This window comes from Styela clava, chromosome 3, assembly GCF_964204865.1.
Source record: "Styela clava chromosome 3, kaStyClav1.hap1.2, whole genome shotgun sequence".
In the NCBI taxonomy this organism is placed as follows: domain Eukaryota; kingdom Metazoa; phylum Chordata; class Ascidiacea; order Stolidobranchia; family Styelidae; genus Styela; species Styela clava.
This window is the reverse complement of record NC_135252.1, coordinates 15,275,514-15,334,062: the sequence shown is the minus strand read 5'-3', so window position 1 is coordinate 15,334,062 and position 58,549 is coordinate 15,275,514. Positions and strand designations below refer to the sequence as shown.

Below are 58,549 nucleotides of genomic sequence, written 5' to 3'. Positions count from 1 at the left end.
TGGCACTAATTTCGCTGATTTAAAATAACCCTTGAGTATTATTTATAGCAAACACAAGAATCTAGATCCAGGAACTATATATAATAGTGACTGATGAGACATCAGCGATTGCTTAAACCCCGCGAGCTAACAATTTATAGATGTTTTGTTGCAATGGAAATTTTCTGCTTTTTGATTCGCAGTAATTTACAGACCAAAATTGCAACTCCGCCGACATCGTCTGAATAGGCAGTAGCTCCCGGCGCGGTGCTGGGACAAATCAATACATTGTTTAGTTTGGTTTTATCTAGAGAATTCTATTACATAACTATCTTACTTGTAACTTGAAATTGATTGAGATCAAGTCGCAAATTGCAGAAGACTCGACAAAATTTAGAAAAGAGTTTCGTATTTATTTTGGACTCGAAACAAAGTTGGAGATCTGCTTTAAACTTAAATGCAAAAAATACAATCGTACTTGAGAGTTGATGATTTTGTTTCAATTTTTGAATATGTGGGACGTCAAAAAAAGTTAAATTACAACGGATTTTTTTGAAGTATCTCTAGCGATACCCACCGGATGATGCAAACACATAACATCGGCCGCGTGCTTGCGCTGTTGCAAAATATATCTGCCGAAGACAGGACGCGCTTCAGCGACGCTCTCTTTACACCAGGACGGCAAAATGGTTAGTGCAGCTATGCCCTGGCTTATTTTATTTTAATTCTCGCCGATTTTACTTCGTTAGAAGATGAAAAGAATATTTGTGAAAATAGTATATAAACTAGTAGTTGCTTTAAAACTAACATTAGATTACGAGAAATGTCATTACGCTCGATTAAAGTGGATATGATAGAATTTTCCCAGGCAGCTTCAATTTGCTAAGAATGTTTCTCTGATTACAGTCGGCGAACAAATCGTTCAAGATCAAGAAACATTTGGCTAAGAAGCAAAACCAGAACAGACCAATCCCGCAATGGGTGAGGATGAAGACTGGCAACAAAATAAGGTGAGGACACTGGACACAATCAATACTGGAATAAATTTCAGAACTTACTGTTTTACGGTCCCTGTACCTTCTGACATTGTTCCATCTATATTTGTGTATACAAATGTAATACTAGGGGTGGAAATAACTTGTATCGTACTAAAAAGTAGAAGCTAGTTTACTGATCTGCGATACCATCGCTCTGTCACTCATAAAGTCATATCGTAAATCCAAATTGAACTTTTGTTCTTTCATTGCAAGGTGACTCTTCGCCCCCCAAACCCTGCAATTAGTGAAATCTTATTCATTTCTGAACAAATTATGTCTTATCACATTCTCGTATTCTGTAGGCTAGATTTTTTATTCGAGAATATTATGCCAACCAGCCTTTCATCTATCATATAAAAATGGGTGACATGTAGTTACAGTACCGCATATTTTACACTCTGACACTAGGCTCACCTACAACACGAGTTTTGCTAGACGGAGAAAGCTTTTTGTCTTAGCTTCATTGCTCGATTATAGCAGGATATTTTCCATGCTTGGTCATTCATAACAAAGTTTAATCATTGTTGGCTACACTCAAATACTCAAATTAACTCTATACTCTTCCCAAGTAACAGGGAAAAATATGGACCCTTATAGAAATTATTGCATACCTATTTACTGATTTATGAGTAAAAACTGTATGGTTTTAATAATGCTGCAGGCCAGATTAATAGAGGAACATGACCTAAATTCACTATAACATGGTAACTGAAAAAAATTGTTTTATATTGTGAATTTGCATAGTTCGAATATGATTCATCATCATCAGTTGAATGATCTCCAATATAGTTTGCTGACAGCGTATCTGATTTTGAAGCTTTTATCGTACATGTGTACACCAAACTTCCAATTAATATTTTCATTCCATTTCATAACATGATTCTCCCGGACTCACTTATATCTCTTACAATTTAACTTTAACACGCATATTTATGAATTTCAGATACAATGCTAAAAGGCGTCACTGGAGGAGAACAAAGCTTGGACTTTAAGCTTGTTCCATTTCCATCAGGCTGCAATACTTTCTTCTACCTGCACTGCAAGTAACTAGGTTCAACATTTAACTCTTATTGACTGAAATGAAGGACTACTAACGACTTGTGGATTCTTTTGATTTTTAATGAATCGGATGTTAAAATATTTTCGGTCTTTGTTTGACCTAACACCCTAGTCTCAATTTCACCAATTCGGAAAAGTTGATTTGCACGCACAATAGCCTTGCTATGTACTGTGGATTGTATTTTCTTTATACTTTACCAAGGTGGGACGATCGTACTATTGTACTCAGATTCCTGTCTGGTACTGTTCATCTGGTAATCAAAAGGCCACCGTGTCAATTTTTACTACAATTGTTCTTTCTACAATAGAATTAAGAACAATAACTTGAAAAATCTTTTGTTTTAATTTTCTATTGTTTCTGGAGTTATTTGTCTTTTCCTATTTAACTACTTTTGCCCAGGTATTTGGAATTTTGCAGCCTAAAGAATCTATAATTAAAGATTTCTCGAAACAAAATGAAGTTTCAATTATTATTGGAGGAAATATTTTATTATCTGAACAGCTCATAGGTGATCATATGAACGGACACATGCCCTCAGCATTTCGCAAGTTATTCACTAATCAATAGCTTTATAGTTCGGTATATTTTGATAGTATGTAGTCCTCACAACGCAGTTTTTAAAAATATTCAACTCTTTGTATAGTGTCGGTTGGCCACAATAAGATTGGAACCGCAGTTCATGTGTAGGTGCGTAGTTTCAATACACTTTCGCCGGCACATGTACGGCAGTTTCATGATGTTACCAGAATACTCCGCGAAGTCCTGGCCAGCAATGATTACAAACGCGTAGAAAGGTCGGGTGGTATGGTTAACCCGTTACTCACTAGTAAACTTCTGAGGGGCAGATTTCATTTTACAAATCATCCGATTATTTAGAATGAATGCTGTTAGAAAGAAAAGCGCGCACTGGGTAGGTGTTACATGAATCAGTCGGCATAACACTTAGGTGTCTGACACCCGTACTTTCTGAATAAACGAATTAATATTTATGGCCAGCGTAGGTCCGTTATATATCGGAGAGGTCATTTGCGCGTCCACTTTATATCATTTTGCTTATCTGTAGAAGTGATCATCGACTGTCCCAGGATTTTGATCTGGCGGATAGAACATTTATAACTCGCATAGTATGGATGTTCAGTTACTAATTTCTTGACGACAACATTTATAACTCGCATAGTATGGATGTTCAGTTACTAATTTCTTGACGACGATTCAGTTCCGCACTCTTCGTCAACTTCTGATTTAGTTTATTAGAGACTCCTAATCGACAAATGGTAAATTCAGTATGCGATATACAGGCTTCATAACAAGGATATTATTATTACACGAATAAACTTAGCCAGCCTGCCCCATCGATTCATTTTCATGCCTATTTTGAAACTGAATTGCGAATTTATTTAAAACATATTAAAGTTTGATTTGGTTAACTTACATAAAACTAAATAGAAAAGACAAACACTGTAATTTTCCCAGTTTTCACGTTTGCATAAAATTAAAGCCGTTATATTCCTATTAACGCGGAGTTGGAGAAACCAGGGTGTACTTCGTAATGAAAAACGAACATAACGAAAATATAATCTAGTGTAGGGTTGCCATACCGTCCGGACATGTCCGGAATTTAGGGTTAAATTTTGCGTCCGGGAGGAGTTTAAAAAATGCTCAAATGTCCGGAATCCGGAATTTTACTGCAAATGCAATCGTACTGTGCACACTGCTGATACGGAACATTGTTATTTCGTACCATGCGCATATTTTTCACTACGCGGTCATGCACTGTCCGGAATTTTGCTTTTTCAAATATGGTCACCCTAATCTAGTGTATTTTTTAATGCGATGGCTTTAAAAGTGTTGTCGAATTTCAAAAGAATTGTTGATGACAATGTGAGAAAAACGTTAGTAAAAATCTTACCGTCTGATTTTTTCGAGTCGAAATGCGTCTTGTACCGTTAACGAACGTCATCACTAATTTGAACCGTCTAATTTTGGTAATCTACTTTTATTCCTCCACATTTGCTTTCTGTCTGAACTTTAGTTCTACAACTACTACCGTACGGTTACAGTACTAATTCAATTCCTAATACGTTTATGGCAAAGCTCAACTCTGCGGTAGATATCTTAAAAGATATGTTTATTATACCATTACCACAGCTAAGCAGCAACATGTGAATTGGCATATTGAGATGTTTTTAATTTATAAGCGAAAGGTCTTCTGTTAGTGTGGCGGTAAACAACGACAGTTCCTCGTCAGTGCAAATGGTTGCCGCTCAACAGTAGCGCGCGACGATAGTTGTTTTGTGCCGGCGCACTTATCAAAATAACAGTCTTCTGTATTTGTTTTACGTTGAAGCCATTGAAAAAATATTATTATGAATCTCACTCAATAATTGCGAATAGACAATAGTAGCCCATTTTGATCGTGAAAATGATTTAAATTTTTGACTTTTGAAAAATGAATTTTTGATATAAAATAAATAAAAAAACACTTTTATTACGTTTTGGAGATACATAAATAAATATGTTCAATTTATAGACCATCCTCATTGCGAGCCAGACTAACTTGTAATTTCATAAAAGTTTGGAATTGTTGAACGGTGCTTCCCTTACTGCCGCACATATTTTGTTTTTATTATTTTTACTTGCAGTATAACTCAAATTATACAGCTTCTTGTATGCTATGGTAATTGACATAATTTAACACTGTATAAAATCATAGACGATAAGCGCTATCTGACTTCTTTCGTGTTGCATTCTGCAATGAGCTGTTGCAAATTGAATAATGTGAAATGTTTGATTGTTGCATGATATTTATTGAAGAGATAAGTGCCCTACATGCACGTCATGATATGAAAAAATAAGCCACCCCTGAAATTGATGGCTCATGCATCCTGTCCCCGAGTACGGACGCCAACTATGATTTCCCTTATAAGCGTCTGTCGAGATCACGACGTCTTCGAATTCGGAATAAAAACATTCAATATCTGCAACACATTTAGGCGTGGCTTTATAACGCCGCGTGCCAAATTCCCTCAAGTCCAAGATCTTTGAATTTTACGCTCTTACGTCATTCAACACTGTGCGCCGTAATTACCGGAAATCCAATAGGAAACGCACTGCCGTGTTATTAACCGTGCGCAAGTCAATCGTCCAGGCCACGATGCAATGCATGTGGAAATAATATGATAAATTCGAAAACCATTTCAAAAGGGAACAAGAGCTCATTAATACAGTTAATTCCTAGTCAAAATATTCAAGTAAATATCGGCCCGTAGGGCCCACATCGAATGTAATTATTGGCGGGTATTCGCGCCAGCGTGATTTGGCAACGAACGGAAATCCGAGCTACAACTAAGCGGACGCCGATGTTTGTTGGTTGTGTGCGAATTTCAACTTCTCTATATTACATAGATTGGCGGGAAATATAAAATTCTGTTGTTGACTCTATTTTGCGCACAACGAAAATACAAATATAAAACGTTCAACGATAAAGTATATGGGGAGCGGCAATTAAAACAGTCATTTGATTAATAAACATTACAATTCGTAAACGATGTTCATCTGCCAATCGTCGTCGATATCATTCACAACAATTGACGTGCAAATGAATTCTAGTCTACCAATATATTTTGATCAAACAATACTTAAAAATGAAAATAAACAATCTATCAAAACAGTTGTGTTTATACGAAAAATGATTATTTGCAAAATAAGAAAAATAAATTACCAGGAAATCAATTCATTTCGATAGTGTGTGACAATCTCAAAATAATTAGGTATTAAACTACGTAGAATCGACACTGTAACTCACCTCGACATGGACTATTTCGTTCCTAACTGGGACCCAAAAACAATATGCAAGAAGAAAACGAAATTACCCGACTGTTTCGTAAACATCATCGGCGGTACAAAGTCACTCAGAGCGATGTACCAGCGGGCGATGATCTAATTTGCATCGAGAACATGAAGTTTTTTGTTTACGTAGAGATATAATAGGGCCAGCCTGAATTTCGAATTTCCCTGGCATTTCATCAATTCTGAACGTCATCTTTTAATAAACTGGGGTATTGCGCGACTTGCCATGGTAATACGTACTTAGGACATCCACCCGTTATTCCTTTCAGCAATTTAAAAAAATAATATTTCTACTATGTGGTCAAGTCAATTAAAAACAAAAAATTTTCGCATATTCGTCGACACGTTAAGAACAAATATCGAATCGCTGAATTGGCGCACCCCAATATTAGTTAAGTTTTCGGGTTTTCACATAGGGTACGCAGTTGACAATCAACTAGTTACTAGAAGATTGCGAAGATCATTAATGATAACTCTTGAATGTGGCAATGATTCTAGTTTCCCATGCCAAAAATTTCCTGGAAAACAAACGACGCTAATCGTTCGCCGCACTCAATTGTTTGCATTACTAAACGTAGGCCGAAAAAGCATCAGTTTGCGCGTACATCCTATCCAAAAGTCGTGTTGGAATCACAATTTGATGATAAATATCCACCCATCATCTTATAGGCGTAGATCTCACTCACTAGCCCATCTAAAGGGTACAAATTTTAATAGCTATCGGAGAAGTCGGTAACCTTTCGACTATCATTAGATCTCCATTCATTAGAATTAGATGATAGAGCAGTTTAAATTTTGTTTTTGTCAAGTTCATGCATCTGAAGCAAAAAACTGGCTAACTAATTTCATACCCGACATGGAATCACAAATTTCCCAAAATTTGTGCCACGGTAACAATGACAGTTGTTTTATTTTTGTACTCGCACGGAATTGTGAAAACTGAAAAAGCCGGCAATAACGCGTGCAATTGTCTTCTGCTAAGAACGCCGATTGTTTTCATCAGCGTGTTATTTAGGCCGTAATCGTCTCTACATTGGTGTTTATTCTTTCTAAATCACAAATTTGTGTCACGATAAACATGATAACTTATTTTATTTTTGTACTCGCACAAAATGGTGAATTCGGTGAGAGTTTTTAGACGTTTATCGGCGGCGAGGTTCTAAAGACAAATGAAGGAGTAAATCCACGATCTAAATTTTTTGATTGAAAAGCGGCAATATAAAATACTGAAAATAAAACCGTAAACAATTGAACAATATAAGTTTTGTTAAGTTCCGCGACAGTCTAAAAACGCTTTTCTAGGCATTGAAAATCGCAAAATTTCGTGTGCCGTAGTCACACATTATGTTTGGTCGCCGTTTAGAAACATGCCGCTACTAAAATAGAAACACGGTTAATTGTGGGAGGAATTTGCCTTTTTATCCATTAATTTAACATTCTCGTAGAAAATTTTCGTTTTATCATTGAACAAGGTTGGAAACACGATTTTTCCCGGTTTGTGATGATGTATAATATAATCAATCTAAAACATATCGATCAATTTTTATTTTACTGAAATACATTTCACTCCGTGAAATTTTACATCAAATTTACGGATTTTCGAAAGATTTTATTTTTAAAAATAATCGGAGTGGCAGCATTGCAATTTGACGGAGTCAGTACATCTCAAATTTGTCGAATTCGCAAAATAGAAAAAATACGTATCAAAACAATAATCAATCGGGCAGCTTACCACACATTTTTGTTTCCGCGGATTGCCGTGGTGTTTTAGAGTTGTTATGTCGACGCAACCGCAAGTTAAATTGGAAACAATTAAATTAATAAAGCAGAACGTTTTAAATATTATCGTATCGGTAGCATGGATTGATTACTTTGCACCGAGAAAAATCATTTTTGTTGGAAAAGTCGGCTCTTTTAACAAGTGGCGGAATCGCGGCGACTGTTCGGCGTGGATTTCGCGGTGGTGAATTTGTAGTTTTGATTTACTGGTATACTTTATATATATTTTCATTGTATGAAGTAAAATTGTACTAAACGGGATTTTATATTAGATATCGAGATTTTACTAGCGACGATAACGGGTTCGCAAGATTGCAAAAATACGTATCAAAATTAAATACACCAGGCAGCTTATCGCCGTGGTATTTAACTGCAGAAATGTTTTTATTTTGACGTTAGAAGTCGCAACCGCGAGTTACGTTGAACACAATTAAATTAATATATAATAGTGATGTTTTTTTTTTGACGGAAGAAGTCGCAACCGTTACTTACGTTGGACACATTTAAATTAATATATATATATATAGAATCTCGTAGTGGTCATGAATTGAATCTTTTACGCAACAGAAAATTCATTATACGCTGAAAAGGCGGCTCTATTAACGAGCGCGTGATCGTGATGACTGTTACAGACGGCACTGGAAATTTCCGATTTTGACCCCCCCTCTCCTTTTGAAAATCCTGGCTCCGCCCCTGGATACAACCTTCCGTTATTTTACCAAATATCATTCCCGACACCGGGATTAGGAAAAGATTTAAATTTTGGCTCGCGTGCCATGATTTGAACCACCCCGAGTCCCGACCCTTTTATGCTTATTTTGAGAGCGTTTTTTGTGAGTGTTGAATTGGCACTTACAAACTGATTTAAGTGTTTGAAATCTCCATATTTATTAAAAATATTCAACCACGTGCCGCTTACAGGTATTGATAGCTAATTTTAGCCTAGTCCATCTTAGCGTTTTTGGGACTACTTTTCGATCATTGCAACTAAACTAAAGCTCCTCGGAAGACATAATGACAATTAAATTATTTGATGTATAACTAATTTGTGAAAAAACGACTGAAAAATGAAAAGTAACGAGAAAAATCGCAAAAACGAAATAATGTTCACAGCGATGCTTGACTTATTGCTGATTGGTCATTATTATGGAAATAAACTAGGAAAACGATGCTCGGGGAAACATCCGATAGATGGCATCCGTATATTTTAAGTAATCACATATGCGGTATAAATTATTTGAATTCGTTAAGTGTAACTACCATGTTTCCCCAAAAATAAGACTGAGATTTTAAAATATGAAAACTCACAGGCTATCTATTTACTTATAAACAAGAGGGCTATGCTCAAATATATGGACACGCCACCCAATGGCAATAATTTTGATGACGTCATAGCGAAAAAAAAGTAATAGCCTTCTGGAGAGAAATTTTATCTTTAACCACTGAAAATTTCTAAGCAATTGGCCCAGTATTCGAAGAGAAAAGCGCTTTTTTAATGATAATGACGAAAGAAAATAACAAAAACAACAAAATTTTGAAACGATCGTTATGGCCACTAAACGTGTGCAATAACACGTTTTTGTTCAAAATAACTGCAAAACATAGATTATCAATTAAAACTTGTAGGAGAGATTTCTTGCTAGCTATCGACAATGTCAAAAAAAATTCACGTTGTTGACTAGGAGAAGAGAAAAGCGATTTTTAATGATAATGACGAAAGAAAATAACAATGACAACAAAATTTTGAAACGATCGTTATGGCCACTAAACGTGTCCAATAACACGTTTTTGTTCAAAATAACTGCAAAACATAGATTATCAATTAAAACGTGTAGGAGAGATTTCTTGCTAGCTATCGACAATGTCAAAAAAAAATTTACGTTGTTGACTAGGTCTTATTTTATAGGGATGGCTTGTACTAAAATCATCTTCAAAATTCGCGCTAGGTCTTATTTTTGGTGAAACATGGTATCTGTGAAATCCCTGTTTGAATGTGGAGACCCTTTGGAATGTCTTAAATTTTGAAACCCCTCTCCACAAACACAAATATGAATGATTCGCTCTAGCATACTCCTCACCTATTTTATTCTTCCATTTTGTGAATATAATTTAAACTATAGAATGTTCTACCTTAATATTTAGTCATCTGAAATTGTAAACCTTAAACAATAGCTTGACTTGGAGGGGGGGGGGGTTGACTTTGATGGCCTTTTGGTCGTATCACTCCCTCCTGTCTATACCAAACTAATTTATCACTTGTTATTATTTTTATTATAAGATGACTGCTATTCTATTTTGGTTTTGGTCGGAAAAAAAAATCTCTCTCTAAATATTTCAATATTGGAAAATATTATAGGGTCAAGGGTTGGGGATATCCGCAATGCTAGCGCTCGTGCTGCAAATTCGACAAATACCGGTACCGTAGTCACTTTGAAATTCGAAAGCTCTGATGCTTAAAATGTTCAACAGTACTCACACCATTTTTAGGATTATTTACCTCGGGGGCGATGCCAGTATAGTTAAAACAAAAATATGAAATGTGAAGATATGAGTAAACTAAGATAATTTTTTATTATACCACACCTAGTACAGTACCGGTAGTATTCGGCCATTGGCAAATATAAAATTTAAATAGTCTACTTCTATCTGTCTATGGTTCAATCTCAGACGGGTGGACCAGCCTGGAGCCATTTGAAGGAAATTTTGTTGAGATTACATGGATAGGTAGGTGGCAAGTGTTGGATTGAGTGAGTGTAGGGATGTAGAATAATTTTCTATTCTAGAATACTTGAATTGAGAATGCTGAATCCCATTCTACAGTTCTATTTTTCTGTTTTTATTGTTATTCAAATGTGAAGATCGTGCCACCACATTCAGACATTGGGTCTGGTATAGTTTAGTACCACATGCACTTCTAGTTGGCCTGGCTCAACTATTTTTGCATATGTCAATCCTAACCCAGTAACCCCTACCTGGCTACGTCACCGAAAAATTACGTCATTTCGACGTCACAGTGGCGTAATAAGGCCCACCAAAGTATGCGGAAGGTAGTCCAAAACGCGCAGACGATCATCCGAAATCGAGCAAGCTATTTCTCTCGTTTTTTCGTCACAACGATCCCGATACCAGAGAGATCGCCGGCGTTAGCGAGTTCGTTATCAGCGGCGCAGATGCCATTTTGGGCGATCGTAATTATACTTTGACAAGCCCTATGAGTATGACGTGATGATGACGTCGTGGTCCAGTCTGGATTTCATGGCCTTTTTGAACGAGAAATCGGGCGTGCAATCAGAAATTCCCGCGTGCAAATAAGAATTCCTGGCGTGCAATTATAGCTCACGACGTGCAAAACAACTGCACTCGCGTGCAACTGACTTTGACATCAGATACCTCTCAATACATCCGCGTAAAATTACCGGTATCGGATAAAAAATACGTTGAATCACAGAAAAAATGGACGTTTGACCTTTGACCCCAAACATTATTTCTACAGTTTGTCGCTAATTTTGAGAGTGTTTGTGCGACTTTGGATACCGGTACTGTTCAGTACATCCGTGTAAAATTATTGGATAAAAAATACGTTGAACCAGAGCAAAATGGACATACTTTGTCATTAATTTTGGTAGTGTATTTACGTAGAATTAATGGATAAAAAATACGTCAAATTAGAGCAAAATGGACGTTTGACCTTTGACCCCAAACATTATTTTCATACTTTGTCACTAATTTTGGGAGTGTTTGAGCAACTTTAAATACCGGTACTGTTCAGTACATTCGTGTAAAATTATTGTATGAAAAATACGCTGAATCAGAGCCGTACTTGGCCATTGGTGCGGAGGCGATCTTTTCGTCCATAACTATTCTCACGGGATTCATATTTCCTATCATTCAACACGATATGGACCTTTCCCCGAGCATCGACTTCCTTGTTTACTTCGTGACATTGGCCAATCAGCAAGATGCAAAAAAGGACGTGAGAGGAATTTTTCGCGGTTCAAAGGTTGGGGAAAGGTCCATGGTCTTTTTGCTTCGCAATATTTCGATCAGACCAAATCTTGCAAGCTGGTATTTGTCGACAATTGTGGAGTTATAATATTTTGGCATCTTTATATTACTGGATTATTGACTTTAAAACCATTTAAACCGATTTACATTGGTGAGCAATTGCAAATTTTCGGCGTGCAAAATTGTTTTCGCTCGCGTGCATTTTTGCGGAGCGCTAGCGCCCTCGGGCGTGCACCTGCCATGGAATCCAGTCTGGGTCGTGGTGACGTAATTTTTGGATGGCATAGTCAGGTGGGGGTTAGGAATAACATATGCAAAATTCGTTATGCTACGCCCACTGGAAGTACTTGTGGTACCAAACTATACTAGACCCCAGACATTGCTGGATTGAAATTTAAGCAAAATTTCAAACATATTACTGTCTTGGTATTTATTGGAAATTACCTGAGCATTGGTTTTTATTTGATACCTAACAGGCATTCCTCAGGACAGCAGGACAATAAAATTCTAGAATTGTTCGAAATTCATGTGATCCCTAGATAGAGAGATACTGATATGCTAAATTAGGACTCGCATTATACATTTTAATAGTAAACTAATAATATTTGATCGAAATTTATCACAAATAATGTTATAACATTTAATGCCTTGCTTTTGGTTCACATCATTTTTTCGAGAGAAATCGTAGGCCGCTAAAAATTGTCTATGTAAAATGGAGTATGGTAATTGGAATAGAGGGTGGCTTACCCACTTTGCGGCCAAGACCTATTTGCGACCATCAACTTCATCGATTAAATTAATGTCGAAAAAATTAACGAACCGAGACGATATTTCTCACGCGTTATCGTCCACTTACCGTATCCCTCGTAGCTCTGCGAAATTACACTAAAATGCGGCCACAAACAAAAAAGTTACTACCGAAAACCCGACCGAGGAAAAAAAACGGACCCTTTTTCCATGTCGCCAACTACCCATTGTCCCTTTGAAAAAGCTTGAAAATCCATACAAATATAAGAGATAAAAAGATGAAACTTGGCAGGTGGGTAGAGTTCTGTTTCTTTCAACCATCTTTAAAGTTTTACGTTTCCACATTCAAAGGAGGGGGAATAGGAGGGTGCGCATTTCCAATACGTCGATAATAGCATTGTCGACCAATTCGCGACCACCGTGTTTTTGTTTGTTTGATTGCTGTAATGCGGTGCTTTATTTATAATTTGACGAGTTTTGTTCGAAATAACCTTGTTCTTAAAATATATGACGGTCAGAAATGCAATTAGAAGCTAATTTTTTTCACGCATGGCTGCGTATGCCCTAGTCTCGACGCAGCAGAAATGATGTTCAAGGCTTGAAATTTGTGGTCGCAAACTGGTCGTTCGGTCGCAAATAGGTCTTCAGAGTGTCGTACTTTGGTCGTAGAAAGTTAATTCGAGGTTTAGCGTGTAGAAGAAATGCCCATGCACCTACTGTGAAAAAATTACCAGGTTAGAAATATTGGTTTTTGTTTCATAGCGGTTTGAATGAAATCGACCGCAGACTGGCTACGCCACCCTATTGCCAGTAAGTTGGCACCAATGATTATTATATGTTCAGATGTTACTTTTATAGTAGAGATGAAAAACGCGAAAATTGTGCATTAATGAGATTTCGTTGTGAGGTTTCATCGTCTACTTATTCTGAATATGTCGGCTGAGATTACCATGTTTGATGTCTGTCACTTTTACGGGCTCTCCGAGAGCAAGTGCAAGTATAATCAAATGAGAGTGATTTTGGCATACATTGATTAATGAATTAGAAAAGTCAGCAGTGATGACATCATGTTTGCAGATGTCATTGATTTATTCATAAAATTACCACATTGTTTTCTTTGCTAAGTTTGCATTATAATCATGGAATCATTGGGAATCTCATTAAATCTCAAATAATTTCAGCCACTTACGGACTTATAATTACTGATACCAATATTGCAAAATTGTTCTGGGAAACGAATCTGGCCTAATCAAAATAATCGAAAAAATGGAGCCTTGCTTAGAATAGCGGCAAAAAATGAAAAAATTTCGCTCTATTTTTTGCAGAAGATTTGTTTATATATATATATAGCCTAATTATTATACTAATTTTATTCATTGCCAGATATTATTGTGTATTTACTTGGACAAGATTTATTTTCTCAATATTTTGCAGAATTGTGTGTACTGTAAGATTTAAAGTTGAATTATTGACCCGCTTGGAATGAGATAGTTTAGTGACGATTAGAGTTTTGTTACTTATTATCCAGTTATTTTTGGCGTATACTCCAGAAGTAGAATGGCGTCCAACCCACCTGCCAAAATCGTTCTCAAAAGCTCAACCAAGGTCAGTCTTAATGACCGTTTTTCTACGATCATGAAAACACAACGAACAACTTCCCAAACTGTGCGAGCTCAAATGTCCAATGAGAGAATGGCAAGTGAAAAGAATCGTCGACTCGCACAACAAATGGAAAGACGGCCAGCAGTTGCTGCTGCGCTTGATAATAAGCCGGTGTCGATTCGTGACAGATTAGGAAGTCCTCCAGCACGAGGAAGACGGGGAATAAGAGGCGGAAGGTTTCAAAGCCGTGGACAGTTCGTTCGAGGTGGTCGTGGTCGTGGAGGGTTTCCCAGTCCTCGCGGCAATTCGTTAAATAGAGGCCGCAATCCAGGAAGACGTGGATTTATTCGTCCTACGAGAACTGGTAGAGGGCGTGGAACGGGTATGAGAGGTAGAGGGCGTGGCATAAGTCGTGGCAGAGGTCGGGGAGGTCGTCAAGGAAGAGGTGGAGCTAATCGACGAGAACCTGCAGACAAAGACAAACTTGATGAACAACTTGACAGTTATATGACTAAAACAAAAGGTGCAATGAATGCTGAGTTGGACAGCTACATGGCCGAAATAAACAATTGAATCCAAGAACAATCATGTGATACTATGGTTTCTTCATTCGAGGGAGGCATCTATGCGCCATCCTTTTTGTAACATTTGTTATTCGAGTTGGTCTAACCACTGCTGTGCGTGTGTGAGTTTCAGAATTTTATATCGATTCAAGGTGGGTTATACCAAATAATCCATTACAAAAAGATGGCTGTCAATAGTCTTGTCTTTTAAATTAGAAAAGCAATAATAATCATTTTTTCTCATCTGGCTATCTACAATCTTGATTACTTGGTATATAGGCAATGTGTAGACATTTGTGTATGGTTTTTTTTGTATTTCTCTGCTGTCCGTATTCTAAATTGATTTTGTAAACAGCAAAACTGTCGCATTCCTATTTTTTTTTGCTAAATTATGGAATTTTTCACCACATAAATGACAGATTTTAGGAACTGTTTTGAAAACTTTTCTGAATTTGAATTAAGTTTTGGGCCAATGTCTAGTTGTCTTTAAATGGAGAAATTGTACAAAATTCTTGTTTCCAAAAATTTGATGATGAATTAGTTTGACACATATTTTATACTACATTTATGTTATTCCATTTCAAGATTTAGACCGATCTTATTTCTGGTTTTCAAAATTTATTGTGCTTCATTTGTTGAAATGCATTTACAATTATTTTTGATAACATGTTTATAGAGGTGATTGGTGGTGGTATATTATTGCTTGTGATAAATGAATGGACAATTGTAATGCATTCGCAATTCATTTTTAGAGTTGTATTTAGAATATTGTATCATTGAGAATACCTAGTTCTTTGAGGTGGAATCGAATCTATCGACATCTGAAATAATGACGAAGTAATCTTGAACATATTTCAGGAGAAGATTGGATGCGGAATTTTGTGACTTGCAATCATTCTTTGGGCTCTGAATATCTTGCTTCAAATACCTGTGGTGGTAATTTATGGAATGCAAGTCCACGGCTTATTTGCTATGATTGATACAGATATTGTTGCATGACATATGAAAACACACACAAACTATTGAGCAATTTGTAAATTGCTATTCATAAGCAAACACTACCACAGGTATAAAGATGTTTGCCCTAAGAAGCTTGTATGAAGATGAGTAAATTATGGACACTAACATTTGAAGTTAATCAACTCCTAGACTGAGGATGCCGTAATGAAGTGAAGAAGAAGAATTTTAAAGTCTTCAACCATTAAAGAGAAATCATGGTTCTGCTGCTATCAATAATAAAATTTCTTTTTATGTGATATTGCATTCAATATATTTTGCTATTATTTTATTTCTTCAATATGCAATTTTTGTTATTTTTTATATGCATAGATAGAACTTCATGAATTAATATGTTTCAAATTTTATATTTCGTGCGTTTTTGCAAAGTGCCTATTTCAGAAAATATTGTCAAAATTCAAGGAAAATTGCCAAACTCAAAGAATGTGGTGCTTTTTCTCCTTAGAAAAAAAATTAGTAAGAAGGAATGCTGCTGTCCTGTCATCTGTACCAAATGGAAAGTTACATGAAGAGATACTAGTGGTAGCAATTCTTCTATTAATAAAGGTAAGCAAATTTCCTGAAATATGCTGAGTCATGCTGACATAAGTATTCTGGGAATAAATGAAGCAATTGGATATTGGGAGTAAGTACATTTGACCTTTCAGCAATGGCTTATTATATGGTATAGCTTCCCCCATTGAAGTTCATTCGTCAAAGGTAAGCAACTTTCCTAAAGATGCTGAGTCAGGATGACACAAGTATTCCAGAATAAATGGAATCATGGTTATAAGGTTTAAATACATTGGGCCTTTCACCGTTGGCTTATTATATAGTATAGTTTTACCTATTGACTTAATATTCGAAGCATGTTAGTGGGTAAAATACTTCTCTGTATAATGATTATGTTGCATTCCTGTAATGCGTACAGTAACTAATGAACAAAATATCAAAAATTTTTGTTGAGTGTTATATCTTCTTCACAAGATAAAGCAATGGTATAAACTATGTTTGGTAATAATTGACAATTTTGGATAGCTTATTTCTCGTTCTCTTCAATGACAGTTTTGTGTACTTAGTACTTATCTATGTGCATAATATGTATGTTGTCACAAGGTGTTGTCGTTATTAAGCATAAAGGCTGTAATAAGGTTGCAGCAATAAGTGGGTAATGGCATTGTGCGTTTTCAATAGAATACGGATAGATTTCAAGAATGTGATTTATCAAATTTTAGGTTTTATACTTTATTGTAAAATTGCACAACTTTTCATTGTGCTTCATGACAAAGTGTTTGATAAAGCAAATTTGAATGTCTATGATTTATTTGACTAATGGAATCTACGTAACTATTGTTAACGGTATATTATAGGTTAACACTCGGGATGTAGCCAGTGTTGTGATAGGTGTTGGATGGAGAGACGTGTTATCTTCTTTAGCTTATTAGGCCTAATATTTTAGTACTGTATTATTAAGAATTTAGATATTGAGACAATGAATAATAACTCATTTTTAGTACTGTACACTGGAAAACTTTATTTTTTATCCTTTTTTATAAATATGATGCCTAGAATTTTTATGCAGCCATTTTTAACTGTATTGGATGAAACTGAAAATGTTTGAATATCTTAAAATTAAAACCCAATGCAATGGCTTTCTGTAGTAAGTATCGTTTTATGAATATTTAAAAAACTGTCTAATTTACTAATGCAATATACCCATATATTTTTTGTACTTATTGTTTACTGTGATTTGATTTATATTTATTCAGTGCTATAGACTGTATTTTTAGTATTACAGTATAATACAGATCTGTCTGAAAAAAATGAGTGAAGCAGAACAACTAGTCGCTCGTACAAGGTAATTGAGGCCAACCATATGTTTTTGCTGACCACATTGGCATCTCTTACATTTATAATAATGAACTGAAGTATTAATTGGCATTCTCTAATTTATTTTGATTTTGAGTTGAAATATAAATAAACTTTCCTGGTTAAACAGCATAACACATACGGTAATCACTCTTATATTTGATATCATTTTTTACGATCAAGTTTGTGGTATGTATTTTGTGTTTTTAATACATACTGTTGTTATGTGATTTTGTAGAGATGCTTTTCAAACTGGAAAGACTAAAGATGTATCATGGAGACTGAATCAATTAAAACAACTTCATAAGATGCTTACTGAGAATGAACCTGCTATAATTGAAGCTGAAGAAAAAGATCTCCGAAAGGTCCCTTTCTCTTGTTAGGATTTTATTTTCTTAATTCAGCAGCATTCCACCCACGTTTCCTTCCGCAGTTGTGAAAAATCGAATGCTTTTTTTATAACTATCTGTTGTGTTATGTGAGACAAATTACCTATCCTTCCTAATTGCATTTGTACCGTGGGATCTGTATGTGCATAATGCGAGGATGCTTCAGCAAGAATAAAGATGATTTTATATTTGATTTATGAGTCTTCATGCAACACTAACGAAAATGTATTTCTGTATCCGTTAATCACAAACGCTTTCTATCTAATATCGTGTGATTTATCTTTTCACAGACAGCATTTGAAACTGTTATTACTGAAATCAGTATAGCACGATGTGAAACGGCACACGCAATCAACCATTTGAAAAATTGGGTGAAGCCAACTTACGTAAGTCAATTGTTATAAATTATAATAGTTCTCAATTTAGTTTTCGTCATATAATGTGATATACAGGTCATGGCTAGACTTTGATCCATATATATTTAACTGTATTTTCTAATTGGTATAATAAGATTGCTTACATTACAGCCATCAAAAACATTGGTACAAACTATGGATGGTATTTATGTCAAGCCTGAACCTTATGGCGTCGTTCTTATTATAGGAGCTTGGAATTATCCTACATTACTTCTGGTTGCACCATTAGTTGGAGCAATTGCAGCAGGTATTTAGATAAGACTATTTGCATGATGAATGAAGCACAAGTGTGTTTTTTAAATAGTTCAGATAAAAATGGATGAGATGTATTAGATCCAGGAGACCCTTATCCTCAGTCGATTTGTATGTCTGTTCAGCTGTAGCGTCCAAACAGCTGGTCAGATCTGGACGAAATTTTTCATGTGGTTCATCCTGTCACCCTAGTATTATGTGTCTAATATATTTTTGCCATTTTTTATTGCTTTGATATTTATTCTCTATAATTTTTAACATACATATATAGAACTGAATGCATTTGTATTCTTCGCTTTCTATATTTCGTGTCTACCTGCAAAGTGCCCATTTCAAGATTTTTTTTTTCAAATTTAAAGGTAATTGCCTAATTTAAAGAAGGACGTTTTTTTTAATGGTTAATCTAACCTTTGTGGCAACCTGTGTACCATGATTTTATTACAGAGTGAAACAGTATATTACATTATCCAAGTTCATAAACTATTCTAATTGCAGGCAATTGTGCTGTTTTAAAGACGTCGGAGGTGGCAGAACATACTGCTAAAGTTATGACAGAACTGATTCCAAAATATTTGGATAAGGTAAGTTTTGCATTAAGAATTTATATTTGTATCAATTTCAGCCAAGTGCTCTTAGATATTGGTTGTTTTTTTGTTATCGGGTGTTTAGAATGCCTTTTGTGGTACCGGTATATCAAAAAATGATCTTGCATTTCTTGGACTTGCTTTTAAAATTTTCTATGACTTGTGGTTCTGCAATCAAAGCTTGCGAAATATTTATTGCACTAATATCTGTAACCAACACTGCCTAACGGGTGATTTGGGATATTTCTTAGTATTCAGATTAGCGGTCCTACAGCTTTTGTATAGCATATTTATTAAATATGCATTGAAATCTTGATTAGGGTGAAATTTGATCATTTTTGTCGTGCATCATGTTTTTTTGCAAAATAAGTCCATTTAGATTATTCAAAATCGAAATTTTTATCGCAAGGCTGATTTCGAGAATACTGCTTTAATCTGGTATGAACTTAAATAAAATAATCATTGTCATTTGTCAGTGGTAAAGATATCATCAATGCTGTAGCAACACTAACAAGCACATGCTCTAATTCATGATATTATTCATAATTTTTCAGGAATGCTTTCCTGTGTACAATGGTGCAGTTCCTGAAACAACTGAACTGTTGAAGCAGAAGTTTGACTACATATTTTTCACTGGCAATCCTATGGTAAATAGCCTAATCTTTTTTTTTTTTTTTGATAAAAAAGTTTAAACAGGTTGTATGTCATTATTGGGGATATTGTCTGTGGTGTAGTTCTAATTTAAGCCTGTTGTCTATTTCGGTTGAAGGTATGTGCCTTGGAGCTCATCTCATACCAGTTTTGTTGAAATAGTATCCCAACTATTAATTGTATGAAGGTATTATCACCTTTATTTATTATCAATGTTCTAGGTAGGAAAAATTGTGATGCAAGCAGCTGCAAAACATCTTACTCCAGTTACATTGGAATTAGGAGGAAAGTCTCCTGTCTATCTTCATAAAAAGTCAGATGCTAAATTAGGTAAATCATATTTTATTAATCGTTAAACCAGATTTTCAATTTCATAAAAGAAAGTGAAACTGCACTCAGCGTCCAATTTGGTTCAAACTATAAAGTACAAAATACATTTTTGTTATAGCTGCATCAAGAATTGCATGGGGAAAACTCATCAACCTTGGGCAAACGTGTGTCGCTCCTGATTATATTATGTGCGATTCAGAGATTAAAGAGGATTTTGTTAAGGCCCTGTGGTGAGGACGAAAACATGAATTAAAAAATCATTCTGAAAACAGAATGTGTAAAGAACTTCTGTTGGTTTTAATCTGGCCGTCATATCAAGTTTGCCACCTTCGTAGTATAGTAACGTAATCAGTGAGGCTTTAAACATCGCTTTTAAGTGAAAATTTATTTTTGTATAATTTAGGCCTAACTGATATGTTATGAATTATTATTATTTTCAACAATTTTTGAAGTATTCGAATGTTGTCAAGTTAATTTTGCACAAGTCTATCCTAAATATGGTACCTCTGAAAATATACGTATGTCACTGCTATAGAAATCGGGTAATTACCAAATTCAAATTAACCAACTGCTTGCTTTTGCAGTGATGTTATTATTGAAAGATTTGGGAAAGATCCTCAAAAATCAAAAGATTTGCCAAGACTTATCAATGATCGGCAGTTTAACAGATTGAAAGGATTGCTTGATAAAACTCCGAAAGAAAAAATTGTTTTTGGGGGACAGACTGATGAAGCGGATAAGTACATTGGTAATACTCGTTCTTCCTTGATATGATAATTTTTAATGATTTGATGAGGGAATTCGACTAAAAATATAGCACGATTGTCCAAGAAGAAACTCCGGATACTCAAGTTTTATAATAAAGGGTTAGTAGCAGTCAGTATTCGATAGAATACTCGGGTATTCAAACTGGGGGTCGTGACCTCCGATGGGTCGCAAAAGGACACAATGTGGTCGCGGCGTGTTTTAAGGATGTTGAAGTATTGACAAGAATATTTTAAACAGATGAGAAAAACAGATCCTGACTTTTTCCTCATCTTTTTTTTAGTTCTTTTGGCCGTGCCAAATGGGTCGTCATGAAAAAATTTAAACACTGCCCTAAGCCTAAACCATAATCCCGAGCCAGGTCGAGTAACTGGTCATTCGAGACAAATCAATCACCGAATTAAGTCTCTCTGACTTTTGAGTCTGATTCATTTCACTTGAGTTCAAATTGAGTCACTTTTGGTCTTTTCCGAATAGTAACAAAAGTAGTAGTTTGAACAACCAATAAACACAATTAGTATATAAGAAACAAGTTGGAAAGATGAAGGGGTTTTGTCACAAACTCTTTTCATTGAATTATCTAGCTATGGACAGCCCCATACATGTTGACTAGAGAAACCTCATTCCTTATTCAAGTTATGATTCACACTATCTGAAAAAGTGATGTATATTTTCCCCTCGGTGTATTACAGTAGTATATGGGTCAAAATTCATCTTCATTTTTGTTTACTTATATTCAGCTCCAACTATAGTTAACAACTGTACTATGGAAGATGCATTGATGTCGGATGAATTGTTTGGACCAATATTCCCAATCATGGAAGTAAATGGGAAAGAAGAAGCTGTTGCCACCATAAATAAATTGGAGAAACCATTGGCATTATATGTTTTCTCAAATGAACCACAGGTAGGATTTTACTTAGAACTTGACAGCACATACTAGCAGTCAAATAGTATGGTGAATTGCATCTATGTAGGATGTCAGTATGTCACATTATATTTATCACTTACACTAGTATAGATACACGTCCTAATTTAAATGAATCGATTCACATATATAATTACTTGAACTGCTTCAAGTATCTTGCCAATGGATGTTTGCGAGTGCGTAATGCGGTGGTTTTCAACTGAGGTTCCGTGGAGTCCAAGGGTTCCATCAGTACAATCCAGAACTTCCGCAAGTTTACATTCAAATCTGAGAGTCTAATAATATATGTATGTTGTTTAACTTTAATCAAATGCCCATTAGGTTTACCACTAATATTAAACTAGCTACATTTCAAGATCATTTAATTTTGCCGGTATTCTGATTGCTTTTGCAATTCCAATTTCAGACAAGTATTACACGGTAGTCTCTCGAGTCTCTGGAATGTTTTATTTGGCTTCTGCTCCACTAAAAAGGTTGAAAACAACAAATCTACGTAGCTTCGGTTATTCAGTAACTCTTGACACTTTAGTAGCCTGTAACTCTTGCTCAGTGCTGACTGCTGAGTATACTTCTGAGTGAGTGAGTGCATGCGACGTGGCTCTGAGCATATTTTACTGAGATCATTCATATCTCACTACATGTATAAATGGCATACCTATTTTTTTTCATAAGTTCTGCATCAAAGCAAGATATTAAATCCAGTTATTCTATTAGAACCTCATTCTCACTTCATGATTTGTTATGTCCTAATACAATGCATTATATATTTTAGGTGGTAGACTATGTGCTTTCAAATACATCAAGTGGTGGAGTGACTGTTAATGATACTATCCTGCATATGACTGGAACCAATGTGCCTTTCGGGGGTGTTGGTGAGTACCTTGCTAGAAGACAGATATGTACACTATTGTTCTCCTTGTTCCACCACTAAACTTGATATTTTTCATTTTCAGGTACAAGTGGGACTGGCAGTTATCATGGAAAATATTCATTCGATACGTTCTCACATCATCGTACAGTTTGTTACAGGAAACAAAACTTGGAAGCTTTGTTGCAAAGTAGATATCCACCATATACCGATACCAATCTGAGCAGGGTAGGAAATGACATTTTCCATTATTTATAATATACTGCCTGATACTCGCAAGAAATTCAGTAATTAAGAATTCATTACCACAGATGTTGGTCTGAGTATATTGACTCGTACCCCTTCAAGTCTTGAGATTTTCTTGGCATTTTCAGGCATGTGTTGCGCCATTATAATCTATGTAGTTTCAGTAGCTCATGGAGTTTCAGTGGTGTGCGGTGCGTGTGACCTTGTTTTTTGTTCAAATTCTCTTTTAACAAAAAAAGGGACAATTCACCAATATGATCAATATTTTCATCAAACATTCGCTAAGCTCACACTTGTGTTTGAAATAAATTATTCTATATTTTCAGAACAAGTTTCTCATTGAAGAAAAGCCTGGCGCAGGCTCCTGTTGTATGCAATGATCCAACATAATCAGTTCATATACAATTTTGAAGCAGGGTAAAAAAGAAACTCACAGATCCAATCATATATAAATGTAATCTATGTAAAATTCGAATAATTCTCTGCTATTTAAATGGAGTATTTATAATTTTTTTTATATTTTAATTTGTGGCGCATCCTGGCCATCAAAAATTCTTACTCCAGGACTCCAAAATTACCTCAAAACCGAATTCTGAAAACATCCCTTCCATCACAGCGCTCGTTGAAAGAGCTAATTTTTTTGGATGATATTGATTTTCCTATTGCGAAAAATATACAATTTATAGTCGATAATAACCTTTAAAATATCCTATTATAATAATTGAATTTAACGTAGACCAACTCGTAGTAGAAAAGAAAATTGATTAAACTTCTATTTCAATGATTAGATTATATATCTTCCTGATCCGGGAGAAATTCGCCGCAGTAATTTTAATGGGGCTCGTTTATAATGAATAATGTCTTACGGGGCACACTGTATTTTTCATCCCCGAAACTTCCTTTCGGCCCGAAATCCCCCTGATTGCGCCACTGTTCTCAAAGTTCAAATTTCTGTTTTAATTTCTATCAATGGTGGCTAATACTACCTATTATATATATCTTTGTGAGCAATTTTATACCTTACGTAATTCTTAATTTTAAAGCGTATGCAATAATTCTAATCATCGCTCGTGATTTTTTCACTGTTGTTTTAAATCTGCTGTAGCAAGTATCTTACTTTTTCATGGCCACTGCGATTCTTAAAATGTAATATCTGATAAAGATTCAAATATGTTATATTATAAAGAAACCAAAATTATGTTGAACATGAGTATATATTTGCCGTTCATGTTTGAGTTATTTATTTAAGCTATTGTCGACCGTGGTCTTGGATTTTATTCAACAGTGTCCTAGGTCCCTAGGACATGGTCTTGACGTAAGTTCATATATTGGCGTGTTCGAGGTTATGAATTATTTTTTTTACCGCAGAGATAGCGCGTCGCTGTGCGTAGACGTTTAATTGACTATCGACTCAATTTTGTTGATTTGAACGGCGATGGTTTCGCAGGGCATATTGGAGCTGAATTTGCAATGCCCCTATGCTTGTTGAAAAAATACAAGAATAGCGCGAAGTAGTGAGGATGAGATTCTCGAATGAAGATAGTAGGACGAACTATACGCGACTTTAAACCATAGCTTCACAGTTGTCGACAGTGTAGAAAATCGAAAGCATCATGAGCTACGGTCTAGCGAAGCTACCTACGAAAATGTTAGGATACCTGAAATGAACTAGAGCAGTGTTCTTCAACCTTATTTATCGTGGTATACCTTTTACAAATTTTCAAGAACTTTGTATACCTTACAATTACGAATTACCAATAAATTTAAGGCTTGAATAAACATAAAATTTTAAGCACATATTGTACTGCAATATCACCATGCAATCTAATAGGCTAGTGTCCGCAATTTAAAATTTGACTGACAGTCTTGGGTTAACGGAAATAATGTTCAACATAAATCAAACGAAGTGAATGGCAGCCGAACCAGACATGTGGCCGCATTATCCATATAATTTGTGATGTAACAATGTGCTCACGTCGGTTCTTTGCGTAAATAACATTTTAAATTTTATGTGCGCCGCGTTTGCATTGTCTCCGCTTGAATATTCTATAATTTATTATATTAGAGTTTAGAATCTCTGATTTAGGCTGTATACCCTTTATCAGTTGTATACCCAATTTATGGTCCGGTATACACTTGGGTATACCGTATACCCGGTTGAAGAGCACTGAACTAGAGCAGCGTTTGTCGAACGGTGGGTTGCGCCACGCGGGGGCGTAGACAATTTCTGATCTGGCCCACCTTATTTTGGATATTTACATTTTTTATTGTGAATATTTACGTTCCGTCCATGTAGTTTAAACGTGTTTTTGAATAAAACATACTTTCGCCTTACTATCTGTTATTTGAGCTTATTGTTAGCTAGTTATTTTTGAGGTTGGACAAAGGACTGACAAATTCTAAAAAGGGGACGCGCCTTAAAAAGTTTGAGAACCACTGGATTAGAGGATACATCAAATTTATCCATTTTTTCATTTTGTTTTACGTCGATCGGTCAAAAATAAAATACGTTCTGTTCGTCTATGGCCAACAATGATACTTTTTGAATACTGTATTGAGGTTTGTTTAAGTGATATTGAAATTGGAAATTTAGAACAAATGACTCCAATTATACAAAGGATAGCCTATATATAGTGTGGCGGAGAAACACCCCCATAAACAACCGCTATTTATTTTCGTTCTGAAATTCCGCACATGTCATTTGCGCGACATTTCATGCATTATTAAAGAGCTTTTATTAAATTCTCGGCGAGCGAGAGATTCCTATGCATCATACTCTTTATGTTCATTCGTGTCATCACACACGATACAGACTACAGAGAAACAGTTATTTGTGTATTATATTGTACATATAAATATTTGAAGTACTGAGGTATATATACATATATATAAAGCTATTTCAGGGATATGTTGCGAAGGATTTGGATTTTCAGCGCAGGTTGTATTCATAACTATATATTGGAGGGTTTCTATTAAACCTATTTGTACCGTTACTAGCTTGGTAAGATTGTTCCAAGAAAATGTATTCAGGCTGACTATCAATTTATTTTTGAATAGTAAGGTATAAGTATGTATTTACCATGGAATGGATAAAAACCACAATAACGGCTTTAATACATTTACAAGCTGTAGGCTTCCGCGTATCGAAAAAACAAAGTGCTGAATATGAGCGCGAAATACGTTTTATATTAACCTTCCTAAATTTATGCATATGTTCTCCATAAAAATATTCCACGTATTATATATATATATACGCAAAAGGTCTATGATGCATTGTCGTATTTCTGAATACAATAACCGGATGTATTCTACAAATAAACCTATTCAGCACAAACGGCGGGAGCGGAAGCTGCATCACACTCGACAGACTTCAGATTTCCCAGGCTTTCAGTCTGGCAATAGTAGGTAGATTGGATATATGAGAATAAGTAAGGAAAAAGGCTGAAAATTTGCAAGGCTGAAGGATCAGAAGTGTTATTAGTTTTGAATTGGATTAGTATTTGATTAAATTAAGGTGCGAAGCATTTGCATCAACGCACCAAAATTTAAATCACAGAGTTCGATTCATGTACCCATTTTTTTTACACCTTCGCCATAGAAACGAATACTGACATATGATTCAATTTTTCATAACATGCGAAATGGCAAACGTCAAATCGTATTACCTTCAGCGTTAATGTAAATGATGTTGGTAATTATTTTGTGCCCACGATCGAAAAATCGATTTTCGGAAGAGAGCAAGACGCCGCTGCGGTGGTAATTTTTCTGACCGGAGTTGTACAGCATTCGTCAGAATGATATCGGCGTTGCCAGGCGGGGGTGGGTGGACATTGTACACTCTTTTGAAAAGTTAGAATTAAATGTATGCTATATATACGTTAGTTAGAGTATTGTACAAAAAATCGCCATCTTTTTCGTTTGAACATTATTCATGTCTATCGCCGTTCATGTTGCATAACAACTAGTACTAATTGTGGAGCTCATGGACTAAAATTTGTGAGTCATTTCGCGTAATATCTTTTATCTTTACAAATATACAATACGCCGCCATACGTTGCGATTATGTCATGCTGAATACAAATAATTTCCCCCATATGTTTGTTTATTGAATGCTTGGAAGTAGGAAGGGAACGTGTGTGCGTTATTATTCAGCATGCTTTGCAGGGAAAACTAAATCGAAAGTGATAGTTATAAAATAATGTTTGGGTTCAGTTGCAATATGACGCGAAAACAACGACTTGCTAAAGTTACAGGTCAGATATGTTAGATTGTGTAAAACTTACGTAGACACAAGAAGCAGTTTCTTTGACCTTCTGCCAATGCGCGAAGCTATAAAATTAGGAACAGAAAAACAGTCGAAATTGAAATTTGAACAGAAAAATTTGAAGTATAAATAAATCTGTTCATGGATTAGATACACATATTGACTGTTGTTAGTTTTTCACATAACTACTCTTTTTATCCTACGAGACAGTACAGGCCTAATGTGCTTTAATGGAGTTGTAAATGTTCAGATTATGAATACAGAGAATAACAATGTTACCGTTATCTTGAATTTTAAGGTCTAGTCAGGCGAAATGTTTGAATACGCGTCCGTAAGATGTGAATTCACGTAAATGTATTTTATTCACATTGCACCATTTGTATTTCGGCAAACTTTTTATTTTTCTTCTGTTAGCATCAAACTTATAAATAAAATCTTCGTCATTTACAGTAATATCTAGTTCAGCGATAAAATAAGAATGAATTTCGGTCATTTGATATTCATGTTCCTTGTTGGAATTATAAATCAGTGTCCAACTACATTATCCACTCAATCATCAAAATATTTATCAGATGATTTCGATTATGGCAATGGACAAAATAGGAATGAAAATTATTACGATTTTCTCAAGTTTCTCGAAGATATTTATTCATCTTCGCGCCAAGCGCAACATCCAGCCTTAGATGAACAGGGATCTTTTCGAGACCTCAACAATGATTTCGAAGCAGGATTGCTTCAAAATGAAGCGGACTATACTCGGCCAATTCCAGATTCGAATTTGAAAGACAATCGAGATTACGAACTCTTGTATGATTTCCTAGAACCAGAAGACGACAATGTCGATTTTGAACAATCTTCAGAAGATTGGGACGGCTCACCGCGAACGAAGTATCCGGCTAGCGAGGAAGACAAACAACAACTTCTGGTTACAGCATTGTTGGAAGATATGATTGACAACTCCATGAAAAACTCTCAAGACAAATGGGATGAATTTACACCGGACAATTACTACGAAGAAGATATCGGTGACGATAGAGCAAACGCTCAAAAAGATTTTTTACAAAAAGAAAATTTGATGGAAAATGTTAACAGCGGAGGTATGTATCCAATAAGCAAGTAATTATTTACCAAGCGGCCTATGCATACTCACCTAGCAGTATTCAATTTGAAAATGGATCAAGAATTGATGAAATATGAATATTGGGCTGATGACGCCCATTTCATTGAATTCACCAAACGCCGGAAAAAAATTAAAAAAATTATAGGCGCTCATTTGATCATTTCTCCGCTTTTTTTATTTTCTATTTATCCTCCATCTACAATTAATTGTAATTATTGATTATAATTTTGTAAATTACCCTCGCAAAATGTCAGTGATTGTCTCACTGTCTCGTTGTTATCAGTAGGTTTCTCCACTGAGCTATTAGTTCTAATCCAAAAGCAGCTGTCATTTGCATATTCAGTGAATGATGATGGCAACAAGGTTCGCAGAATACCGGTTGATAAAACTTGATAACAATTTGTAATTTTAATCGGGACTGATTAATAATAAATAGAATAAACAATACCAGCATTGTGATATTGGTATCACATATTATTATCACGGGTATCGTGATTCTGCAGCGTGAAATTTATTTTACAGTGGATTCGCCAAACTCCGATGGAAAGAAAGAACGGAAACAAAAGCAGGAACTGGATGAAGTTTTAGATGAAAACAGCGACGAAACAATGAACGAAAAAAGAGAGTTTCTTGATAACAAAAAAGACGACAAACAAAAGTCTGACGTTGAAAGTAACGATGTTGACGAATTGCGATCTCTCCTCAAAGAAATGACGAATTCGGAAATGAAAAAAAAGTGAGAATATTTCTTTATTAATTTGCAAACTGAAAATCGCCGCGCTGTCGATATCTTTGATGTTGTGAAATAACCTTTCCTACGTCAGAACAGTCTACGAATGTTTACGATGAAACGTCTTTATTAAAAATGGATAAATTTCTTTTCTACAAAATAAAATATTAATTCTATTTTCTGTTACAATGTTTGGATGCTTCTCCGAATCAATCACATTTTAATATGGCGACTGCTTAAAACCGCACCTAAATAATTCACCAGTTTATTCATTCGACAATCTATTATTAAAGAGATCACGCATTCAGTTTCAATATATGCCGATCCCCACCCTTATATACATTCAATATAAATTCTAATTGATTCAACAAAAGTATTTCTGTTCATAATATTCGGACCTATATTATTTTTTGTTTTATCTGTTGTTCGTGTTGGTGTGTGGAAATATCTAACTACATTTACATATTTCAATTTTTGTAGATCTGCTGATGAAGACAAACGTATCGATGATGCGAAGAAAGAAAAGGATACAGAAGTCACAGAAAACGATGATAAGAAGATAAAAATTGACGTTGGGCTTCCTGGAGTGTCGGTATCTAAGGTAAGTGGGGTATGTCTGACCGCATGCTTCTCTTACCGGAAATGTAACTTTTCGTCAAAGAGGGTATTATGTCGATAGTTTTCTCCAAAAATTTAGTTGTGTGCCGCCAGTGGTGTTCAATAATTCCATAGTTCCAACCTATTTCAGTGCAGATTCAGAATGATTCTAACGTCTCATTAGTGAGTCGTTTGAGATAACTTTTTCCAGCAACTCTATGCTGGAAACAAATTTTCTTGAAAAAATTTGCGTTGCTATTCCTATATTTTGAAGGCATAAGAATACTCCCAGTAATTCAAAATATTCCGTATTGATTTTTGGTTCACACATGACAATTTAGTATTCTCCAATTAATTTTTCATAATAGTTATAAGTTAGATAATAGTTATTTTCAATCCATCTATTGTACGAGTCAATCAAATTGGCCACAAAACGCTTATCGCTTCAGCACATGAACTTTCAGCTTCCAACATAGAATCAGAACATCCATGAATTTTTCATGTTGATGACGATGTCCCTGGTTTATCTTACTAATGATCTATTGATTATGTCGTCTGACTGGCGTTGCCAATGGGTTAATATTTAACATCCTCTGCAAATAAATTCGAAATTTCACATCCTTTCCCGAAAAACAAACAAAAGCCCAATATAAAACTACCACAAACCCCCAAAATTCATGGATTGAATTGTTGTTCTCCAAATATTTGAGCTTTCATATTTCTCATTAGCGTCTGTTATGAGTGACGAATTGTTTAACAATCATAGATTATCTCAATATGTCGAAGCTGGTGATAAATCACATTCTATTATCGACTACAATGTAAACAGGCAGCATAATTTCGCTTTGAATAAAACTCCGATATGCTGCAGTTGAACTACGTAGCAATATAGGCGTATAGAATACAGCAAATATAATAGTGCTCTTAAAATGGGGTAATTTAAAGTAACGATAATATCGATATTCATCACATCCATCAAAACCTAAAAATTCAGTCCTCAGTAAGGTAGCATTCTCTAATATTTCAAAACGAGTGTTGGCCCCAGAACAGTCAGTTTCTGTTTTGCTTTTTTGTTTATAGTCTAATTTCATTTTTACCATTTTTTATCTTTTTTTGCTTTGAACATTTTCTGACCGATTTTTATTCTATTTAAAATTATTCTTTCGAGTGTATTTTCACACTGATATATGTCTGTATTTACTCTATTTCTGCCATTCAAATATGAGTCATATTCAAAATGGTATATTTGATTTTAATAATTAATGAATGTCACTACGCAATTAATGAATTTCTCCAGTAAACTCAGAATACTTGAAAAATAACTTCACTTTAAGTTTAGATTAAAAGGTCGGATCTTTTAACTAAATGTGACCGACATCTCAAATAAAGGGGGACGCAAACAATTGCAATAAATTTAATAATACCGGTACCTTTAAAACAGCTGGGTTATTTCTTTATTTTGGTTTGCTATAATTTTGTTTTATTAATATTTCGAGTAAATGTGGAATTTTGGTTGTAAAATTATTTCTGAGTAAATTTTGAGCAATTGGAAATAAAAATAATACTTCATGTTCAAAATGTAATGCAGTGCGACATTTTCGCTTTTTTCTGCTCCAACTGGCTGTTTACATGACCTATAGATAGATTTATTGATTTCAATAATCTGGATTACGGGCTTGAACCAAAAGTAAATATTTTTTTCCGTTAGCAATTTGGTTTTCTGTGGCACCAATGACTTCTCTTTTGTGTGCTTTTTTTCGTTATTGAAGAAATCTGATCGATTTCCTCATTGCTTATTGACACTCCGATGTCATTAATCTGTTATAATGACTAGCTCAGCGGCGAATATTCTAATTAGCACAGTAATCGAGGCAAACATTCCTAGTTTGGTGAAAATCTACATAAAAGAGTATCATGTCAAACTTGTGTTTGTACGAACTTCGGTCGCGGTCGCGAAATTGGTCTCCCGAGATTCATTCTAATTCGATTGATAATTCAATACACCAAATTTGAACGCAATTTTAATGAAATTTCTTTTCCCAAATATCGGAAACTTTCGCAAACATTTACGTCACAAATACCAAGTGATAAATTAGAATCCATCTTTTTTGATTGGTCATAGCTGACATCAATAGCATATGCTCAGATATGGCCAAACAAACCGAATATTTCACTATTTCAAATACATTCTGAAGAAATATTTTGATTACATTGTAACTCGGGGCCAAGTATATGTCGAAATTACATTAGTTATTTCTTGTTGATCACACCTAAAACGACACAAACATTAGGGTCATGTATTTTTTTGAGATATAGTATGCTTTGATCTGCTTGTCTGATGACTTAACATTCTTTATTTTCAAATATAAATGTTCTCAAATATTCCTTGATTCACAAAATATACTATATGGAATATAATGAATGTCGAATGTATCCGAATCGTTCTGAACATACCTGAAATGCTATTTTTACAGGTCGCATTGAAAAAAGAGTTCCATGATTTTATAGGTTGTCTTTAATGGATATTGTGTAAGCTTTCCTCCATGAAATCTAAATCAAGACATATGTTGTCTTTGATTGTGTTTTTCTTAAAATTAAATTAGATATAGTTTTAACGTTTCAACAGCCTTTCCAACATTGCCCGGGTTTATTATTTCTCCTGGGACAAAGTTCGACTTCTTGCATGGAGGGAAATCGATTTTTACGCCATTTAGTGTTGAGTAACATTCGATTTTAATCTAATCAGAAGGTTTGACATTTAGGTGTTAAGTAGAGACTGTAGGAAGAATAAACGAAGATTAAATTCTATACACAAACTATTTTAACTTTTATATCCCTATAAGATATGTAAATTATTGTGAGATTTTACTAATTTTTTTGACTCGATTTCGCTGAATGAAAATATAATAATTTTCGGGAAATTGATAAAATACTCTATTCAAATAGAAGTAACATGATATACATAATTATACATTTACTGTATTCATGTTTGTCCTTTCTTATTCCTCTCCGTTCTTGGAGTTGGTTTAGTGAGGCTTGAGAGGTAAATTCGAATTTTAATATCTGGGTAGTTTGGTCCCAGGTAATCAACAATTTTTAAATACAATGCCATCATTTGGTACATAATGGTCAGAAATTGAATTATGATTTCTTCATTCTATAAATATCAGAGAAATATATGTCGCTCAGATTATTGACACATTTTTTCAGATAAAAAATTTATTGTCAATGAGCGCAGCTCTTATCAGTTTGTTATGCACCTAATCTCTGTGAAGTAAATAAGATAGGCGGTTATCTTTGGAGAGAAAATAAGAAAACTAAATATACATTCAATTTCGTTTCATATGAAAATAGGTGTACCACACCTGCTCAGAATAACAAACAATATATTCGGCAATGCGTAGCGTTTGTTTCTATTGTTGTTATGTATTAAATATTTATCAAGTTTCGCCGCAACGTTTGGTCGATAGGACGTTTAGAAATCTAATTGTAATTACCAATGCACGCTATTCAAGGGAAAGCTAATGTGTCTTTTATGGCCAGAATTGCCACTCTAGTAAGTTTAATTCAAGTTTATCGTGTACCATATACTTTTTATTTTATTTAGGACGATACATATCTGTGCACAGGAGCGAAAATAGCTGATTATACAAATGCAACTAACAAATCAGCTTACATCGGTGAGTACCATGAATGAGTAATTTTTAAACCCAACCGAATGGATTTATTTGCGTTCAAATACTCAGAGATGACGCGACTTATCCACATAGCTAACTACGGGCTGAAAGTCCAAAGATTTGATAGCAAAAGTAAAGTTGACTTCACTCAGTCACCAGGGACCATCTTCCGCGCGGCGGCGATAATCACATCAATACTTATTTACGTAATCAGCCCCGGGAAAGTGCAGTCAAGCGGAAGTTGGTATTCAATGATGTGATTGGACACACGACATCATGCCGCTAAGAACTGTAGGGCGACAGTGATAAACATACACCTTTTGCTCTTGAAGACGCCCAACTTGATCACTGTCTCCAGCCATCTGTGCGCTTAAAATCATATTTCCCCCTTTTTGTACTTTTGCTAGACTTGCCTCATAGTTGTCGCATTATTTTGACTTAGAATATATATATATTGTCGGGCAAATTGTTAAAATAAGTATATACTGTATATATATATGAAGTGGAGTCCACGTTATGATACTTTGGAATAGAGATTTGTTCATTCATGAGGAGTGAAATTCATACAATTGGGACGAGTGAGACAAGTGAGACACGACGCTAGCCATATAGTCGACAAAGTCATAATTGGGATGATAATATATGAAAAATACGTTTGTTGAGCGACTAATATTTCGAACACGCGTTACGCTTTTTTACATTTTTTAATACTTTTTATTTCATTTTAAGTTGAATATCAACCTCACGCAAAGCAAACGGTAGCTCATCACATGTTGTTGTATGGTTGCAAATCCCCGGGCATTGTAACGCCAGGAGCAGTATGGTAAGATCATTTATAATACATTATACAATTATATATACAAATGGTATTGTTTTAACAAATCAATAGGAGTTTAAATTTTTCAGGTGTGTATGGCATACGATCAAATAAATTACCTATCGATGCAAATATGCATAACCTTTCAAAACCAGAATGCAAAAACTTTAAAATCAGTATTGATTTCAACAAATGACTGTTCGGAATATGAAATTTCAAATTTAATTCGAACCTTACAGTAGACATGGTCTGACAGTAAGTAATACATCTGACTTTGTACGAAAACGAAATTTATTTTCATGACTTGAACTGAGCACAAAGGTTCCGTGCCAACGGCGTGTCACCTGTCGAGTGGCATTCTGGACGTCATTTTGAATAATATTTTTTGAAAACATGCAATCTTTATGATAAGATCCACAAAATATATATGAGCAACATACGTTTAATTTTTTTAGACTCAATGCTGTAAACTAACATTTTATGAACGTTGGTGTGCTGCTCCAAATCGCTCTTACTTCCGCTTAACTATTCCTGATTGCAACCACCAATACAATGTGTTCCCAGTACTCACAAGTATTGGAATATGCTTATGTAGAAATTAAAACACTTTTCATTCATAAGGTGCCACATCTTATTGTACTGGATTCTTGAAGTTCATATACAATCATGTTGTTATGTCATAACGGCGCTCTGATTAGGATTCAGCGAAATCGCCAACCCGCTCGTATAAACAAACAGTACCACCAACAATAAATCAGCATATTTTTTCAATATCTGCGCTGCAATTCTCCTAACGTCCATTTTTAGAAAACACACAATAGTTTATTGTTACCATGTGAACGACATCTAATTTTCAGATACACATTTATATTTAGTCAACGAAAACTCCTAATAACGTTTTTATTTCCCTCTGGGATAGCTTTACGGATGCCTTTCATCGGAAAAAAGAATCAACGTCGCGAGGAGAAAATTTCTGTTATGAAAAATTAATTAGTTATATTTTGGAACAGGTTTAATCGATATTTACAAGCATTCGCTTTGACTGTAATTAAAATCAAATCAGCCCGCGACGTGTTTACCGAAATGCCAGCTACGAGTATGGCTCATCAGTTATTCCTTGCGTACGCAAAGTTCCGAATATATATATCTAAAATTAGCCCCCTTGATAGAGAATTTAGGGTTTCAAACAGATGGAATGAAAAATTTCCAAATACGTTAGCTCCTGGAACATGATAGTTTATATATATTTTATTATGCTTTGAAGGAACTGTGGCGGTGTAATGGAAGGAGCCAAGAAGAACTCTGACGGTTTTCCAAATGCACCTTTATGCGGAAGTGGTGGTCCTCCAACAATAATGTGGGCGTGGGCAAAAGACGCCCCGCTCTTCAAATTACCAAAGGATGTTGGATTTAAAATTGGACCTGGAACAGGAATACAATATTTTGTGTTGCAAGTCCATTACAAAAGCGCCAGTGTGTTCAGAGGTAGGATTAGGGAAGATTTAATTGTTAAAAGTGCTTGTATGCAAGGTTTAGCTTTGTGGTTGGGTTACATTAAGTTTATTCAAACTTTTCCCATACGCAGAATCGGTGTTGGGTAGAAGTCCCAGAACCCAGACCAGAGTCGCGAATCAAGTAGAGTCACTAGCCAACCGAGTCAATATCTAAGTTAAATCTCACTGGCGGGCAGCTGATGATGAGTCCGAGTCATTTCATTTCGATGATTCGAGTCAATTTTCAATGAATGCTTACTTGTGCCGAGTCAATATTGGACTTGAAATTTTTAACACTGTCCAAAATAGTGAAGATTTTGCACATATGCATCATCAATCTGACCAAATGTATAAACTTTTTACTCACTTTTTGCAGATTGCACCTAGCGTAAATGTTTGAAACCGCGACGAACATGTGTGTTTATCATATTTGCCAGCTTGTGAATATGAATAAAAATTCTGTTTACCGACCGCAAACTCAGAGTTTAGTTTGCAAGGAGTAACAGTTCGATAAAATATCGACAAATTTATCTATAATTTTTAAAAATCTATTCAAACATTGCAAAATTACCCCCAACTTTCCACTGTAACACTTTTTGGTCATTTCAGGAGGATTTAAAGATCATTCTGCAGTGAGTGTGATTTCAACATATGAAAGAAAACCTTATTTGGCTGGAGTCTACGTTTTAGCGTCATCAATGGGAACGGTTCCCCCACATAAGACACGGAACTTTGATATATCTTGCAGGTAATGTGCGCACATTTAATATAAAATCATTTTCCTGTTAATTACAATAACACTCAATTTTGAAGCTGATTGATATGTAACGTGGCAAGTAGATAGTCTTTATTTGAAGTTATGGTATCACAAAGACATTATTTATCAGTTCTTAGTTTCTGTATTCTTCCCATAAGACTCTTGTCATATATTAAAATTGCAACGAATTTAGGTTTTGAAAAATTTTATTACATAATATACGCCATATAATGCTGTCTCAGATAAATGAACAACTACCAATAACGATATATAATTGCCGATGGTGATATATATATTATAGGAAAAAAAAATCATTAAAATGTGCACAAAAGTTTTGTGAAACAGTAATCTAGACCTAATGACAAGATTGTCAAATGTGGAATTTGTTTAAAAAAATCAGCTCGATTATTATTTTATATAATTTTTAGACCCAATCTAACTTTGTAATGTAGTTTCAATATGAAATGCCCCCGAAAGTTTATAGGATATTTTTCTTCCGTGTTAGAAGTGTGAGTGAATTTGCCCTATCACTAATATATTCAAATATTTTTGTTACCGAATCTTGACACAGAACTAACGAATAATGTGGAAAACACAATGAAGAATATCAAAGTTCATTACTTTTCAGGTACAAGCAACCTTACTCTATTCATCCTTTCGCCTTTCGCACTCACGCTCACGCACTCGGTGTCGAAGTTCTTGGGTTCAGAATTCGCGATGCAGAATGGACGTTGATTGGTGCAAAAAGTCCTCAGTTACCAGAAGCATTTTATCCAGTTACAATGAAGAACATGACAATAAGATATAATGATATACTTGTAAGTATGACATATATTGTCAATATATGAAAAAGGTTTTTCTTCCCCTTTTTACGAAATTAAAGGGAACTAGTTCTTTTAATAACGTACTAACAATTAATTAACCGACGTTTCAAAACCACGTGAATACATAAATAATATATAAATCCAACATAGTTTAAAAATAAAACGAACCATTTTTAAAGTCAACCTTCAACCAATTTATCATAAAAAATAGTAAAAAGTGATAATGGTGGATTTCAACTCGATGAATTTTCACTTCTACAAACACCTACAATGACTCAAGTGGCGAAAAGTATCCGGGAAAAGGGAATTGCAATGTAGAATTGCGGCTGCAGATGTCTAACATTAATTTCTCTGCGTTCACATAACTATAGTTAAAGCACGCATTAATGCTAAGTGAAATTTACGACGAATTTAAAAACAAGTGGCACATAAACTAAGGTTTAATATATAGATTTCTCTTATTTGTACTTAACGTTCAATTGTATTCAACTTTTAGGCAGCAAGATGTGTCATGGATAACTTTCGAAACGTTCCGACAAGTATTGGATACAGACACACGGATGAAATGTGCAATTTTTACATCATGTTTTGGGTCGACGCCAGATACGAAAACCTTTTAGACAAATGGGATAAACAATGTAACAACGGATTCCCATGGGTCCATTGGTCGTCACTGCCGGGCTATTATAACTAATATATTTTTATTAAGTGTAATATGTGACTGAATGTTATCAACAGATAAAACTTATTTTTCTTTCCATTTTCATGCTGTCTGATTCGAAAAAAAATTGGAAACACATATATATATATATCATGGCGTTGCTCGAATGTCAATTGCTTTCACTTGACACCAACTGGCACGAACGATTGTTGTGTAACAGTTAAGTAATATCATTGTGACAGAGATGATGAATTCTCTGAAAAAAGTGCACGTTCCAGGTATAAGTGATTTTATTTTCACAATTATCTGTGTTTTAGTCAAGTCTTTCAACAACTATCGATTTGATTAAACTTCAAACAGGTTTTTCAAAAATTCTTGAAAAAATTGAATCTATTGAGGATTTTGATTTCATTAAAAGAATTTAAATATTTATGGAATTTATGACGTCATCACTCACGGGATTGCACAATGTTTACTCACTTTTTAATACTCTTGTCTGCTTTCTGTGAATATTACTTGAAATTGATTTAAATATTTGATAATTTGTTCTGTGAATACTATTCTGTGCAATCAAATTCTATCTGTATATAATTATTGAACAAATGTGTAACAGATTTTCAGTTTATTGCAAAGAATCGACCGATCTATATTGATACAGAGCTGTCCGGAATAAAATAGCCCGATCTATTATCGGGGAAGATTATTGATATACAAATGTCGTAAGTCGTGAACTGCTGACGATAAATTTAAGTTGTACAAAAGTTAAATCGAGCTTTTGTTTAATTATTATCGAATAAATGTTTAACTTTGCATTTTTTTTCTCATTAAAAAGCAGTGGTCAATAGCACATCTACATATTATAGGATGAAAATGAGCCAACTTTCTTCTTCTCAAAAATTTTTTGACTATATTTTCATCATGTTATTTTGTCCAGCTGCATCTTTCTAACATTTATGAATAATCAACGACGAAGATGACTATAACCTTGCGTTTATTTTCTCATTCATTTTCATTGAAAGTATTTACAAAAATACAAAATAGGCGTTTAACGAAAGACAATAAATCCGGGCATACCGCCTGACTATAATCCTGTATTTTCCTCAAATAATCAAGTTACTCTAGTGGATATTCACACAGTGCTCCATTTCCTACAGCGTTATCCCTTGGAGAATCATGAACGTAAGAATCTTCGCTCGATAAACGATGAATGTGAATTGCCATTTTGGCAAATGAAACATTCACGGACAAATTGATCGGTACTAATGCCATCTCAACTTTCGTCGCAGGTTCCCCGGATGAATAACGCAGAGTTTGCATCTGAATTCATCAAATTTAAACTATAAACTTATGTTCGTGAAATGATAACTACTAGTTTTGGGTAAAGTCCTTCAATTGCGAGCCAAGTCGAGTCACGGGACATCCGATTCTCGAGTCGAACCCCAACTCGAGTCAATCACTGGCGGTTTGTTGATGACGAGTCCGAGTTGTTTCATTTAGATGACACGATTCAATTCGAGTGTTTGATATTTAGTGACTTGAGTCCAACTGGAGTCGGGTCAATGACTCAAGCTACCCCAGCACTGATGGCGTGTTCATTAAATTAGCTACATGATATCAGCTGTCTAAATCTAAATATTGTACGTATCTAGAGTCGATATGTACAGTATTATCGACTTTTGTAAACATTGTTGGATATATGCCAACTTACTCGGTGATCGTGAGACATTCCAAGCCAGGCGGTCGTGTCCAGTGCCTCCGCAGTTGTAAATTCATTTCGTAGATACTTTGCTATCTTCACATAATGTGTACCATCATAAATATTCGCTAGCTTCCATCCAATTTTAGAGCAAAATTTCGATGCCACATCATACGTAACGTTATCGAGTTTGTGTATTATGCCGCGAAAACATTTGCCATTGTGGGAAATATCAGTTGGAAGTGGACATTGGAAATCTGAACATTTAAAGATAATCGAAAGCTCAGGATGTGATTGAGCATAACGAAGTATAATCGAGATTAGACACAAACAATGTGATCTAAACTTTGGTATCCTACATCAATAGTTAGTCAGATCTAATTGCAAGCAAAAGTGGCAAATCGTCACTGCAAATCAATTTGCAATGAGATTGTTGGGCATGTGGGATCACGAGCTAATCTTGACTAATAGGCAAAAAAATAGCTTATGTATATTGTCAATAACACTAAAAATATTTTTACCATTTTGATGAGTTTGTGAATTCTTGGAGATGCAATACTTTGAAGCTTCTTCTATGTTTGCTTTCAACTTCAACAATCTCACATTAAGTTCGTATTCGTCTGCAAAATAACACGAGTGCTGTAAGCAAAATTTATTACGGACATAATGCAATCAACCTTTTTCGTACCATATGTCAATTTGTTGCGTAGGGATTCCACAATACTTTCATAAACAATCCAAATAGGAAGTTTTGGTCTTCTTCTACCAGACTTTTTAATCTTCTTGCGCCATTTCCGAATTTGTTTGAATACATTATCATTGGATGGTCTCAGTGGAGATTCCAACAATTTTGGCTTGTTTTCTTCATTTAAACATAAGAAAGATGTTTTTCTTCCATCCTGATCCAATGGAAAGCCTGGCGTTGCCCATAAAAACACAGTCACGGCGAGGAACAACAAAATAAAGCGCCGCATATCTCTATTTGCAATGTATGAAAATATATATTAATACTGTACACTAGTAAATTATCTCCACCCTTTAAAGAGAAAAAGTATGAGCTGCATGCATTTCTACTGTAAAGTTGTAATAGAAGAGTTGTGAGACCGACCTCAATAAGATTCATGATTAGATATCTTCAAGTGGGAAAAACGTTGGTTAGAAACGGAGTATCGAAAAAACAGACGCATTAGCTAAATATTTTGCTTTTTCAGTTCTTTAACGCGCTGTTAAGTTATGAGTTCACTTATGTAGATCATGGTGGTTTCTGACAATGTTTTGTTACTAATAAACGAGCGCTTTTAAGTCGAATACATATTAACTAGAACTTGGCAAAAACACAGATTACTGTAAATAATATCTTCAGAAGCGCCTACATAAACAACCAATATTAAACAAAAGTCCTTCGTTTTTACTCTATCACTGCTAACAACTCTTTGTGCTATGTTGAAATTACCTATTTGGCAACAAGAAATTACGTCTATCTAACTTCCTCGGAAGGAACATATGAATATGTAATTTTTTTACTGATTTAATTTGTTTTCCTCTGTATTACTACTGTGATTTGCTGCTGACGAGAAATTCCTTTTCTATTTTAGATCCTGCTCTGATGTGAAAGTAGCGACATCAAAACACAGCATTCCCTTTTAAATCTTTCATCACGGTACTTTATTCATAATTGTGAATCGTGGCGTACTAAGAACACAGCAAACAACAAACAGTTAACTGTTGGTGATTGATGTAAAGGTGTCTTCAATAAACAGAGTATGCGACAGTCTCTTGAGAAAAGATAAAGGAGCGCGCTAATATATTTTATTTCTCATGTAAAGTTTGGCACCATTAACACATCAACAATTAGTTTTTGATGATTGACATAAAATATAGCACCTTTAATACACCAACAATTAGTTGTGTTTGTGGTAAAAAATGAAATAACATGTTGATAGACAGAAAATATAGATTTGTCTTCTCACGCAATGCCTAATGTTGATATTTGATCAAGAGAGTGCATTAACCATTTCCAAATTCGTTTTAGGCTGAGCTGTACGTCAGCTAAATTTTAGGTGTTATGATTTATAGAGATTGATATGAATAAGTTTTCTTGTGATCATAGAAAGATTAACGCTATTTATTATCGAAAATAATATCGTCCACAGGATGTTTGTTTATGTAGCTTAACAAAAACACAGTTAAATACAATGAGTTGGCCAATGTATATTGCACTTATTGTTAGTTTAGTAGTTGCGCAGGGTATATGTACTAAAGAAACAGCACGCAATGGACGTTTCAAAAGATTACAGAATATCCCTCAAAAACAGAGAAGTTCTAAAAGGGAAGAATTAAGAGAAAAGCGGTTACTTGATCTGGAAAAAATTGCTGAAGCATACAAAACCGATTTCACAATTGGAATGTTCAACGTATGTTTTTATGGTTTTGCCAATAAGAATATTGAATATATTTGATATTTGCCAACATGGAATATTGAATTAAATTTTTTCCTGAATGTGACAATTTTTTGTAGGATTGAATCAAGTAGAGCAGGAGATACAAAAACTAAACGCGGAATTTAACGAAATGTCTGTTCTTTGCTTTAATAAGTGTTCGCCACATCGCCACACACGCCAAGTATTAGTGGGTAAGTTTTTTTGATAAATCATAAAAATATAAATACAATTCCCAATTTCCTAATCAAATATTGATATTTTTTTGTATAGAATGTCCCGAGGAAACCGATGTTATTCACAATGGTAAATGCTATAGAGGAATCTTGCATAAAAGCACCAACATCACATTTGACGATGCATTTGAAATGTGTGATGATATAGGATGGAGGCTTGCTGATATTGATAATGGTGTTCTTTTTGCAAAAGTTGGGAAATATTTACGAAACGACTTTATATCCTCAAGAAGTTATTTTGCGACAGCTTGGCTTGGAATGACGTGGGATCCTGAAGTAAGATTCATTTCCGATTTTGTTAACCTAACCATCTGCTCGGAATACAATAAATTGCTAAAGTATTCCGTCCGTTTTTACGTGTATAATATTTTCTTTTTTTAGGCACAAGTTCTTCGATATTCTTCTGGTGCAGAGATGGCCAACGTGAATGAATCTAGTATTCCATGGATTTTAACACCCGAACCAAGCTACATTCATATGGGCATAGTTATCGATACGGTGCCCAACCGCCGTTCCTTTATTAACAATTTTCCCGGAGATGCAGAACGAAGGGGAGCTTTATGCGAATATGAGCCCTTATAGAGAAACTTCATCAAAACTGCTTTTCCTATAAATATGGCCATCGACGTTATTCCACGTCCAACGCGAAAGCACAAATTTTATTTGATTTATCAACGTCGAGAAAATAATGAATTAGATTTTTTTTGAATGAACAGGGAAGGTTTTATTTGGTATTGTTGATACAATACCCTCAGATATTATCTAAAAGAGCATAATTTTCAATTTTCAACAATTTTTCTAACTAAGATACTGATGAATTTAACACTAAATAAAATAATCACCAATAAGCATGAAATAAATTGGTAAAGTGAGTCATTTACAAAATTTGAAAAACAAAAAGTAAATGATATTATATATTTTACGTGTACCCCGTTCCTTATAATTGTACTATAAATGTTTGTCGACAACAGTGATTTATTCCCCCGAGACAGCTGAACATAATTATAATCCGCTACTGATGTTGAATATATCCCCAGTAATTGTTGATGAAAGATCAAAGAGTTGTGATCCTTTTATTGCTGCATTAAAACAGTCGGGCAGTTCAACCTGAATTATAGCGATGAAACATTATGATTAGCTTACATACTATACTATCGGAATATTATTTGCTCATAGAATAAATGCATTTCATTTTACTGTTTCATTTTAGTTGTTTAGTGCCTAGGTCAATAAACCGTTGCTGTCAAAACTCAAAGAGGTCGGATTTCAGACATGTTGTTCTCTCTCGTGCTTTTGATGTTGTTGTCAGCGTCAAGTTTATCCCAGCAACAGGATAGAAGAATAGCATCTCTATTATGTCCAAATCGGGGATACAGGGAACTCGTACTGGAAGCTCGACTGGCATTTTCTTTTTCCACTCGTTCTGAACGAACTCGAAAATGGCGCAGAAAAAACGTTTTTCCATATGGAAAAGCAACCCCTCCTCCGTGGGTTATTTATGAACAAATAGTTGGATCTCTGGCCATGAATTTCTCATATGGTGAGTTGCCATAATATGCTTTCTTATATTCTATATTTTAATATATTTTTTAGTATATTTAAAATAGAAAATTGTTGATTTGTTCATAATCTTGCGCTCTGCTTAATTGCTAAAAACAAGCTGTATTTTCATCGATAAATATTTGCACCTGACTGCATTATACTGTGTCGGTGTTGGCCACTATAGCTTGATCTATCGCTTGGCTTATTTCATTATTCCGGACTAAATGTAATCTCATACGTTGTTTCACATATACTGTGGTTCTTATTACACTTATACCTGATATTTCGCAGAGAATTTAGGACTTAATACAAAGATGTACAGATTGAAAGCAAATTTGGAAGAAATATCGAAGCATTGCATCTTCAAAAGTTCGACAAATTTTAATGATGGTAGTAGATGATCAACCCTCTTTTTTTTTTAATTCTTTCTAACATAGTTATTGGACACGAAATATATACACGAAATGTAGCTGGATATGGATCGTTTTGTTATTAAGTTGTTGTTATTATTGTTCTCCTAATACTATCTGCAATCCAAAAATAGTTTGAAGATATCTTGTACGTTACAAAAAATATCAAAAATTATATGATATTTTATTTTTGCAACATTTGGCAAATTGTATCGATTTTGCACAAAATACGTACGTAAAACATTTTCTTTAAAAAAAAAAATTTGCATGGAATACGTTCTCCTTTTCTTATAATATTTCTTCCATTGGTTTCGCTGGGCCCAAAGTTGAATTCCAATTAAATACTTTAGATATAAATAAGCATTTGTACAATTTATTTAATATATATATTTATATACTTTTTATAATCAAATTCTGCAAATTTTCTTTAGATATGCTTAATTATAATTAGCTTTGTTACAGGTTTTTCATGTCCTCTACCATCAGATGTTTCACACAACGGTAAATGTTTCCGAGCCATACTGCATGATACTGATGACGTATTGTATGCTGCAGCCTCAAATCTTTGTTCCCAAATTGGATGGCAACTTGCAAATATATATGATGGCGCACATTATGTGAAGGTTGCAAAATATCTACGAGATGAATTCCCGACTCCAGAAGTACAATACACAACGGCCTGGCTTGGAATGACCTATGATACTCAGGTGAGTAAGATTTTGTGCTCGAAGTCAAAATTCGAGAAAAGTTTAAACATATAGCTATGAAGACCAAAACGAAGTAGTACCGGTATCAACTCTTCTGCAGTACCGACAGTCTATCTGAGCAAAAAACGCCCTACTTGGCTCACTACCGCATCGCTGAAATGCGATTGTGTAACCGCCCCACGGTGCGCAATTTTTACTCATAGTGACGTCATCACACAAAACTTCAAAGTGAAAACGAATCCCATAGACCCCGCAGAAATTTTCCAAATAAATGAAATTGTATCGTTCTAGTCACAAAATCAATGTTTATATATTTATAAAATATAAAATATTTGAATGCGATTCAGATGCAAATTCTACGTTATTCGACGGGAGAACCGACTGCAAATGCTGCTATGGCACTAGTTCCAACAACTTTTTCTTCGAACTCATCATTTACACAGATGGCAATTAACATTGATTGGTTATCAAGTAAGAAATCGTTCGTTCACAACTCTCCCCAAAGGGGTGCTTTGAGAAGAGGAGCATTGTGCGAATACAATCCGGAGTAAACTAATTTGGTATCACAAAACCAAAAGTAGAATTCGATAACAAATTAAAAAAAACGTCGTTATGGCCATTTCGTTTTGTGGCACGTATTTGAATAGGGATTTGTTCAAAAAGAAATGTTTTAAAACAATTGTTTCAAATCAAGTTTTTTTTGCCTGTTCTGTTCAAAATGGCTGTACTATTTGATTTTTTTGTATTAAATAGGTTGAAGAAATATGGATGTAAAAACTTGCCAAGCGCTTCTTATTTGCAATAAATCTTTTAAAACGCCACAAATATTGATAGAGGCTCATGCACACCTTCTCAAGCTGTAGTTCAGTGGTTGGCGCAGTAAGAGGCAACCGATAAGCCATTACGCCCTTGTTTTACAAGCCCTTGTTTTAAAACACGATGTTTTTTTAGAATTGATAAGAAACAAAACTCTATGAATGTGTCCTTTGTATATAACTATGTATGAATGAGTATTACTGTAAGCTATAGCGAACCTCATGACTTTTAGAATGAAAACAAACAACCGAATCAACATTTTACTCACTTAAAATTCAAATCTCCAATCTAATAGTTGCACACTTGGTCTTCTGTTTGCGACATCGTCTCCACATTGCACACGTTTGCCAACTGTCTATGTTGGTTAACTGCTGCCTATTTCTTTCTTTTGGCGTTTATGTAATTCAACTTGTTAAATTTTAAATACGTGTAATATAAATAAATAAAAAATACAACAAATAGAGAAGCGTCAGTCCCAATTTCGTTAAGTCTTTTAAAAACAATCGAAGGCAAATTTTCAAAAATACAAATTACTTTACGTTAAAAAACGATCAGTTTCTGGCATCTCTCAAGTAATCGTAATGAACCTTTTGAATATAATATAGAAATTATTTTTCTTTGATTAATTATTTTTACGTATTTGACTTAAGTAATAAAAACGGTACCGCAACTCGTCAGATATAATTTGAGGTAGTATGAAGTAATAAAGGATGATGAAAAAAATACAACTTTTGTCAAAAGTAACTACAGACATTATCAGCTGGAGTGAAAGTTATTTTATATTTGAGTAATCACCATTTTAATACTTTTTTGAATCTCCCGTTTGAAGCATGTTTTCCAATTTTCCTGTAGTGCGAATGGTTCAGAATTTTAACGGATTCAATAAAAAAAACTTGTAAAAAATGAAAAATAAAATAAAAAGATATCCGGCATAGAAATACACCATAATATTAAAAATGTATGTACTCTATTCGCGCCAGTAACACAAAGAAGTGTAGATGTAGAGTGTAGATTTTTGATTTGATTTCTTTTGTTTTTGATTGAATAAACATTGCATTGAAATATATCGAGTAATGAGGGAGTTATATATGAAATTATTCTTCAATATAGTCTTCTGGTGGAGCCCCAGATCTGGAATGAAAAATTGTAAATATTCTTTCTCTTTGTTGACTGTGTGCTCGTGCTACACGAGAAGCTCTCCTGAAAACGGAATGCTTAACAAAGTCAAATGTAGACGCTCTCATTTCGGAGCACCCTAAATTGTACATAACCGGATTTACACACTCTGAAATCCGGAGCAGTAAATACGACGTCACACCAAACCAATAATCCACTGTCATTAATCGACAATCTGTTGGGTCAGGTTCATTAGCAGAAGTCCATATTAAATATGCCGCAACTAAAACGTATCCGAATGTAAAGGAGGCGCAAATGAGTCGAAGCTGCAAGCAAGCTGCTTTGTTTCGTCGTCGAATACGAGATGCTCGGGCGGCATCGTTAACACGAGATAGTGCAGCGCTCCTGAAAAGTAAATTTTGCGCTTTAATATGCGGTATAAAAAATAAATCGATATATTTATTTTGGAATTAGTTAGGTGGCAGATAGTACATTCGTGAGAGAACCTTCAAAATCAACCTTTTAAAATAATATATGTTCTTATCGCAATGGGTACTCTTAGAGCTGAAAATAACATAGCGTAATCAATATAGCTAAATTTAATTCATGGATTTTCCGCATTCCAGTCCCCAATGACAATAATTGGGGTATACTTTAATTTATTGATAATAGATTTCTGTAAATATACATAGAAATATAAACACGTGTGTTATTTGGAATTTGATTTGATAAAAAGGGAAATTAACACGTCGATTTAGTTAACAATATTATTTAATTTTAGTTACGGCAATAAGGCCAATTCGTGAAAACAACAAAGCAAGGTGTAAAATAATGCATATGGCATATATGATACATATTAAACGTGATGGAGGTTTGGACTAACATTTGCTTAGTAATCCTTTTTCGGAAATGTGTTTGATAACAATACTGAAGACAGATAAAGTACTTATATTAGCATGAAAATCATCTGAATATCCGAGCACATTTTGAGTGGATAATCATGAAAGCAGATGTTACAGATTAATATATAATGGAGAGGTTCTATTTGAACGTTAATATTTACACTTTTCATATACAATGCTTCCGACTTCTTTTCATAATTGCGGGTTCATCGATGACGAAAGGTGTTATGCAGACGAAAATCAAATTCATATTAATCTTGAAACAATCAACAAATAAGAACTTTCTGAGCTAGTTTTAAAGAATATATGTATGAAAAATATTATTCTAACCAGACGCCAATATTTATGTGCTATGTTTCGGATTCACAACTTCAAAATTGATTCAAAAAGATATTTTCAACAACTTTGCAAAATAAAAAATTGCAGAAATTAAAATAAGAACTTTGTTTTAAAACCAAATTAGCTGAAATTTATTTCTCGGTTATAACAAGTACCGTAATGTGTTTAATTAATAAATATAGTCCATACGTACTGAGTCATTTTCAGTAAATTCCTTGTAGTAATAAACGACAGAATGATGATTAGAACTGCAGGAACGTAGAAGAATAATGAATAGACAACAACACTGTAAATATGATATTGATGTTTCTTGTCTTTGTCTATTGAACAAGAAGGCCACTTGTCACTGCCTGTACCTTCATCTAAAACAATAATTGCGAACGGTATAGTATTTTAAATCACATGTAATTACCTGGAAATAAGGACTTATGATTTATGAAGTTCATATATTTCGGTATAATAAATAGTAATTTTTGTATTGAAACTCCTTGTTACGATAAGTTTTATAATTAATAACAAAGTTAAAAAGTAAGCAATTTTAAAAACGCCAAACGTGTTTCATCAGTGTATACATATAAACAAGAGAGCTACGCCCAAATATATGGACACGTCTGTTCGCAGTACAGTATGGTTTACCGTACCGTCAGATCACAGTCTACAAATATATTCACACCGAGCGAAGTAGTACAGTAGGACACAAAATGGCGTCCGATTGTCGAAGAACGTTTAATGACGTCATAGCAAACAAAAACAAATCTCACAGAGCTAACAGAAATATTTAAAATGAATAAAAGTAATAGCCTTCTGGGGAAAAATTTTATCTTTAACCACTGAAAATTTCAAAGCAATTGGTGCAGTATTCGAAGAGAAAAGCGATTTTTTTTAAAATGATGGAGACAAATAATAATAACAATAGCAACAAAATTTTGAAACGATCGTTATGTCCACTACGTGTCCAACAAGATTGGCTTGGGGGAAGCACCAGAAACCTCGAACTGTGCGTTTCAATATTAGTGCTGAAAACCTAATATTTCGAATTATAAGAAAAATCGTAGGGTCTATGGCATTCTGGTTTTGCCCAAAAATATCAGGAAATCGCATCATGTAAATTACTAATTCAAACGAGCCTCGGCGCAGATTTAGGAAGAAAAATATAGAAAATAATAGTCTTATGAGACGCGTTTTCATTTACTGGCAATTTGAAAACAACAACAACGTGAACACACAAACAATAACAATATTACAAAACGATCCATATATGCCTCTTTTATTACCAGTAATTGGCTATCTTAACATTGCTACATTCAATTGAACCCGATAATCCTGAATGAACAATTTCTCAACAATAAGTTGAGAAAATGGTCTCAAATCAAATCCACTATACTGTGATATCCTAATAATTAACCTCTTATTCATATATCGATTTCGTCTCGTAGCCAAGCTTTCCTCACCCCTTCTTCATTCTTTAGCAAGGTCTTTCACAACATTACAAGCTTACACATGGAGATTGGAGAACAACTAGTTTTTTACTTACTCTGTCTGACATCCATAAAATAGGCGTGAGGAGCAGCAAGCAAAAGAGATAAAAACCATAACGATGCAATGTACAATCGAAATTTATTGCTTTTGAATCTAGTTGTTGGTGCGGTGAATGGGAATGATATTGCAAAAAATCGGAGCAGACAGAATGATAGTATGTGAAGGGACGTTGTGAAATCAGTTGCGAAATCGGATACCCAATAAAATTTACCTGAAATAGAAATCATGCAGTTAGATGATTTTTCACAGTTTTTCACTACTCAATTGATGAATATATATATATGAATTTAACACTCTATCAGCGCATATATACTGTGTTGTATTTTATTGTTTGAAATTTTTGTCTTTATGGAAAATCCATTGAAATTTGTGTGGAACCAAAATCATGATGTGATCTCCGATTGCTATATCGTGGTAATGGATTCAAAGAATTGTTTGACAATGTTGTCAGGTATATTAATAATTATTATTATAATATTAATTCGGTTTTTCGGCATGGTGCTCTAATGTCAATATCTGCTAATTCATTTTTTTTTAATTGCCCATTATGATTACTCCCCCTTTCCGAGAGTATTTATTAATATATGTATATTGTTTAAATATAATCAAATACCCGTTAGGTTTGCCACGAATACTTGCTACACATTAAATATCATTCTGTTGTCTGTGTTTTGTTGAATGATATAGTTTTCTACGAGAGCACTGGGTTTTACTTAACTTTTATAATTGAGATCAGGTTAAGATCGGGGAAATTTGACAATGTGTTATTATAGAGACAGCCCTATTTCAGATATATTCAATGGGAGCTATTAATTCAGTATAAATAAAGAACTTACACATGGCAGGACCTAAATTCCATTCGCTAAATCCCCATGTCCTTCTGTACAACCACAATGGCGAACAAATGCAGGCAGAAACTAAATCTGACGCGCACAAACTCATGAGAAATCTGTTGAAATTTGTTCTTAGATTTTTGTTCTTCATAATGACACAGAGAGTAATCACGTTTCCAACGACACCAAGTATGAGGAGAAAGGCAACAAAAACAGTGATGACGATGTTTGATTCGTATGAAGTTGGTCCCGAGCATTCTAGAGAAAGTTATGAAAACATATAAATAATCGTAATGATTCAGAAATAATTGCCGGATGTTTCTTAATTAACGGGCAACTGGGTCGGGGCTATAAAGTTAAGCACCAAAACGGGTAAGAAGTCTCGACTCTAACAATATTTCAATTACAAAAAATCTAAGGTTTGCAAACTTGTTATGTTTTAATTGGATTTTTTTTACTTTCACCTCCATCTCCGGCACCAACGATAAACACACTAGACATTGACTCTTCACGATACTCAAAAAATGTTGAAGTGTCGCCTTTGACACCAAGGTATTTATTTATAAAAGTGTAGGTTGAACTTTAGGAATTTACTCAATGTCGTATAATGCATGTGTAATGTCAAAGCGAGATGTTTAAATAAAGCGAAGATGTGATAATTGACACACGACATGTCAAAAGGCCGTGACCTTCAACAACAAATATTATCTCACGATCAGAGCCATAACATCTCGCTTCCAATAATAAATCTACCTTGACGAAAGTACGTTTCATAAGAATTTCATCAGCATACTATCTGTGGTTGAAATCTTTAGTGTTAACAAATGTATGGCATTTGAACAGTATTTGAAGCACTAGCTTGCAATTGTTTGCAGCTTGTTGGGGGTCAGACCTTCAATGAGGGTTCGCGAGGGAGAAATCTGAGCGGTCAGATAAGTTCTTTGTCATGGTAGCCAAATACCACTAATGATGACGTATTGAACAAACAGCTGAATGAAATATTATTCTCCCAAAAGTGAATTCCCAAATTTTCGTTGGGCGATAATTGGCCCTGACTAATAACTGGAACATCATACTTGAGGGAAATAAATTCAACAATGAATCAGTCCAGGGAACATTCCCTTTGTATCGCTTTCAAGATGTCGTCTGACACGATTTACGACCACAAATTTCGACACTATTTGGCATATTGTTACGCTATAAATGAATAATGTTTGCTCGTTAAATATTTTGCGCCTTCGATTGTGATGAATCAAAGAGCAAATTTAGGCCTTTATCTTTCTAGTTGAATCGAATTGTCATTACAACTACTTCTATGTTACTATTAACTCGTATTCAGCACTGATGAATAATCGTTTAACAGGTTGACATATCATGATAATATAATCGCGAAGATTAATTAATTAAAATTCAAACTGGGAAAATAAATTTAGTTAAACTTATGTAACTAAGTATATAGTTATGTCAATATTATGGAAGACTTATTGCGTCTCAGAAACTGCTGGGACTTTAACCCCGTTTACAACGTTATTTACCAACGATTACTTACGACTCATCGATTTTTATGTCAAAGCTAATATTTTAGTCACAATTTTTCAATAATAAATTTACATTGAATTCTTAATTTGTTTTGAAGTAAGTTACACAGAAAACACATTTTCGTTACGATGATCTCGTCATTTCATAATTGAAGCCACAAAAAACAACGACGATCTCCATATGTCCCCGTTTGATTCAGTTGATTTCTAAAGTGGTATATATTTATTTGGGTATTTATTAATTTAGCTCTATGAAATATTTTACTCGTATGTTTCTTTAAATAATTTTGAAATTTTCCCATTCAATTAAAAAAATATGTCTGTGATTTGGTATGTATATGTATGGAGTCATAAACAGTTTTAAAGTTACAAACTTTAATACAATGAAACACTACAGTGCTTTCTTGTTGGCAATGCTATAAGATTCGCCAAATTATTCGTCAATTCAGAATTCACCATAACACAGAAGCAGAATGTGTCGAATATAATATATATAATACGATATTGCCCTGAATGAAGACAGGCAGTTGTTATGACTTCGTCGCTTAAAGGCGGATACTTCAATGAACCCTAGGGAGTCTAAGCCAATCTATTGACTTACTTACCTTAGAAGTTCCGATTGAACAACTATAGTCCCATTGGAAAAAAAATTCCGATATGAAGTTTTATTAATAAACTTATCGTGTGGAATACTACAATGCTGGCGACAAGGTTAACTATAGGATAATTTGAAGCTTTACACATGCTTGGTATTCGGTAAATCTACAAAAAATAAATTCTGAGAGCAAACTTCAAACGTAAAACGATGACAAAATCTTACTTTACATTTATTACCATATTATGAAGAACAAAAACTCAAGGTTTGCAAAGTTAGTTTATATCCCATGTATTTTGTATAAATTCAATTTCTGACTATAGCCTATAGTGCGTTTATGACACGAAATTGCATCTGCGACTACAATTGGCCATGTACAAATTATCACTATTAGATGAATTTACAATCTACTTCTCTAGTGCAATTTACCTCATCATTGATTAACACATTCTGATTGTTAAACGTGCCAGACAAATGAATTGCAATGCGCTGCTATGCGTTAATTAACATTTTTTAGCGTTTTAGCGATTTTTTTTCTCCGCTGCGTGAAATTGCTATGAATAGGAAGAGCCAACAAATTAAATTTGTCACTAATTAAAGCTTATAAGTAGGACAATACCAAGGAAACGCAAATTAACATAGCTTTAAAAAAAACGAATTGAGAAATTAGTAGCCTACTAAAAATCTAAAGCTTACGTGAATCAGCATCCGTTACTCCCAAAGTGTAGTTATTTTCGAACGCATCGGTCATTTCACTATTGCGTTCAGATCTTCAACAAGAGTGCGTCCTAAAGTCAAGATCTAATTCTTTGTTACTATATGGTAGACATAATCAACACTGCAGTATGATAAATATCATTTATTAGTATATGCTAAGGCTAAGCCACAAAATGACACTATTCCGTGCTACACTATACACTTAAAGCACAGCCTTTCACGTCTGCGTTTTACGATCGAAGTAAGATCAATTCGAGCCTGTTTATTGCACAACTATTGCCTGTTTAAAATGAATCGACTGAATGGAATTATCTACATCTATGTGTCAACCGCTATTTAACCTCAAATGCCTCAAAGTTGTATCTCTTATTTGGTAAAATACATCACGATATGTTTTTATTCCTGATATAGAAACAGCAGTATTCAATTATTGGCTCTTTTTCAACAGCGGAGCTGGCATTTGATGACTTAATGGTAAGATAACATAATCCTAACCGTTTGTGGATTATTTTGGGACGTTTTACGACATATGGCATTTGTGTTTACAAATAGGACTCACCGTATTTGCTTGCACACGCTACAGAAATTTCAAATATTTAGTCAGTGAAATAATAGGTTTGAATTGGACTGGAAAAGGTTCGAGGCACGAAGATGACGTCATAATAATGTTTATAAAATAATAATAATAATGTGAAAAATAATAAACATAAGCTCATTTGAATATGGTGATGGTACAACAACTTTCTGTGATCACGGTTTATATACACTTAAGTTATCCTTGCGACAGAAATGTAACGATTAGAACAAGGTCATAAGCAGATTAAGTCAAAACTGACAGAGTAACGGAAAAAGGGATTTTCACAAGGTGGCGATCTAGGCGAACAAAGTTTGCTATGAACAAAAAATCCATGCTCAAATATTTTGAAACCGCAATAGCGGTAACATACTCTGGCAAAATCAAGCATAAGGTTTGTGAATGGAAACAAAAAATAATCGCAATCTTCTCTTTCGAAGCAGTTTCAAACAGTCTCCAAGTCCACATGTGGCATCGCTATTTCATCCAAAGGCATAGCCTACCATTAATTTGAATACGCAAAAAACAACAGTCGAGGTGGAGACAGGGCCCTTCAACTAGCATAGTTGCCCCCTTTGAAATCTCAAAAAAATTGGGGAGTTCTGGGTCTCGTAATAGACAAAGATCTATTATCCTAAGAGCGCTGTCGTGCTAACATCATACGACATTGGAAGTATTTCAGCAAATAGTGTGGTGCTGCCCATTTCTTGATTCTCTTAGATCGCCAAGGTAAAGCTCTGTTTAGTTTTCACAATACATGGTCATAGTATATATGGCTACCCCGAGTCATCCATCATGCATATTGTTATAACTATAGGCTCTCTCAAATATATGGACACAAAAGCCACTGCATGGGCTCAAATGCGTCACCGGTTTGATAAAACTCGAGTTTCGCGTAGCAAAATAAATAAAAAAAAACAGTCGTCACGCTTGCACAATAATAACCGCGTTGCCATGAATAAAAAATAATACAGCAAAATTTTGGATGAAATATTAGATCGCATAGGATTCATAGAAAATTTAGAAATAAATAAACGTAATATCTTGTTGGATGGCGAATCACTTTGTTTAGATGGCAACGGACTCTGATGGCCTCCAAAAGTCGTATCGTTGCCTCTCAGACATTTTTTTTAAATCTATATATAGTATGTATATATTGTGTTTTCTTGGTTTTGAAAATGGAATAGTTACTCTCTCGCCCTATAGCGACAACAACAATCTTTAGTCCATGAAAATATCAAAGCAATTGGTCCAGTGATTGACGTGAAAAGCGATATTTTCATGACGTCAAGAGGAAGAATTCTAACAACAACATAGTATTAAAACGGTATAAACGTCAACTTTGTGTACAACAATGGTGTGAATTTTGAAGTGATCTTTTGTGACTTCACCAAATGCTTCACACAACTTTGATACGGCATAATTATTCATCGCAGACGTAAGACTGAGTTTTATTGGAAGTCATTATAATTTTCTAAACTAAGCTGTGGGAAAATAGGGCATCCATCCTGGACAAAAAAAAGTCCGTTAAGACCATTGGTTCTCAAAGTGCATCATATGGGGCATTGGGGCTTCGCGGGCTATTTGTTCACTTAATAAAATACTGACTGGGCTAATTTTGTAACTGACATAATAGCCGTCCTCGGGCGCAATATTACTCCTGGCTTAGACTTTAGAATAATTGTTTGAACAAGGCCAACATTTGTGATCATTGTATAGCCATAGTTCAGACTGCGACCGCCAAATCATTCTTTTTCCTCCCTGAAAAAACAGTGAAAAAGGAAGCTGAAAATTGCACATTTGTGTAACTAAACATAACACAGCTAATTTCCCTTTTTCAACAATGCTTGTGTCGATTATGACCCGAGTCGAGGTCATCCTAGTTTCGAATCCAGTCACTGACGAGCTAAATCTCACTGGCGGTTAGTTGAGTCATTTCATTTAGATGACTTGATTCACATCGAGTCTTTGGTAAATGGAATAAACTCGAATCGATAGGACACTTCTGGATCGGCCAAAAGATGTGCTACAGCAGTCAAGGTAAAGCTAACGATAATTAACATGAGAGCTATGCTCAAATATATGGACACGTAGCGCCACTCAGTGGCAATAATTTTGATGATGTCATAGCGAAAAAAAAAGTAATAGCCTTCTGGAGAAAAATTTTATCTTTAACCACTGAAAATATCAAAGCAATTGGTCCAGTATTCGAAGAGAAAAGCGATTTTTTAAAAATGGAGACGGAGACAAATAACAATAACAATAACAACAAAATTTTGAAACGATCGTTATGGCCACTAAACGTGTCCAATAACGCTTCTGTACTTTTAGTTTCCACCTGTTTCTTGGTAGTGTTCTCAAGTGTTGAACAAAGTTCAAAACTTCTGATGGACATTGCGCAGATACCGACTGCGATATAAATTTGTTTGAAAGTATAGTTAAGTGATTGCAATTTCCTGTATTATAATAACAATAGAATACCCATTTCGACTTTTTCTTATAATCATAATTTTTTCCATCGGCGCTTGCGGAAATTGTTAATAATAGCAAATTGTTTATTTGACATCTATAAATGCAAACGGGTATTCATGTTAGTACTACACGTTTTAAAGTGTATGACCTCGCTTTAATTTCCGATGGATTCGAACCATTTAGCAATATTTATCACAGAGAATAGCGTTTTTTTAATATTCTGTCGTACAAGGGGGATGCACTGTGTACAAATGGGACACGTGGGACATGTGGGGCAAGTGTGACACGTGGGAAAGAAAGAAACCAAGGCAGCAGCTAAGACCAATAAAAAAAAGGAGCAAAGAAGTGACTGGAAGCATCTGGCGCCCATCAACAGCCTAAACCTAAAAAAAGTGACACGTGGGGCACGTGGGACACGCCGTGTTTTTTTTTTGTTTTTTTATTAAAATTAAGAAAACAAAGAATTCAGCATATAGAATTCTCACTCGGCACATTTTTCACATCGTGGACCCGTAAGACCCAGAAGGCACGTACATCTTCTCTGCTTCAATGCAATTGTTTTCAAGTCCACCACGGGTGCTGTAGTTGCTTCATTTAAATCTTCATTAATTTGTGTTAAAATCCTAATATTGAATTGTAAACGTCTTGCTGTATGAATACTCGTCAATGATGGATTGGCTGGTTCAAACAACGTTTCTTTGTTTTCAGAACTGACGTATGAAGTAAAAGCTCGGAAGCTTGGGGGAATAGTCCAGGAATCGTTTGTCCTACGCCTTGTAATTCGGCAGTGCTTGGACTATGTCCAAACGTGGCAAATGTATCTTGTAAAACTAAATTCTTTTCGTCGTCATCAAATTACTCCGATATTGGAATCAAGGCACACTTGCCACCACATAAACATGGATACATCGTACAAAATGAAGTTTGTAAATTAGTATTCCATGTGCTTAATGCACTCTCAATCTGTAATATTTCTTCGTCATCTGCAGAGGAAACAATGAAAAATTTACAGTTACATTTTACACTTGTCGAAAACTAACAATAAATCTCGCCTTTCAGAAGATTTATGATATTTCATCTATGAAAAATGAAATTCGAATAGTCTTCAAATCTAAACACAAAGTCGCACTTTTAAATCACAAAACTATATTTATCTGCGGTAATCAAATTGACGCCTTCCAACATTACCAAGGTGTTGTACCACCTGTTGTCCCGTCATCAAATAGTTTGAGAATTGCATTTGTGAATAAATAAAATATGCCATTAATAAAATATATACGCCCCGGATCCACCAACTCGGTCTCGTCTATGCACATGGTGCAAGATATGACGTTTCTATTTTTTCTCAGATCCCTACTAATTACCACATATCGGAGCAATATTAATTGTCAACAACCTGATTGGGTGAAGTCCAGTATTTCGTTGTTCGTTTCGTTTGTTATACCCATTTCTTTAATTAAAGCAACTTCATTTTTTATCATGCCAAATATTTGAGTAATACGTTAAATAAAATACAAAAAAACAGAATCCAGTTATTTTGAACATATTAGAATTTTGAGGTACAATAACACACAAACATAAGTATTAAATAAAATTTCTTCATTTCCGTGGAAATAATTTGTAAATTCATGAATTTTGTTTTTCGCTCACCATGTATATCTATCTCTTCTTCCTAAAGTAGGCCAAATTGACACTTATCGTAACGTTAAAGAATATCAAACTACTGGCCATAACGAGAATTATTTAATGATAATGATAAATAGTTTTTGGTAAGGGATATCAACTGTGTGCATGTATTGCTCTGTTGTTATTTATTTTTGTTCTTTCTATGCGTTGCAACTGAAGTATCAATTTCAATCGTAAAATTGAGTTTTTACAAATTGTGAATATTGTTATAATATATACAATGCACAGGGTAATGTTAAGGTTTCAGAGATCGGACCTGGAAGTGTTCGTTACTTAGGAATCTGTGTTTATTGGAATATAATTGTTTGCAGCTGGGTCTCAATGAGTGTCATTATGTTGTGTTGTCTACGATATCACCTCAAGAGATATAAATATCTTACCTTTCGAGGCGATCGTATTAATAAACTCATCCTTCTTATAAACTTAAACTGCAATTGTACGATCATTTTTTGCTCGTATAAACGGTTCTCCACTCACGGGCGTCACTGCTGGTGTTGGGGAGACAAGATAGACTCGACTAAGGGTCACCTTTTGTCAA

General features: G+C 34.6%; 7 protein-coding genes across 9 annotated transcripts; 5 read left to right on the top strand and 2 right to left on the bottom strand.

Annotated features, from left to right (window-relative positions):
- The first annotated feature begins 716 nt into the window (after positions 1-716).
- On the top strand, positions 717-2,531 carry LOC144421045 (large ribosomal subunit protein eL39). Its single transcript, XM_078111167.1, has 3 exons — positions 717-755; positions 886-989; positions 1,960-2,531. Exons 1-3 carry the CDS (start codon positions 732-734, stop codon positions 2,006-2,008), a joined length of 177 nt encoding a protein of 58 aa, XP_077967293.1. The 5' UTR covers positions 717-731; the 3' UTR covers positions 2,009-2,531.
- Positions 2,532-13,859: 11,328 nt separating this feature from the next.
- LOC120342097 (uncharacterized) lies at positions 13,860-15,374 on the top strand. The gene has a single exon (XM_039410780.2). The coding sequence runs from the start codon at positions 14,014-14,016 to the stop codon at positions 14,629-14,631; it is 618 nt and encodes a 205-aa protein (XP_039266714.2). The 5' UTR covers positions 13,860-14,013; the 3' UTR covers positions 14,632-15,374.
- A 153-nt stretch (positions 15,375-15,527) lies between these two features.
- On the top strand, positions 15,528-24,120 carry LOC120342096 (aldehyde dehydrogenase family 3 member B1-like). 2 transcript variants are annotated; one of them, XM_078110570.1, is made up of 14 exons: positions 15,528-16,184; positions 17,387-17,475; positions 17,725-17,851; positions 18,166-18,261; positions 18,403-18,538; positions 19,039-19,124; positions 19,682-19,774; positions 20,000-20,108; positions 20,227-20,338; positions 20,693-20,856; positions 21,614-21,780; positions 22,574-22,673; positions 22,755-22,897; positions 23,242-24,120. In XM_078110570.1, exons 2-14 carry the CDS (start codon positions 17,441-17,443, stop codon positions 23,293-23,295), a joined length of 1,422 nt encoding a protein of 473 aa, XP_077966696.1. In that variant the 5' UTR covers positions 15,528-16,184; positions 17,387-17,440; the 3' UTR covers positions 23,296-24,120. The 2 variants fall into 2 exon arrangements, with proteins under 2 accessions (XP_077966696.1, XP_077966697.1); XM_078110571.1 differs by lacking the exon at positions 17,387-17,475.
- Positions 24,121-27,609: 3,489 nt separating this feature from the next.
- Positions 27,610-38,665, top strand: LOC120342565 (uncharacterized). Its single transcript, XM_039411444.2, has 9 exons — positions 27,610-28,276; positions 28,822-29,035; positions 29,510-29,630; positions 33,234-33,306; positions 34,033-34,126; positions 35,385-35,605; positions 36,223-36,361; positions 36,999-37,188; positions 37,691-38,665. Exons 1-9 carry the CDS (start codon positions 27,658-27,660, stop codon positions 37,886-37,888), a joined length of 1,869 nt encoding a protein of 622 aa, XP_039267378.2. The 5' UTR covers positions 27,610-27,657; the 3' UTR covers positions 37,889-38,665.
- Positions 38,666-38,829: 164 nt separating this feature from the next.
- Positions 38,830-40,828, bottom strand: LOC120342566 (uncharacterized). Its single transcript, XM_039411445.2, has 4 exons — positions 40,240-40,828; positions 40,073-40,171; positions 39,564-39,808; positions 38,830-39,172 (listed from the first exon to the last, which is right to left on the bottom strand). The coding sequence occupies exons 1-4, from the start codon at positions 40,523-40,525 to the stop codon at positions 38,969-38,971; spliced, it is 834 nt and encodes a 277-aa protein (XP_039267379.2). The 5' UTR covers positions 40,526-40,828; the 3' UTR covers positions 38,830-38,968.
- Positions 40,829-42,068: 1,240 nt separating this feature from the next.
- LOC120343426 (uncharacterized) lies at positions 42,069-46,766 on the top strand. Its single transcript, XM_039412593.2, has 6 exons — positions 42,069-42,183; positions 42,263-42,501; positions 42,607-43,765; positions 44,059-44,157; positions 44,640-44,884; positions 45,232-46,766. Exons 3-6 carry the CDS (start codon positions 43,498-43,500, stop codon positions 45,433-45,435), a joined length of 816 nt encoding a protein of 271 aa, XP_039268527.2. The 5' UTR covers positions 42,069-42,183; positions 42,263-42,501; positions 42,607-43,497; the 3' UTR covers positions 45,436-46,766.
- A 21-nt stretch (positions 46,767-46,787) lies between these two features.
- LOC120343425 (growth hormone secretagogue receptor type 1-like) lies at positions 46,788-53,459 on the bottom strand. 2 transcript variants are annotated; one of them, XM_039412590.2, is made up of 5 exons: positions 53,259-53,459; positions 50,433-50,687; positions 49,592-49,807; positions 48,251-48,419; positions 46,788-47,221 (listed from the first exon to the last, which is right to left on the bottom strand). In XM_039412590.2, the coding sequence occupies exons 1-5, from the start codon at positions 53,311-53,313 to the stop codon at positions 46,795-46,797; spliced, it is 1,122 nt and encodes a 373-aa protein (XP_039268524.1). In that variant the 5' UTR covers positions 53,314-53,459; the 3' UTR covers positions 46,788-46,794. The 2 variants fall into 2 exon arrangements, with proteins under 2 accessions (XP_039268524.1, XP_039268525.1); XM_039412591.2 differs by lacking the exon at positions 53,259-53,459 and adding an exon at positions 52,573-52,730.
- Positions 53,460-58,549: the final 5,090 nt, after the last annotated feature.

Bases quoted from the DNA above. Each gene is read 5' to 3' on its own strand.
- LOC144421045 (XM_078111167.1), top strand. From the start codon at position 732: ATGAAAAGAATATTTGTGAAAATA. The intron at 756-885 runs GTATATAAACTA...CTCTGATTACAG, and splicing joins AAAGAATATTTGTGAAAATA to TCGGCGAACAAATCGTTCAA. The intron at 990-1,959 runs GTGAGGACACTG...TATGAATTTCAG, and splicing joins AAGACTGGCAACAAAATAAG to ATACAATGCTAAAAGGCGTC.
- LOC120342097 (XM_039410780.2), top strand. From the start codon at position 14,014: ATGGCGTCCAACCCACCTGCCAAAATCGTTCTCAAAAGCTCAACCAAG.
- LOC120342096 (XM_078110570.1), top strand. From the start codon at position 17,441: ATGAGTGAAGCAGAACAACTAGTCGCTCGTACAAG. The intron at 19,125-19,681 runs GTAAGTTTTGCA...ATAATTTTTCAG, and splicing joins TTCCAAAATATTTGGATAAG to GAATGCTTTCCTGTGTACAA. The intron at 21,781-22,573 runs GTAGGATTTTAC...TATATATTTTAG, and splicing joins TTTTCTCAAATGAACCACAG to GTGGTAGACTATGTGCTTTC.
- LOC120342565 (XM_039411444.2), top strand. From the start codon at position 27,658: ATGAATTTCGGTCATTTGATATTCATGTTCCTTGTTGGAATTATAAAT. The intron at 29,631-33,233 runs GTAAGTGGGGTA...TATTTTATTTAG, and splicing joins CTGGAGTGTCGGTATCTAAG to GACGATACATATCTGTGCAC. The intron at 35,606-36,222 runs GTAGGATTAGGG...TGGTCATTTCAG, and splicing joins AAGCGCCAGTGTGTTCAGAG to GAGGATTTAAAGATCATTCT.
- LOC120342566 (XM_039411445.2), bottom strand. From the start codon at position 40,525: ATGCGGCGCTTTATTTTGTTGTTCCTCGCCGTGACTGTGTTTTTATGG. The intron at 40,172-40,239 runs GTACGAAAAAGG...GTTATTTTGCAG, and splicing joins ACGCAACAAATTGACATATG to ACGAATACGAACTTAATGTG. The intron at 39,809-40,072 runs GTAAAAATATTT...TTAAATGTTCAG, and splicing joins TTCACAAACTCATCAAAATG to ATTTCCAATGTCCACTTCCA.
- LOC120343426 (XM_039412593.2), top strand. From the start codon at position 43,498: ATGTTGTTCTCTCTCGTGCTTTTGATGTTGTTGTCAGCGTCAAGTTTA. The intron at 44,158-44,639 runs GTAGTAGATGAT...GCTTTGTTACAG, and splicing joins TTCGACAAATTTTAATGATG to GTTTTTCATGTCCTCTACCA. The intron at 44,885-45,231 runs GTGAGTAAGATT...AATGCGATTCAG, and splicing joins GAATGACCTATGATACTCAG to ATGCAAATTCTACGTTATTC.
- LOC120343425 (XM_039412590.2), bottom strand. From the start codon at position 53,313: ATGACCGATGCGTTCGAAAATAACTACACTTTGGGAGTAACGGATGCT. The intron at 49,808-50,432 runs GTAAGTTCTTTA...TTTCTATTTCAG, and splicing joins GAATTTAGGTCCTGCCATGT to GTAAATTTTATTGGGTATCC. The intron at 47,222-48,250 runs GTACGTATGGAC...TTTACTTTTCAG, and splicing joins AATTTACTGAAAATGACTCA to GAGCGCTGCACTATCTCGTG.